Consider the following 72,089-nt stretch of genomic DNA (forward strand, 5'->3'; position numbering starts at 1 on the left):
GTACAGGACATCGGCCTTTAACAGATTTAGATTTACCAATAAATTTGTGGGCGGCGCTTAAGATAAGTTGATTAAACTGCTCTACATTCGAGTTCACATCGTCTGTTATATCCAAACTGGAAATATTATTATCGATATATTCGGAGAATTTTTGCCAATTTGCATTTTTTATTCTCCACTTAGATATGAATATGGGACCTGCTGAGGGATAATTATGGTTTCTAATTAGGATTGGAAAGTGGTCACTACCATATGTATAGGTTTGAGCATCCCAACTGAAACAATGAGCTAAATTTGGCTCGCAAAGAGTTAAATCGATGCATGAGGAATACCCTGTTGAAATATTGAACCTTGTAGGGCTACCATCATTAAGAAAATTTATATTAAGTTGATCTAAGATATCGGCAATACTTGAACCTCTGGCAGATGTGTGATCTGAACCCCAAATTATGTTGTGAGCATTAAAGTTGCCTAGAATTATACGAGGACGTGGCAGTTGCTCTAATAACCTGCAAAGGCTATCAGAACTTACTTGTATGTCGCAAGAAAGGTAAACATTGCAAATAGATACTAAACTGGTAGATGTGATTCTGATAGCAACGGCCTCCAAATCACTGACTATTGGAATTTGTACCGCCTCGATGGATTTGTTTACTAGTATCGCTACACCACCGCTTGCACGACTTGCATCTGTACGGTCTTTGCGGAAACAAGTGAAATGTTTTGAATTGTACAACTGATTGGCCTTTAAGTTTGTCTCCTGTAGACAAATAATATCTGAAGAATATTCAGATAAAAGAAGCTGTAGCATAGGGAGACGATGGAAAAATCCATCAATGTTCCATTGAAGTATCGAGTTGAATGTTGTTAACAGATTCGGAGTTAGATGATACTGAGCAATTATCTACAGAAGAGTCACTGTCTAAGTCAGAAATCTCTTTCCCTAAATGTTTATGAAGTTTCTTTTGAAGTTTTGTAAACTTAGTTTTTGTAGATCTATCATTTGCATATTGATAGCTGCTTTGTAAAAGATAGAGTAAACCAGGCATATCAGTTGTAAATTCTTTAACGACGCTAATAGTGTCGGGGGAGCCTTGGACATTATCAATCAGTAAGGACAATTGGTGGTAATTTAAAACGAATGGTGGGGTATGATTATCAATAAAATGTTCAAGAGTTTCCCGTGTAGATGGGACTTTAGATGAGCGCGGTTTTTTTGGTTTAGAAGATTTGGGTTTTGCAAACAGATTTTGTGATGAAATTGCTGAGTCTGAAGGAGGAGTATCGATCTCACCAATACTGCGTTTTATGGAAGAACTTGCATTTTCGCAAGTGCTATTAGAGTTTTCACTTGGATGTTGTGGCTTTATTACCTTTGGAAGTACTGGAGCAGACTCATTGGTAATGACAGAAGTCGAGCTTGAAGTTTTGATTGTAAGATTGGTTGAAATGGTTGTTTCGGAAAGTTGTGGTGATGTATCAGTTTTATTGGAGTTTTCTGCAGTTGTATCTAATGGAAGAGGTGCTGATAGATTGGAGGATATTGCTTTAGGAGTTTGTGAAAACGGTATTGCCGCTGAATGTGGATGACTGAAAGTGTTGCTATGAGTAGGAGTATTAGTAATTTCTTGGTCATGGAGATTTGTAGGTGTAGGTGATATGCTCGGATTTGATAATGCATAACTTGATGACTGCTGAGTGTTTGGTAACTTGTGTAATATACTTGTTGGGTCTGTTTGATTTGGTACTTCATTGTTTGAATCAATATGAGTTGATTCCGTTACTGAACTGTTATTGCATTGGGATGATGTGTCCTGTATTTTTGCAAATAAAGCAGGTGAGTGTACCTTGTGACAAAAATATGCGGTAAGGTGTTTGGTCGAAATTTATTAGAATAGAATCTGGAATTGGTGATGTTATAGGGCTTACATAAACTTGCCTCCGAAAGCTCAATATGTGACTATATTCGGGAAGAGTTGAGCTAATTTTCAGAAATGTTATTGGGGAAATAAGCTTTAAACCAATATTCTGTAATTCTTCAACTAATACTTGATGAGGAATTGACGGGCAGACACCAGACAAGACTAGTCTTTCTGCTGGAGAGACAAGTCTCCGTGCTGTTACAATTTCGCCGAGTACTTCTATAGAGCCATGTTGTTGCATGAAATTATCTACTACGGTTTTGTTTGCCAAATACATGCAGATTCTATTATGAGATAATCTAGATGAAAAAATAATATTTTTTGGGTTGATTATTGTGCCCAACGGAATTAAATAATCCTGCAGTTTAGCATTATCGATACAACTAAATACAATTGCTTGGGTCTTACTCGGAAAAGAGTTTGAAGCGGCTGATGCATAACTGTTTGTGATATTCGAACGTTGATTTACTGGACTGGTTAGATCGGAAGGTGTGTTTACATTGTGTGAAGTCATTTTAGCTGCGGTGGCGAAAGCTTCAGTCCGGCTCTGGTAAGTGACAAACCAACCGCATGCTAGCTAACCTCACAAAATGATTGAACGTTGGTGTATATTTATTATTTGACGTTTTCTTTTCACAATAATAAAGTAATAATTACGTATAGATAACTTACGTAGTAGTATCTAGTAGATAAACACTTTAATTTTAAAAAACTATTTAATAATACCACTTGTTTTTAGTAAAAACTAGGAGTACAATATCAGTACAACTTCACCATCCATTCTTCTTTATTTATGTATTATTAATAGATTCTAGAAGTTTGACTGGTTTAGAAAGATTAGTTTTTAAAAAACTGGAGTTAAAAGCGAATAACGAATTTTTGTAGTTTGGTAAAATGTCGATTTCTTCAAAATAGAAAGATTACCATTAGAGATACGGAAAAATGTTTAAATATGAAATTGTAGGTTATTTAATTCCCAAGAAATTGGTTTAAGAAAATTTTTTCTACGGCAAAAATTGAGTGAATCGTAAATTAGTATATTATTGAAAAACACTTATTTTTTCGATATAAAACTAACACTTTCGACAGCGAATAAATCGAAAACTATTCATTTTATCAAAAAAATGTATAGAACATTTTTTGCTTAGAATGAATATTTTTATCAACTTTTGCGGTCAAAATATAATAAAAAATTTCCACTCCGGGATGGGGTGGCAACCACCCCAATGGTAAAAGCGCCTTTCGGCATCATATAGATTTTAATCCTTGGACTATTCACTACTTGTTCTCAAATTTTGAAGCAAATCGATCCATTCTGTAAAAATTGCGAGGTGAAAAGCTTCAGTTCCTGGACTATTAACAGTTAATGGTAGTTTAAAGGAAAAAAAATTATTCCAACAGCACAAGAAAAAACCGCTCTGTATTTAAATTATTATAAGAACTAAGGTCAAGCAAAATGATCATTTTTTAAATAATATTATATTAATTTGGATTTTCGGAATTCATTATCAGCTGACATGCAACAGATACATTTAAAAATATTTAGAGATAAAACACATGCGATAAAAAATTAATACATATTGGGATTTTTTTGCTTGAGTAGAATTTATTTGTATGTTCATAATGGAAATTAATGGAAAATTTTTTGTTCATTTTTATGTGTTTTTATTTGTATTGAAATACCTTGCATTAACGTATCACAAATTGGGTTTTATTGTATCAGATTATTTACATAGCAACGATATTTTATTATTATTCATTTTTTTATTTCGACGTTAATAACTCCGTATCGTATCAACTATTTACAGAGTTATTAGCGCAAAGAAAAAAACACAGTTTAGTACATTTTATTACCATAAATAGGTTATGGTTTTTTAGAAATTCCGGAGTATACTAATGTGTTTTTATAATTCTAAGGTTTTTTATTACTATACAAGGAGAACTATTGAAAAAATCAGACTCGACCGGAATAGAGACTCCATCTTCTCGGTCAAGTTCACCGACCCCCTTTAGTTACCTGCATTATGTGGACCATATAGAACAATTTGGTGTTGGAGGATAACTTTCACTTTGGATGTTTAGGTTATGCCATTATATGCTCTAAGGAGCATCCTATGGTACAGCTATGTACATCGTACGAGTATAATATAGCGCTAATGACTCTGTTTAAATTGGGAGCAGAAATATTTTCTCGAGCCTTTTTAAGGCAATTAAAAACATACCAACTCAACCGCAATCAAGCAGTAACCCTTCCCAATCACAGCCAAGGTAAGATTCCGATAGCGCTGGTAGCTATCGCAAAGAATATCGAGCCCTATCTATCAAAATATCTCAAGAACCTGTCAAGCTTACCCTTTCAGGCTGTTTCTTGGCCAAAATCTCAACAATCGACTTCTTTTTCCATCAAGTAATCAGCCAGTACTACTACAAATATAAATGAGTAGGCAACAGCAGCCAATAATGCTCTTCACCCTCGTAAAGCGCCTTTTCCGCTATTTTTACAAATTTGTAGATATCCCAAACGAATTCAGTTCACAAAGACAACTATTCAAATTCATAAATATCAAATAAATGCTAAAACGTTTTATTACCAACATGAAATCAGTGCCAAAAAACGAAAAAAATTAAGTTTCTATAAACCAGAAAAGCAATGCGGGTGAAATAAATGTCAGAAAAACTGTAACAAAGCTCAGGACATCCGGTCATAAAAATTGGCCCAAACCACTCCAGAAGACTCAAACATTTTATTAATCAAATATGCCTTCGACTTTGAAGTGGTTAATGTAGACCATGAAACAATGGTAAAAGAGATTCAGGAAAGTATTAGGGAAATTAATTTTTCCTACACATCTATCCACAGAATTTTTTCCGATAAGGACGACAAACCTTTTGTATATTTCCAGTGTTAGAGGAGTACCACAAACAGCGTTAGCAAGCGGCATCTCAAATGAGGGCCAGCTGAAGCGGTGTGAGGCTCATCATCATCATTCTCAAGACCTACCCATTAAGTTGCACTCCAAAATATTGCAGTTAATGTTGCTAAAATGGCAATGACATCTCCAAATATCAAACTAAGGGAACTACAAGTTTATCATTTGTTTTGAGTCGCTTTCACTATTTCTTACTAACAATACACCTTTAGCGTATGTAAAGCACCGAAATTGTGCACTGGAAAATGAGAAAATATATCATTAAAATACGCAGAGATACCCTTTAAACGTATTTTGCACAATTTCCATGATCTAATAATTACAATGCTTATTTAAACTTACTGTTTTCGGTTAATTTTACCAACATCATACAAGTATACCATACATTTTATTCCTTGCCGAAAAACCAAATCGCAAATAAAGGCCTTAGGAGCCGGGGGAATTTCAGGAAAGTCCGTTGTGTCTTTCTAAACGTCAAAACAATTTAGTTTACCTACACGTGTGCTGTCACAAGTTAATAGATAACCAAAAAGGGTCTTCCGTCCTTTATCGACCATGTCTACTTTCTATCAGATATGATAAAATCGTGGTTTTCCCATAACAGTCTTAGGACCTACGTGAATAATTTTATATAATATGATTTATAGAAGTTTTGTTAATTTTAAGTTGACAGGGATGAAAACGTAAAATTATTAGCTTTAGATCAGTGGCACAGCATTAATTAATAATATTGAATCAACAAGGAAAGAATTTTCCTGTAGATGGCTGCATACGAGTAATCCCAAACAATTGTATTGAAAATCCTTTATAAAATGTATATAATTTTTCCACAAGGAAGAGTTTCCTGTAGCTGACTGTATACCATTAATTACAAGTAAATTTAATGAAAAAGTTTTCTTGGCAAAAGGTTTCTTTATTTAAAGAAAAAACTTAAAAGGGCCATAAATATCACAAAACGTGTTCGCTCTGTAAAAAGTCACCTGTTCTCTGATATTTTCTATCTTTAATAGATTTTATTTTTGTATCACAACTAATTCAAAATTCTTTGTTTCAGGAGTAAAGTCGCCGCAGCACTTCTTAACAAGCACCTTCAAATTAACGGCATATCTGCCGGTTTGACTTCGTTACGACAATCAGTTGATGAAGGCCTTGTATCCGACGACAAAGCTGCAGCTGCTGAGGCCGTAGCTACGGATCCAGGTTCAAGTAGCAAAATGAAGAGAGAAAGAAAAGCTGCCAGGACGTTAGGGATTATCGTATCTGCGTTTCTAGCGTGCTGGTTACCTTTTTTTCTATGGTAAGTAGGTACTATTAAGATAAATGATATAATTATACTGAATATATCCAATCATGATTAAGAAAGAAAATATAGAAAGTACAAAACGGGTGAGTCGGTAACATGAATAATAAAAAAATCTTCAGTAGTATTAATCAACAATTAAATATAGATATAGTTCAGCTCAATAGGCCTCAGAGGCCCAAGGTTTTAATGGTTTTCTTCCATTTCTTTCTGTCTTTTGCTAGGTTTTTCCAATCTTTTACTCTGAGCGACTTCAGATCTTCTTTTGCCGACCCCAACCATTTTTTTCGGGGACGTCCTCTTTTCCTTTTTGTACCAGCCTCCGTCCGTGCTTATTAGTTCATTGGGAACTCTTTCTCCTTCCATTCTTGCTATATGTCGGAGCCATCTTAATCTTTGAATTTTTGCGAGTGTTGTTATTTTTGGTTGTCCATATATTTGCATTATTTCTTCATTCGTTCTTCTTCGCCAGATATTCCCCTCTTTTAGACCTCCGTATATCCTTCTGAGGATCTTTCGTTCGCATCTATCTAATTTTACTTCAGTGTCTTTATTTAGTGTCCAGTCTCGCTAGCATAGAGTACTGTAGGTCGGATAACTGTTGTATATATTCGTTTTTTTGCTGTTCTGGATATTATCTTCGACCTCAGTATCTTAGTTAGACTCCCAGCACTCTTACTACTTTTCGCAATTTTTTTTTTGCAATTTCTTGGTTCTCTTCGTTCCTATTTGTAAGTGTTACTCCCAAGTAATCGAATTGGCCGACAATTTCAAAGTTATATTCATATTCTTTACTTGGGCTTTGTATCTTAAAGGACTGTCCCAGATGATTTTCATTTACCTTCATCACCATATATTTCGTTTTTTCTTCGCAACAATCAAATAATGCAAGCCTGTATTATCAATAACTATCCATATCGTAACATACGAGAATCAGCACAGATTTAGAGTTAACCCGGAATCCGACAGGTGGGGTGTAGTACACCCCAACAATGCTGAAGCGCCTAAAACATAAGGAAATTTTGTATGTAGTGGCCTCAGCGCTTAGATAGCTTTCTATTGTATCTAAATATATATCTATACAGGGTGTTTCATTAATAATTGTCCATATAGTAACAGGAGTAACTTTAGCACAAAATACGAAGATTTAACCTAAAACACTTAAACAAAATGTGGTTCTTTACTGAGTTACAGGGTGTTTTATCTAAAATTTTAAAAACTATTTTTGCTCAGCATTTTAAAACTATACGACGTATCCTTTTCATACTTGGCAGAAAGTGCGACTACTATACGCCCTACTAAATTATGTTAAACAAACGTTTCTGGCTATTACCAGAGGCGTGCGACGGGGGAAAGTGAATGGTTGACCCTTTCCAAATTCTACGCCACTGGCTGAATTGCTATTTTAGTTCAATTTTTGGATTCTCCAATACTTTCTATGAAAATAATATACTCTTCATTCGTAACGATAAAGTCATTAGTTTTCGAGATCTTTGAAGTTAAAAATGAAAGGACACGGTTATTTTGATTAATATATTGTGTGGCTTCATTTTTAATTTCAAATATCTCGAAAACTAATCATTTTATCGTTACGAATTAAGGGTATATTATTTGCATAAAAAGTATTGGAAAATCAAAAAATTACAATAAAATAGCAATTTCGTCAGTGGCGTAGAACTTGGGAAGGGCCCACCAGCCATTATCCCCTGTCGTACGCCTCTGGCAGTAGCTAGAAACGTTTATTTATCTTAATTTAGTAGGGTGTACAGTACCTACACTTTCTGCCAAGTATGATAAGGATACGCCAAATAGTTTTAAAGTACTGGGTACAAACAATTTATAAATTTTAATCATATGAATCATAATATCATAAATTAATCAAAATAACTGTGCCGTTTCATATTTAACTTCAAATATCTCGAAAACTAATGACTTTATCGTTACCAATGAAGAGTATATTATTCACGTAAAAAGTATTGGAGAAGCTAAAAATGGCACTAAAATAGTAATTCCTCCAGTGGCGTAGAATTTGAGAAGGGTCAACCATTCACTATCCCCTGTCGTACGCCTCTGGTACTAGCTAGAAACGTTTGTTTAACATAATTTAGTAGGGCGTATAGTAGTCGCACTTTCTGCCAAGTATGAAAAGGATACGTCGTATAGTTTTAAAATGCTGAGCAAAAATAGTTTTTAAATTTTTAGATAAAACACCCTGTAACTCAGTAAGGAACCACATTTTATTTAAGTGTTTTAGGTTAAATATTCGTATTTTGTGCTAAGGTCTCTCCAGTTACTATATGGACAATTATTAATGAAACACCCTGTACAGAATATCATGTATGCGATGACACATAGTTTTTAGTCGTCTATTTAGATTCAGCAAGTAGGTACATTTGGATTGAAATCGGTCACACCCCACTAGTCGGATTTTGTACTTTCTGCAGAATTTTCTTTATTTTGTTTTATTTATATAAATAAGGAAGTATAGATAAGTGAATAATACTATACAGGGTGGTGAATCGGAAAACGGGCCATAGGATACTCAATGTAAAATTCTAAACTGTTGAATTTCTGCTTCCCTAATTATGTTACATCAAAAGTCATGAGAAGTTATTTGTAGAGGATTGAAATCTGTATTAGAAACAGAAGTTACAATTGTTCTACGATTTAAACACATTCCAAAATTTTGAAAAAGTATAATGTATTTACCGCAGTAGGTATGTGTGGGCATGTTAGGCCACACGTTACTATTTAACTGACAGTGAGCACATTATTGACTGAAGAAGATATCTTTATTATTAATACTTCTTAACTAAAGGTATCTTATCAACTTTATTGTGTTTTAAACAGTAAGTGATAAAATAAATAAAAAAATTGACAGTTCAAATTGTTAATATAATAAATTTATTGTCAACAAATGCAACCTTATACACATTATGGTATTGCGTGTGGCCTAACTTTGGCGTATTACTCTGAAAAATGTATTATATTTTTACAAAATTTTGAATAATTATTGTTCGTAGAACAATATTAACAGTTGTTTTCAATACAGATTTCAATTCTCTACAAATAGTTTCTTATGACTTTTGATGTAAAATAATTAGGGAAGGAAGAATTCAACAGTTTAGAATTTTACATTGAGTTTCCTATGGCCCGCTTTCCAATTCACCACCCGGTATACATATACAGCGTGTCTACTTAAGTTGGAAACATATGGGAAACTTTTTTGTTATTCATTTTACGAGAAAAAGTTATTCTTTATAAAAAGTTCTGCATGCTCTAAAACCTAAGATTCAATCATCAGATATCAAATTTTGTCAATATTATACGAGTTATGTCAAAAAATATGAATTTCGTTCAAGAGTAGAGTACCTTTATTTCTCTCAATACCGAAAATTCTTATTATGAAAAGTTGTTTGTTAATAAAAACTAAGATCAAATATGCAATTACATGCTTCTAATTGGAAAAAAATATTTTCCAAATTTTTCTCAAATTTATTGATACTAACTTCGTTTTTATTTATTACACATACGATAACTCTTTTATTATTACTTTTACGAAAAAAAGGTATTCTTTATAAAAAGCTCTGTATGTCCTAAGACCGAAGATGCAACCATCAGATATTACATTTTATTAATTTTATACGAGGTATGTCAAAAAATATGAATTTCACTCAAGAGTAAAGTACCTTTATTTTTCACAATATTGAAAACGGTTATTAAAAAAGTTGTTTAGTATTAAAAACTATGTTTCAATATGCAATTACATCCTTCTAATTGAAATATTGTGAAATATAAAGGTACTATAATCTTGAGCGAATTTCATATTTTTTGACACACCTCGTATAAAATTAATAAAAGTTGATATATCATGGTTGTGTCTTAGCTTTTAGACCATGCAAAGGTTTTATGAAGAATAACTTTTTTCGTAAAATGAATAATAAACGAGTTATCATATTTGTAATAATTAAAAACGATGTTGGGTATCCATAAATTTGAGAAAAAAATTTTTTCAATTAGAAGCATGTAATTGCATATTTGATCTTAGGTTTTAATTCCAAACAACTCTTTATCACAAGAATTTTCGATATTGAGAGGAATAAAGGTACTTTACCCTTGACCGAAATTAATATTTTTTTAAATACCTCGTATAATATTGAGAAAATTTAATATCTGATGGTTGAATCTTAGGTTTTGGGGCATGCAGAACTTTTTATAAAGAATAACTTTTTTTCGTAAAATTAATAATAAAAAAGTTTCCCATATGTTTCCAACTTAAGTAGACACGCTGTATATTATCGGTTTACAACGTTCTCCGTCTTCCGATACCCGTTCGCCATTCCTCTCTGTCCGCACATTGATTTACTTGCAGACCTCTTTCATTCATTGCTTTGTTTATTCCAGCCTGCCAACTTTTCCTCGGTCTATCTCTTCTTCTTCTACCTTGCGGTTTCCAGTTTTGTATTTGTTTTGGGATTCTGTCTTCGTGCATTCTTTGTACGTGACCAAACCATTGCAGTTGTATTTCATTGATTTCGTCATTTATTTTATGTGTGACCTTCATTATTTCTCGTATTCGTTCATTGGTGACATGTTCTCTTCTTCATCTTCCTGCAACTCTTCTCCAGAAATCCATTTCGGTGACCTCTAACATTCGTTTTGCTTTTTCCTTCATAGGCCATACTTCGCAGCTGTATGTTATGATGCTTTTCACTACGGCGTTATAGATCTTTTTCTTGTTTTGGTTTTTTATCTGCTTGTCCCAGAGTACTGAGTTTAGGAGCGTAATTGCTTTCCTGCCCTGAGTATTTCGTTCTTTAATGGCTCCGTCCAGTGTTCCATCATTCGTGATTTTCATACCCAGGTATTTATAAGTATTCGTTACACTTACTGATTGTTTCTCCTCCTTCTAGTATCAAGTCCTGCTGCATTCCACCGATATTCATATATTTGGTTTTCCTTATGTTGATCTCTAGTCCCCATTTCCTGTATTCTTCTATTAGCTTTCTTGTCATGTAACATATCATCGTAGTCTTGTGCTATTAGTATTTGGTCGTCTGCGAAACAAAGAGTATATAGTGTATGGTCATTTAGTGGGAGTCCCATGTTCTTGCATTTCCGTTTCCAATTTTTAAGAGCTGGTTCTAAATATACTTTAAAAAGTGTTGGACAGAGGCAGCATCCTTGTTTGAGCCCTCTATTTGTCAGAAATCCTTTGGTGAGTTTGTTTCCTTGTTTATTTCTCGTGGTCGTGTTGTTATAAAATTTTTTGTTTATTTTTATGATTTCTATGTTTATATTTGTATTCTTCATTGCCTCCCATAACAAATTACGACATTTTAATAGCTGATCGGGGTTTGACTAGTCAAACGCCGATTTCATAAAATTAAATTTCGACCTTTGCCTGACCAACTTAGTCTAGTCTCTCCTAGGTTTGACTAGTCAAAGGCCGAAACTGTAATTTATTTCGGGTTTTGACTAAGATCGTCAGTCAGACCTGAGGATTGCCTAGTCAAACCTAGGAGTGCCTGAAATTCGGGCTTTGACTATAACATATCGAATATATTCTACAATTATTAATAGCTATAATAATAATAGCGATAAATTGCCCAAGTCTCAATACTGCCAAATTCTTTGTCATAGGCTACAAAGGCAAAAAATACGAGTACTTGGTATTAATTTGCCTTCAATTTTGATGAATAGACCTACTAAGACTTAAAAAATTTATCAGTGCCCGTAATATAGCCACTACTATATGGTGCCATATTTGTGGGTATCTCAAGTGTCTGCAAAGCCAACTTTTGAGACAACTTTTGAAATTATTTATCCATTTTTTGTTATTCTTATTCTAATTCTTATTTGAACTGTTTTTTAAATTATTTAAACAAATATTATTATTTCTAAATTTTATTTAGAATGTCTAAAAGAAGACTTCTTGAAAACAAATACTAAAAAATCATTTGTTTAAAACTAAACTTTAATTTAAACTCAATTTGTAACCTAATAGTCCAGGGCGCATCTGTTTTGAGATGGACGTTGAGAGGTGACTCAAATTTTTTTGCAGAAATTGCTTGAAAATAACTCAAATAATAATATTTGAGTTATCCTCCCACTCAAAGTGGTCCGGAACATTGTTTAAATAATCAAAATGTCACAATATGAAGTAAAAATTCAATTTTTTTATTGGTTTTTTGTTTATAACTTTAAAAGTATTCATTTCTGAGAAAAGTTGTATTGATATAAAAGTTGCGAAATTAAATTTCCTATAACACAGAATTGGTTAAAAATTTTAAAAATAGTCACCCTTGTTGCAAAATAGCAATAATTGCGAAAAAAACCATACAAGAACAAGTATTCGCATTTTACGTTTTTCAACCATTTGTTCTACACATAGGGTCTTCATGTTTTACTCAGAAAAACTTTATGATATAATAAAACAACCCTGCAAATTTCATTAAGATCCGTTCAATAGATTTTGCAAAATAAATTTTGAAATCCAGCTTTCGCAAAAAAAAATTCATTTTTTTAATGTTGCAGGACTGAAAATATAGCAGATAGCAAGTTGAATTTTTTTTGCTTATAGAAGTATATTGTAGCTTTCATTTGCAATTTGCAAAATTAAAATCGAATAACTACCACGGCGTCAGGAAATTTTTTAAATAAACATTAATTTTTGGTGCTACGCGCAGGACAGCGGCGTTCGATTCACACAAGTTGATTTCCACCAAAATTTCTTCCAATCTTTATCTAATATATTATTTTCTTACTCTATATTTTGTTGTATTTTAATATTTTAATTCCACAAAAATCAAACGTATTTTATTATTGTTTGTGAAATATGGTTTAAACAATTGCGTATGTTTAAAAATAATAAATTTTTAGTCTCTAATATGAACAAAGAAAGTTTTTGCTAAAAAAAGTGTTATTTCAAAGGATAGAGTATGTGTTTTATTTTGCAATAAACAAATTTATTTATTTATATCGAAATGTAATAAAAATTAAAATGTATTAATCATTATCAAAGGTCATTGGAATGCCCAATCAGAGCAAACTATTCGCTGTCCTGCGCGTAGCACCAATAATTAATGTTTATTTAAAAAAATTCCTGACGCCGTGGTAGTTAATTGATTTTAATTTTGCACATTGCAAATGAAAGGTACAATACACTTCTATATGCAAAAAAAAATTCAACTTGCTATCTGCTTTACTTTCAGTCCTGTAATATTTTTAAAAAATGAATTTTTTTTTGCGAAAGCTGGATTGCAAAATTTATTTTGCAAAATCTATTAAACCGATCTTAATGAAATTTACAGTATTGTTTAACTGTATCAGAAAGTTTTTGTGGGTGAAATATGAAGGTCCTAAGTGTAGCGTAAATGGTTGACAAACGTAAAATGCGAATACTTGTTTTTGTATGGTTTTTTCGCAGTTATTGCTATTTTGCAACAAGGGTGACTATTTTTTAAATTTTTAACCAATTCTATATTGTAGGAAATTTAATTACGCAACTTTTATGTCTGTACAACTTTTCTCGAAAATGAATACTTTTAAAGTTATAATCAAACAACGAAGAAAAAAATCGAAATTTTCCTTTATTTTTTGACATTTTGATTATTTAAACAATGTTCCGGACCTTTTTGAGAGGGAGGATAACTCAAATATTATTATTTGAGTTATTTTCAAGCAATTTCTGGAAAAAAATTTGAGTCACCTCTCAACGTCCAAATGTACTAATATTTCTACAGATGCGCCCTGGTCTATAATACAAGCTCATTTACTTGCATTACAATTTTATTGCTCTGGGCTATAACGTGGATAATTTAATAATCTAAGCTAATAAGGATTAAATTAATAAGTAAGCATAATTAGTGTAATACGTATTAACTGATTTCAAATGAGTTAACTGAGCTACTTAGTAATTAACGGGTGATATATTCTGAGTAAATAAATTTATCGTTCGAATCGTACTTCAACATAATATGTTTCAACAAACATACATTAACATGTTTGATATTTAAGACAGATATGTTACATCAATAGATAATTCTAACTGCATGTGAGATTTAGTCAATCCCAGTTAAATATAGAAGAAGGAAGGAATAGTAAATTATTCAATTGATTTTACTATCTATTTGTAAGGAAAAGTAATGCCCAAATATAGTATTTATCTCCCTGAAAAGTGTGTTGCACTGCATTAATAAAAAACATTGGCAAAATAACAGAATAAAAACTCGAAAATTACCAAAAATTGTTCCTAAGTCAACATCAACTACTTTTTTCCTACTAGAAGAAACGTAAGTGTTTTTTACGTAAGGTTGATAGGAATTTAGCATCATAGACTTTTCTTTTGTGATTATACCTACAACGAAAATACGCAGCTGTATTTTATTAAGCGTGTATTTTTTTGTTTAAACAAAAGGATATGAAAATCAATAAACAAGCGGGGATTTTTGCAGTTACTCGAGCGCGTCAGATTATCATATGGTGAGAAACCTGGTAGCCTGCAGATGTACCTCTACCATATATTGGCTCTTAACACAGGGGAGTTCGTTAAGGGGGGCCCGAAAAAAAAATCTATTCTTAAAAAAACTCGAAGTTGTCAGATTGAGATAAGGTAAGTTAAGTACATGCAAAAGAGTCTATATTTCAAAAATCTGACGATTTGAGCCGGGCGTAACGAAATGGGTGAGTCCCAAAGTTTCACAAGAAAAAAGCGAATATTTCGCGAAATGAATGACAGATCGAAAAACTAAAAAATACGTACTCAATATTTTTTAAAAATCTATCGAATGATACCAAACACGACTTCCCAGGGAGAGGGGTCGGGGGCAAATTTATTATTTTAAATACGAATCCCGCGATATTTCGCGAAATGAACATCAGATCGAAATACTGTAAAATACACTTATTCAATATTTTAAAGAAATCTATCTGGCACCAAACACGACCCTCCATGGAGGTGGGGAGGGGGGTTACTTTAAAATCTTAATTAGGACCCCCATTTTTAATTGCAGATTTGGATTCCTTACGTAAAAATAAGTAACTTTTATTCGAAACATTTTTTCGAGTTATGGATAGATGGCGTTATAATCGGAAAAAACGATTGTTGGAAATGGAAAATTAAATTAAAAAATGGCAAGCGCCCGCTAAAATGGAAAACTTTATTTAACTTTTTTTGGTTTTAAGACCTACTCTTCACAACCCAATAGGTCCCCATAACGCTCGAGTGACTGCACATTTAGCATACTTTCCTCCCCTACTACTATCATTGTTTGATTTGCGTGTATAGAAAAATTGCTATGTGGAAATGCGATCAATGATTGTCCCCGTTTAGGATTTTGTCCTCTTCAGGGTTTGTAGTGAATGTGTAGTGTTGGCAGCAAAAGCAAACAGTCCGAAAAACACACTGGGGCAAGCGCCGTGTCCTGGTGTTTTGGATCCTGGGTTATGCCGGACGGTGGTGTCCAGAAGGCTAAGAAGTCAACAGAGAAGAGTTTGATGGATTGTTGTTGGTTCCATAGACATTTACGTGTACTGTCCGTGCTTTGCTCTCGACCAGTCTCCCTAGAAACCATTGTACAACGACAGGCGAACCTGCGTCCCTCGTCAGCGGTCAGGAGGTGGCTTTGAGCGCAGCGTGGACAGTGTGCGTTCGAGTGGAGAAAATAGTTGCGGCTATTTTCTTGGGACGAACAGGTATAATTGTGCAATGAAGTTGGGAAACCGCAAAAAACCAACTTCTCCCTGTTCGGGGTAGGGAAGAGGAAATGTTAGAGGTGGGTACGGTAGGCTAACGGGGTAGCCTCGAGGATGTTTTCGTACTCCGCCGGGAGTTCGTCAATGCATGTTTGCATTAGAGCGGACGGTAAATGAATCTTTTTGCGTTTGGGCTTTTGGTGGAGTACGTGGCCGGAAGATGAACAGGAACATTTGAGAGATTCTTGTGTGTCGGAGGGGGGGCCGTTGATTACTTTGATTGTGAAGTTCCTGTTCAGAGAGTTTATTCTCTCGGTGATTTTGGGGATGTTCGAGATGTTATGGATTTCGTTTGAGGGATATCGCCAGTGCTCATAGTTACATCTACGCAAGATTCGACGTTCAGCGCTCAACAACCACTCCTGTTTTGCTCTAGCGCAGAGAGAGTAAAGGCAAGATTTATACTCCATGACGGGTCGAATAAAGGTCTTGTAAGTGTGAATGAGAGTCTTCTTGTGTGTCTTGCCAATTCGTCCAGAGAGAGAGTTGAGAAGTCTGGCCCTGTTCCTTACCCTATCTAAAGTTGCCTTTAGATCTGCGTTCCAGTTAAGAGTCCTGGTGAACAGAACTCCTAAATAGTTCGCAGTCGGGCTAACAACAAGCCTTTCTCCCAGCAGTCTCAGAGGATATTGGTCGTCTTCATTAATTATGATTCTATGTGACACAGAAGGGGCGCGAAACACAATTGTTGTTGTTTTGTTCGCGTTTAGCGTGACTCTCCACTTACAACACCATTCGCCGATACCGTCCAACAGAGCCTGGGCTCTTCTGAAGAGGAGTCTTGGGTTGTATCGAGAGGTTGTTGAGAGCAGAGCCGTGTCGTCCGCATAGAGAAACAGCTGAGTGCCTGGGATATTTTGGTTAGTGATATCGCTGTTGTAGATGATGTACAACAGCGGTGCTAGGACTGAACCCTGGGGAACTCCAGCTTGTGGAGTGAAGGGGGTGGACTTTTGATCACTTATTTTCACTCTGACAGTTCGGTTGTGGAGGTATGAGTGTACAATTTTGGTAAATTGCAGTGGTAGCCCGATGTCCAGAAGTTTCCGAACAAGTCCGTCGTGCCAGACCTGATCGAAAGCCTTCTGCACATCTAGGAATGTGGCTATGGCGAATGAACCATCGTTGATGGTTTGAGTAACTTTAGTGGTGAAATCAGTTATTGCATGCTTGGTAGATTTACCTGACTGGAATCCATATTGAAATTTTGGTATGATATTATGGTTTTCGAGAAAGTCATTGAGCCTCTCTTTTAGGATTAGCTCAAGAACTTTGCCCAGAGTGTTGATTAAAGAAATTGGTCTATAGGATTCCACGTTGGTTGGGGGGTTTGCCTTTTTTCAAAAGCATGATGGTATTGGCCACTTTCCAAGGAGTAGGAAAGTGGCTGTTTTTGAGACATGCATTGAATATTTTAGTTAGAAGAGGGATGATACTCCCTGGAAGTTTTTTGAGGCATCTTCGGTTGATGCCATCAGGTCCGGGAGCGCTGTTTTTACCTATTTGGCAAAAGCTCTCCGTTTCCCTGTTTGTGAGGGGGTCCATGATAGGATCATAGACTGGAACGTGGTGATTGAGAGTAACATTTACTATGTATTCTGTGTTGAGTTTAAACAAGTGATCAAAGTTCGGGTTGTCTGGGGTTTGAAAGTTGTTTTGAAGCGAATTTTTGAATGCTTCGGCTTTCCCTTCTGGGGAATTGACTATGTGATTGTTGACCAACAGATGAGATGGTTGCGATACTTTTTGTTTTGTTAGGACTTTGAATTTGTGCCAGAATTTACTACCGTCTCTGTAGTCCAGTTTTGAGGTAGCATCTTCCCACCGGCGGGCTGTTAGGTCAGATATCTCTCTCTTTATCCTGGCGCAGATCCGGTTGTATTCTGTTTTGATTAGTGGATTTCTGTTGGCCTTATATTGACGTAGAAGACGTCTTTTTTGTTGGATTTTGGCAATGATGTATTGTGGAAGTGCCGGTGATGTATAGGTTATTTGTTTGAGTGGAATAGCGTGCGTGATCGCCTCGGTGATGAGGTTCTCAATTTCGGTTGCACTGGTGTCGATACTGTCGTTAGTATCAAGTTCGCCTAACATAGGGAGATTTTGAGAGATGAAATTTTGGAATTCAGTCCAGTTAGCGTGACGATAGTCTCTTATAGTTCTTGGAGGATTGGGTTGTTTTGGAGTTAATATGTCAGTGTTGACAAGAAGTGGTACGTGGTCTGACGTCACTGAGTCACCGATGTGGCATCTATCCTCGAACCGATCCAGAATGTTACTAGTAACTAGGATGTGGTTGACAATAGAGGCCCCAGCAGCGTTCAGAAACGTGTATTCGGTGTTGGTGATTCGAGAGATAGGAAGGTCTAGTAGTAAATCCGTGAGGCGGATGCCTTCTGGGTTTTGACGGTGATCACCAAACTGTGTGTGTCTACAATTTAGATCGCCCATCAACACAGCTTTGCCGAGCCTCGAAAAATACTCTAGCAAATGCCTGTTGAGTGGTTGATCCGGGTGTTTGTAGTAAGAGACTATCGTGAGGGTTTCGTTATTGGGGATATGCACGTCAATTGCCAGGAAGTCCACATCAGGTGGACGAAAATTTTGTGGGAATGTGTGTGTGGTGTGCGGTATTCCGTGTTTAACGAGAATACCATTCCCGCGTGAAACCTGACAGCGGCTTCGATGGATGATCGAATATCCTGCGAAGTGTGGATCGCTTTTCGACAGAGTATCTGTTAGTGCGAGGATCTGGATGTTATGCTTCGACAGGATATTCTTGATGAGGGGTCTCTTTTTGGAGAGACCCTGACAGTTGACTGTGCCTAGGGTGAAATCCATAAAGGGAGGGTGTTTAGTGGTTGGAGCGGAATGTCACCGTGACATTGCTTCCGTACCCGTGGACCACTGTCGAGTGGTCGTAGACTTGGCTAATTAGATCAGCCGTGATAGCAGCGATATGCTCGCGAAGTCCTCCCCTACTAAAATTATGGATACGTACAATAAATAAGGGATACCTCAAATAATTGCAAAGATTATGTTCCTCTTTATATTTATGTAAACTAATCACGTAAATCCTTTAAACAAAACAACACTACTTTAACTGTATTACATATTCGTTTAAAATTCGTAAAACCTCGTTATTTTTTATGTGCTTGTTGGGATTCTATTGCTCTCATCGGGATAAAAAATTTAAAGTAGCGAGAAAGAAGTTGTAAATGTTTATTAAAGGATAAATTTTTAATTACGCTAAAGTTTGTTTGCATAGTGGTGGATTTTGGAAAGGCATTTACATGTAGAAAATTATACATGTTGAAAATAAAATTTGGTATACAAGCTTAAATTAGCGAAAGCAATAAATGATTAAAATTCCGGCGTGTCAGTTTAAGTTTTCATTTTTATTGATTTTTTTTGTAAAGTACCCCGCACAAACCTAATGGAAATTAGGTCCCAGTGGTTTTAGTTCATACTTTGGGAAAATACTCTTTGAAGCATTGTGATGAAAAGTTCTCATGGGCACAACTCGACCGTATGTATGGAGGATTTTCAAGATATAGAGGCACAAACTCGGAAAATTATAAGATTTACTGGGTATTCCAATTCCCTGAGTTACTGGTTATCTGGCAACATGTAGAAGTTTGGATCAAAAAAAAGTACTAGTAGTTTAGGATTTTTTCCTGGCTATCTAATGGAGACCTTTACTTTGACCTTGACCTTCAACGGATGTTATCTTCTAGAATTTCGAGGGTTTTCGAGGTCGCTGGAGGGTTTTTTGGGGTCGCTAAACACGAATATGCCACCAGAACCGACTCCCGGAGCACCTGGTTTCCAAGGTCAATGAAAGAGGCTCCTGGAGTTTCGAGAGTCTTCGGTACTACATTAATGTAAACAGATTAGTTATAGGTTTTTGGGGTTGCTAAAAACGAATACGTTATCAGCACAGACACAGGAGCACCTGGTGCCTAAGACAGGCAGACAGGCATTAAATTGAGACGAATGGATTACTCACGGTTTTTAGAGTTGCTGAACACGAATACGCCATCAGAACAGACACCGGAGCACCTATCGCCTAAGGCAGCGTTTCCCAAATGGTCGGTCGCGACCCGGTACCGGGCCACGAAAGCAAAATGCCGGGTCACATTTTGTGCTTTGTGTAAAAAAATGGAAAATGAACATGAAGATCTTCTTTTACACTTTGAAGTGCGTTGGCTATCAAAAGGGAATGTTTTAAAAATACTAACTGAATTGAAGGAAGAAATTTAAATGCTTTTGGAACAACATCCACCAACAGATAGAGATGCAATATTTCAATTTAAAGACAGTTTTCATGATGACAATTGGTTAATCAAAGTAGCCTATCTTTGTGATATTTTTAACTTCTTGAACAGTTTAAATATGAGATTACAAAGTAGTAATGTAACTGTATTTAAAGTACAAAAGAAGGTGGAAGCTGCAACAAAAAAACTTAATTTGTGGATACGTCGCGCGGATGCAGGAAATTACAAAGCTTTTACAAAGCTAACAGAACTACAAAAAGAGTACCTATAACGTGAAATCATTGCCGGATGAGATTTCAGCGGCTTTCAAGGAGCACCTGCTAGGACTTGAGGCAAATCTGAACAACAAACCGTGGAAAAGTAATCCATTTACAATGGACGTGGAATCCGAGACAGAACTTCTGCATTTAGATCTTGAGTCATTAATTAAGATATCCTGGGATAGGGCACTCAAAGAAATATTTAACAAAATACCACCGATTGATTTTTGGCTGTCTTGCCGCCAGGAGTACCCAGTTTTATAAAAAAAAAAAGCGATTATTTATAATCCCTTTTGTTACGACCTAAAAGTGTGAGGCAGGGCTTTCAACAGTGGTTTTCCTTAAAGATAAATATAGGAACCGTTTGGAAGTCGAACCGAACCTGAGAATATTATTAACCTGTTTTCCTCCAAACGTGAAGTTTTTAGTTAATCAGAAACAACTACATACTTCTCATTAATAAAGTATTTGAATTTTATTTTTTTATTGCATTTTTTTTGTGCTAATGATTCTTTATTAAAATATATAAACCTATAATAAATATTTAAATATGTTTTCTTGTACACACACCAGGGTATGAAAAAAAATAGTGGGTCACGAAGGATAAGAACAAAAATAACCGGGCCACGGAAAAATAAGTTTGGGAAACGCTGGCCTAAGGCATGTCATCTGTTGAAGTTTCGAGAGTTTTCGGTACTAAATTGATGGAAACGGATTGGTACACACCGAGTACCCGGAGGTTTTCTAAGTTGCTGTTCAAAGAAAGCATACATACAAATTGGTGAAAAGTTTTTTTGGTATTTGTAGATTTGTATTAAAATAACTATGTTGTGCTATTTAATTGTTTTAATTATTTATCCATATAAACTCAATTTATATCTGACAATGTTTTTCCTTCATTTATTTTAAGATCGATTTACTATAAGGTGGGGCAAGTTAGGACTGGTTCTTGTTAAGTTTGACTTTAATATTTTTTTTGTAAATTATATTTCGAATATGTATTTAATATTTTCTTGGTATCAACGTGGAGTGACACTAATACTCTATAATTTGCATTGCCGAAAACACCAATTTACATTGGAAATTACAACTTTTATAAATAATTAGAAAAGACAGTAACTATTCCGAACTTGCCCCATACATGGGGCAAATTCGTAAATAGCTATTTAAAACTCATTGAAAGCTGTCTTCATATTTTATGAGACAAAATAGGAATTACTAATCCGTCATTTATAAATTGCTTTTTGCCAGATTAAAATAAGTTCTGTATTTTAAAAATTATACATTTAGATATGGAGAATGGGTTCTCGCATGGCATTTATGCGACTGCCCTTATTTCTATCAATGCTTCTTCAAATGTTTCTACTGATTACGCTCTTCGGTTCGTTTTTCTAACATAACTTCTAACCATTTTGGATTAAAAAAAAGTTATAAATAAATAATTTGAGCAAAAAAACCCTAAAATGTACAAAAAAAATTTAAATTAACTGAAAAAAGCACAACTCCGGTCTTACCCCGCCACATGCTACGAACTTGCCCTGTGCACTAATATTTGCGGGGCAAGACCAGAGTTGTACTTTTTCCAATAAATTTCAAATAATCTAAAGGATTTATTTATTTAACGTAAACTTTAAGCAATGTTCTTAATATCTACCAAAAATAAATGCACAAGACGCAAAATTTGCTGTAAAATACCGGAACTTTGTTAGACAGCTCTAGGTTAGATATGTACTGCACACGTACTCACATTTTATAAATGGCAAAACAATGGAAGAATTACTCCTGAGTAAGAGACATCTATGTCAATCAGTTCATACTAATCCAGAAAAGATTTCTACTCCATAATTTGTACAATTGAATTATCTTAGAGCAATTACGAACTTGCCCCGTTTACGATCCTACCCCACTTCACTTTATTCTATTTTGATAGTGTTATTCATCGTGGTCACTAGATACTATAGAGTCTTTTATTTAACCCGCGAGTAGTCGCGCCCTTAGATAGAATCTCACATTTTATCCTTTTTCGCGATAACTTGATGAACAATTTTGCAATTTTGAAAAAATTTCACAACTCCAAAAACCTATGGGTAATCCGTTTGTATCAATGTAGTACCGAAGACCCTCGAAACTCCAGGAGCTCCTTTCATTGACCTTGAAGACCAGGTGCTCCAAGAGTCTGTTCTGGTGGCATATTCGTGTTTAGCGACCTCAAAAAACCCTCCAGTAATTCATTTGCATCAATTAAATGTCGAAAACCATCAAAACTTTAGAAGATGACGTCTCTGGCAGCGGTTCTGACCACCACGTCCTTCGGAGGTCAACTCTGATGATCAAAAACCCATGAGTAATCTGTTTATATCAATTTAATACTTAATACCCTCAAAACTCTAGAATATGACGTCCGTTGAAGGTCAAGGTCAAAGTAAAGGTCACCGTCGGATAGCCAGGAAAAAATCCTAGACTAGTAGTACTTCCATTTAGTCCAAACTTCTACATGTTGCCAGATAACCAGTAACTCAGGGAATTGGAATACCCGGTAAATCTTATAATTATTTTCCGAGTTTGTGCCTCTATATCTTGAAAATCCTTCATACGATCGAGATGTGCCCATGAGAACTTTTTATCAGGATGTTTCAAAGAGTATTTTCCCAAAGTATGAACTAAATCCACTGGGGCCTAATTTCCAAAGACGTGGAAATTTCCATCAAACGAGCGAAAAGGACTTACAGAAGTTAACTATTGTGTTAGAATGTTATCGATCAACAGAGCATCAACATCGTCGCTTAAGGTTGAAATTAAGGTGGCATATTGTAAATCAATGATTTGCATAACATAGAAACCAGCTAAAATAGAACAATATTATTTATCGTCGCAGTTTTGGCCTTTTTTTCATTTCAACCACACTGTAAACGTCTTGAACTATTGAGGACTCATCGTACTGCTGGGGTTAGGATATGGGATGCCATCGCTTAAGTTTCAGGGTTATCTGTAATTATCGCCATAGGTAACACGATAGCTAAGCTATGCGTAAAAGAAATTCTGGACCCTCATCTAATACCCTACTCTGAGACGCTCCAACACATAATTAATTTTTCGGCAGGATAACGCAAGGGCACACATTGCGAGTGCGACCGGGCAGGATTCTTTGGAAAGAAGTCAATATTTTGCCCTGGCCACCAAGATCCGCAGATTTATCCCCAATTGATTATGTAGGGGATAGTATGGGTCGGAAATTTCGGGGGCAGCTAATTAGGTCATGGAACGTGATATGCTAGGAGAATATTGACCAACAGAAGCGAGCTCAGACACATTATCCAAGAGTATGTTGCCACCGAGGTACATCAACATCTTTTAAATTGATTTACCCTTGTAATTTCTTTTATAAACTCTATATGTTAAATAAAAATGTCAAATGTAGTGTAAGTTTTTGGTTCATAAATATTTAGATTGAATTTTTTGGGCTTTATTTTTATTTCTGATAATAGATTTGTTCAGTTACACAATCATAACGAATAACAACCGATACATTATTATTTAGTAAAATCCACTTATCCAATTTAAACTGGTATAATTCGAGATTTACTACAAGGAGACTAGACAAATGCAATTTGTTCGATAGAGATAAACCGATAGAGAATAGTAAAGATAGATTAAATCGTTGTTTGTTGTGGCAAGTTAATTCGACAATGCCCTACAATGCGACACAGAAAATACAATTATTGTTTTTATTTTCACGATTTATTTTCAAACTATTTACTATTCGTCAATTGAACTGACGGAGTGGGATTAGTACCTGAAATGTGTTCCCAATTTTTTCACATTTTGTTTGAACTGTTTTTTAATTATTTTTAAAAATATACAGTAAGAAAAATTAAGGAATACCCATGAACGAACATATAAAACACGCTGTATTTTCCTGTCACCATGTCACACAAAAATTGGTCAGCGCAAGTACATGTAATAATTATTATTGTTACATGTACTTGCACTGGACAATTTTCTTTGTGACACGGTGACAGGAAAATAAAGCGTGTTTTATATGTTCGTTCATGGGTATTCTTTTATTTTTCCGATTGTATATTTCATTATTTCAAGTTAACAGATAAGATTTAGTCATTTTTGTAGCTTTTTTGGGTATGAAAATATTGCTGAAAAAATTTGAAAATTATAATAAAGCTTACATTCTTGAATAAAATGAGCTACATGAACGACATTGGACCTCACCTCTTTGATTCCACTAGTACACGTTGTTTTAGGTTTTCCGTTCATTGTTTCAAGAATCTGTCATTTCATTTTTTTATAATCGATGGTCCTTGTGTCAATTAATGCTTTGTAGGAACTTTGTCCGATTTTCAGTGATACGAACAGTCGCATGTCGTTGCTTGCTTGTTGTGTAACGGCTAGAACGAGCGGAGTCGAATCTTACTCCTCAGACTGGGACGACTCCTTGTTTCTCCAGTCTGTTATTCGTTTCCCTGACGTCTGGAACAGCAGTCACTGCTGTAGACCCCTTCTTTGCCGCATCGCGAACAAAACTTTTTCCATGGGTTTTTACAATTCTTCCGGAAGTGACCTGGCATCTTGCACCGGTAGCATGTTCTTTTGGCATCGTATTCTGTAGGGTCTGTACGTCTCCAATGTCCGTGAAAATTTTGATTTTCTCGGGTCCTTTCGTCTTCCAAAGTTTCGTATTCTTGGGTCAATTCTTGCAATCCCGATAAGTTTTCGAAATCCCGGCGGCGAGCATAAAGCTTATATTCTGGCAGCATATTTTTGTATATCCTGTCGAGTTCTTGGTTTCTTGAAAAAGATCCCTCTCGTCTGATTTATGTTTGAATATCCGTGATGTATCTATCCACTGGTTCGTTTTTCCTTTGCTTCCTGTTTCTGATTTGCTCCTCTAGCTGTAGTAAATATTCTCTGGGATAGAAAGCTTTCTTAAAATATTTTATGAAGTCCGTCCATGAATCCCAATTTCTGTTGTTGTTTCGGTACCATAACAATGCATGGTCTCCTAACAATTCTGGTAATGCTTTTAGCAGATCTTGCTTATCGACCTCGTAGGCTAGGCTTAATTAGTCTATCATCTCTATGAAGTCTACTGCATCCGAATGTTTCTTGTCGAAGTGTGTGTTCCACCTCCGTACTTGATTTAGCAAATCTGATTGCCTCATTTGTTTTGTCATTGTTAAGTCTTGTAATTGGTTTCTGATTAATGAAATATCTTGGGTTAGTGTGTCTGGTTCGGCTTCCTTGGAAGTATTGATTTTTGGGATTGTTCCTGTCGCTTCCCCGCGATCCTTATAAAAGGTTCTGAGTCTTAACCTTAACTCGTCGACGGTTCCTTTGGAATCCAATCCGCACCTTTCGGCGTCGCGCTATAAGTCCTCTTTGTAAAGACGATTTATCCATGACGTACCCCGTGGCACTTGATACTGAGTCTGTGTCTTTATCTGTCGGTATTTTTGGTATTATCCGGGCGTCGAGTAACGACGTTTACTTGCGTATATTCTAATTTTTGCTCGGGCGCCAAATTTGTAACGTGGTAGTTCTTTTAGGACGACAGACTCAGTAAAACACAGGTTGAAAATAAAGCAAATCTATTAATTCTAAATTATATACAAAATAAGTCAAAATAATAATTCAGTTTTCTATTCCGTCCCAGCGAAGTCCTCCCCGGATAGGCGTCTGTAACAGAAAAACAAAATTAACAGCAGTATTCAAATATATATTTATCAGGGCTCGCTCACTACGCTTGCCTCCGTTGAAATACGAGTCGCAAATTACCTCACTTCGGTACACCTTGCGTCTCGAGTTGGCCTGCCTAAGTTTGCGAATCACGTCAAAACGGTGCACGTCGCGACTCAGGTCGGCCTGCCTCGCTCCCTTCGCTTGGCTGGTTATGGAGCCCAGAATGGTCGTTAAGGACTGACTGATTTCTGCTTGCGACCTTCTTAAATATCCGTGTGCCGGTGTTGTCTCGGAGAGGTGGAACTCGGTGGGGGCATCTTCGCGAATTGAGAGAATCGCTCGGTTCCCAGTGTCGAGGCGTTTTCAGCATATCAGCATATCAATACACCTCATAATTTATGTATATGCTGCCATACCAGCATAGTTGTTTTTGTTGTATATCTTAAATAAATTTTGTCTTCTTTCTATTCATGGTTCCTCTGACTCTCATTTATAACGTGCATCATGCGAGATATGCCCTACGCTTATTGACGCCAAAATCCATCTCCAATGCCAGTAGTTCTTCTTGGTTCACTAATTTCACTTGGTTCTTCTTCACTTCGCTAATTATTTCATCATCACCACCACGAGCGCAAGAACCCTGGGTGAGTCCTCGCTGACTGTATTAATACAACTTTTTTTCAATTTGTTCGGTCTTCCATCAACCTAGGGTCAAATCGAATGTTCATTTTCCGGAGACCTGCTTGGATGTTATCTCTCCATCGCATTATGGGACATCCGAGTGGTCTTTTTCCTGTAGGAATCTCCTCCCATACCAGTCTTACAAGTTTCTCGTTATGAAGTCTGTGCACGTGGCCTGCCCATCTTAGTGGCTGTGATTTAATTTCTTTGACAATATCGGTGTCATTGTAGAGTGCTTTTAATTCGATATTGGTTCTTATCCTATACTGGTTTGTGTAAATGTCGTGGTGAGGTCCGAAAATGTTTCTAAATATTCTTCGTTCAAAACGTCTGAGCTTTTCTTTGTTTGCTTTGGTCATGGTACACGTTTCGCATCCATATGTTAGTACAGGTCTGACGATGGATTTATAGATTTTGATCTTGGAACTTCTTGTAAGATTTTTTGATTTTATAAGCTTATCCAGTGCGAAGAGACAGCGATTTGCGGATTGAATTCTGTCTTTTATTTCTTCAGTAACATCGTTGTCAGCTGTGATTTCGGCCCGCAGATACTTAAAACGTTGTACTCTTTCGAAATTGAGGGTGTTGACCATCACATTTTGTCCTATCCTGCCTCTTCGTGTCGTTCTATTTATACACATATATTTCGTCTTCTGTTCATTAATCTTCAGCCCTACTTCACTTGTTGCTTAGTACTTACTACACTTTAAAATTGCATTTGTATATGTATAGTTGTATTATTTTTCTCTTGAGGTTGTTTTGGCCACAGTATAGGATTTAATGAATCAATTACTTTCTTTTCGTTTATTATTCTTTAAGTGCCATCTTCGCGACGAAGGTTGGCAATCATCATGGCTCTTCGAGGCAGCTGCTCCGAACAGTTGCCTTGAGCTGCAACCAAAGCATTCTCTCAGGTTCTTCAACAAGGAAACGCATCTCCTTCCTACGCTTCTCCTACCCTCTATTTTCCCTTAAATTATGAGTCTCAAGATATCATATCTTTCGCCTTTCATGACATGTCCGAGATATTGCAATTTCCTTTCTTTTATAGTGTTTTCAATTTCCCTTTCTCTGCCTAATAATTCTCCTTAACACTTATATATTCGTGACTCTACCTACCCATGAAATCCTTAATAATCTTCTAAATTCATATCCATATTTCAAACACAAATGTCCAAATTTCAAATTTCAAGTCATTATAATAGTGTTATTAGTTTAAGTATTTTTGTTCTTATATTTTCTTGTAAATATATTTCAATTTTGTAGGAGACCCTTTCAAATGAGGACTAAATATCTGGGGTTGCTTGCGCATTTTGCTCAATAGTGATATGCTATTACGACTCAAATTTCGAACTCTATACATATAAAGCAGCTATATACTTTGACAATATGTCTAAAATCTGTGCAATTTACTTTTTCGTCTCCGACAAACTCTAGTTTCTATAGTTAATTTCTATAGTTTCTATAAGCTATATAGTCCAGAAAGCCACTGCGTATCCGCTAGAAAAATATTCCGATTCGGATTTTTTTGCACAAGCTTACTCAAAAATGACAAATTTGGAACTTTTGACAAATTTGCATGTTGCCAGGACCAAAAATGGGTCAAAAATTTTTTAAACGTTTTTTTTTTTTGTTTTTTTCCTAAAATAAAATTTTTCGCATGGAACAAAGTTTTTTTAGGTTTTTTGGATCATTCCAAACAGAAAAGGCCTTTAGTGATTTTTCTCTAAAGTTGATAGTTTTTGACATTTAAGCGATTAAATATTGAAAAATTGCGAAATTGGCCATTTTTAACCTTCAAAAACTATGTGAAATACATACTTAAAATTTAAATGTTGCCAAGGTAGGTGGATATTCTTTAAACATCGATTGATGAAATCCCGAAGATTTTTTTGCAATATAGTATTCAAAACTCCTTTGTTTTTTAATTTCTAATCACGCGTGCGCAACACTATTTTCCACCGCACCGTTGCATGTGTATAGAGTATCGTGCAAATGAAAGGAATAAATTCGTTATTTCGTAAATCGGCGACTTTAAGGAAAAAATACGAAACAGGTCGATTTTTATCTTTAAGTTATGATATTGTGGCATATATGGTATACTAGTGACGTCATACGTCTGGGCGTGATGACGTAATCGATGATTTTTTTAAATGAGAATAGGGGTCGTGTGGTAGCTTATTTGAAAGGTTCTTCAATTCTCTATTCCGTAATGTAAACATTTACATAATTATTTATACAGGGTGTCCAAAAAATTCTTATTAAATTAAATTATTTGGCAAAAAAAGAAGTAGAAGGACACTCTGTATAAATAATTATATAAATGTTTATATTACTAAATAGAGAATTGAAGAACCTTTCAAATGAGCTAGCACACGACCCCTATTCTCTTTTAAAAAAAAACATCGATTACGTCATCACGCCCAGATGGATGACGTTGAAACGAAAAAGCGATGGACTACCCAGCTAATTGAAATAATATTCGAAAATATTACCTCAACTAACCAAGATAGCCATCGTCGCACCCTTAGCTTAGCTCAGTCACTCAGGTGTGTGTTCGTCTTGTCCTAACCTTAGATATGAACTATGAAAATTTAGAATGGTAGCAAACAAAACAATATATTTTAACCAATCATGTTTATTGTTCATAAAGATGTAATAAATAAAATGACTTAGTAAATTGCATTAACAAATGTATTTAAATTCTTGTCAAAAACTAACAATTCTGGGTTATACTTATGGCTTTTGGTAGCTGATGGTATCTTCTTGATGTCGAATGGTACTGCTGTTGTAGACTTCTCGTAGGCCTGGGCGGATCTTCGGCCCAAGGCCCCTGCAACTAGAGGTGGTGGTTGTGCAGTCTATATGTCATGGTCTCATGTTGTCAGCCATCTGGTGCATCGCGATGGGCTTCATACCCCGAAAGGAGAAAGTAGATTTTATTCCAAAAAACTATAAGATAAAGACACATATCAAATTGTACCTTTGCCAAATAGTATTCAGAAATAGTAAATGGCAAGGTTAAATTACATGGAATTTAGATGAGAATAGTTAAAATTCTGATTACTAAGCGTGCATACATGTAAATTAAAAGATAATTATATTTGAAACTAAAACATCAGAACACATGGTCTGACATTGGAAGTTAGGTTAGATAAAAAAAAACAATATAAAAACTGTTAGATGGAGAAATATAATTATAATATAATGTTATCCTTACCCCAAGAGATGATTTGATGGAACGAAAATGATTTAATTTTGGAATTACATGCTTTTTTAAGGATTAATTTTTTACTTCCAGTTTGTGTCTTCTGGTAGGGATGAAGTATGAAGTGACACTTTCATGACAGTGCGACATAGGTGGCGGGCATGTTCCGAATTGAGACAGATACTTACGGAGTAAGAATGTATACAGGGTACGTTCAGTATGTTGATTTAAATGAAAAGAGATATAGTAAATAGAAGATAATAAAAAAGGATAATAAAACGATAATCAAAGAGGATAATAAAAGAGGGCGCCAACCGATTTTTAAAGGGGGAAATGGGTAAATCAAATAGAAGAAGATAATTATTAATGAAATATTAAGGGAAATAAGGTAAAATAATTATTTAAAAATAAAATATCAAAGATGTGACGTTTGCAACGTTACAACGTCACTAGTATACCATCATAAATACCGCCACAGTATCATAAAAAACAAAAATCGACTTGTTTCGGGATGTTTCCTTAAAGTCACCGGTTTACGAAATAACGAATTTATTCCCTTCATTTGCACCATACTCTGGGTGGAAAATAGTGTCGCGCATGCTTGATTAGCAATTAAAAAACAAAGAAGTTTTGAATATTTTATTGCAAAAAACTCTTTGGGATTTCATGAGGGTTAAAAATGGCCGATTTCGCAATTTTTCAATTTTTAATCGCTTATATGTCAAAAACTATCAACTTTAGAGAAATGTCACTAAAGACCTTTTCTGTTTGGAATGATCCAAAAAACCTAAAAAAAATGCAATTTTTGTTCCATGCAAAAAAAAATAATTTTAGGAAAAAAACAAAAAAAAACTTTTAAAAAATTTTTTACCCACTTTTGGTCCTGGCAACATGCAAATTTGTTAAAAGGGGTCCTTTTTGAGTAAGATTGTACAAAAAATCCGAATCGGAATATTTTTCCTAGCGGATTCGCAGTGGCTTTCTGGACTAATAGTATTGAATATTGAGCTGTATTCAATTCTAGCTGGTTGACTATCTATAAGTCATCGAAAGTGCTTCTATGCGGGCAGTTTGGGCAAGCTCCATGTTCTACATTGCTCCACAGTTACACTTGTCATTCCTGTTCGGCAGGCAGACCCATTTAAACAAGGTTTGACTTGATCGGTGCTACGCAGGTTCTTAAGCAGTGTACCATACCAGCCACATCAACCAGTCGCTTGAAACGCCGCTTTCTGGAGTTTCTGTTATGGTCTAAGAGCTAGCAACGTTTTCAAGAAACTATTTTAAGACAGCTGATCCTTTCATATATAGTTCCCTATGCTTCCTTGAACACCGTACCGGCCATCTGGCTGCTGATAGAGGTTGCGTTCATTACTGCGCAGCACACCTCTACAGGTAAATACAGAATCAGGGTGATTGATTAGTGTGATGAAGCTTAGTAGATCCGCTGTAGTAATAGATAGCAATAAAAGTTAATAACAAAACTTGTAGCCAACTTTGAGCTTCACATTACAAAATTAGTTAAAATGTTACAGGATGCTCGATATCATAGTGGTAGACCAAACTTATGTTTTTTTAAATGTAACACCGTATATTTTATTTTATATTTGAAATCCTGTTAACTTCTCCATTACAAAATATAAAAGTTTGTTATTTTATACAGGGTATTTACAAAGTTATAACCAATGTTCTACGAAAATCGTAATAAGTTCAGCTCCCTGTATAAATAAAAATATGCATAACAGCAATGGTTTATTGGTGCCATATTTTTTTGTTGATTATCTAAATTTATACAAATGGTTGATATTGCTAATTTTCTTTATATCGAATACAGGATGAGTCAAAACGCAAGTACATTATTTTCTCAGTAATTTTAAATAGAACATCTTAATTAATAAGTTGCTATGAAAAATGAAAATATCTCGAAAACTAACAAATTTAGGCATAGGGAATATTATACACAAAATAAAGTACGGTAATGATACTTTTCGATGGTGATATAAAATACAAGGTGTTCTATTTAAAATTTCTGAGAAAAGGATGTACTTGCATTTTGACTCACCCTGTATTCGATATAAGGAAAATTAGCAATATCAACCATTTTTATAAATTTTGACAATCAACAAAAAATATAGCACCAATAAACCATTGCTGTTGTGCTTATTTTTATTCATACAGGGAGCTGAACTTCTAACGTTTTTCATAAAAAATTGGTTATAAATTTGTAAAAGCCCTATGTAACATAACAAACCGTTATATTTTTGTGATGGGAAAGTTAAGAGAATTTCGAATATAAAATAAAATATAGGGTGTTCCAATAAAAAAAACAAAAGTTTGGTTTGCCACTATGCTATCGAACACCCTGTAACATTCTAACTAATTTCGTAATGTACAGCCGAAAATTGGCTACAATTTTTCTTATCAACTTTTATTGCTATCTATTACTATAGCGGATCTACTGAGCTTTATCACACTCATCAATCACCCTGTATATTGAATTTAAATTATTTTAGGACGAAACATTTTTTTTGTTTAGGACGAAACTTTTTAAACCACAAAAAGGTCTGGCAATTATAGTTCATATTTCTAATAATGTTTAAAAGTAATGACAAAGTTATTTTTCGTCTTACAATAATTTTAAATTCGATTAGTTTACCTGTACAAATGTGCTGCGCAGTAATGAACGCAACCTGTATCAGCAGCCAGATGGCCGGCACGGTGTTCGAGGAAGCATAGGGAATAATATGTTAAAGAATCAGTTGTCTTAAAATAATTTCTTTCCGACGTTGTTGTTTTCTTGGTCCATTAGTGGATAACAGGGTGGTGGTTCGTTTACTAGCAGGACACAAATATGTGCAAAACGAGTATACCCAATTGAGTTACGTACAGTGTATTATAAATCTGAGATTTTACCTTTAAATTACTTTTTGAATATTTGTTTTTTTATATATGTAAAATTGGGGTAACTTCCTGTATAATAAAAAAATAAAGTGTTATGATTGCCTATCTAATATCGAATAAAATCAATAGATATGACACAGTAAACATGTATAATTTTATCGTGTAGCCTTCTACACGAGTTTTTCCGACATCAATAACTGCACCTACGACAATTAAAATGATTAAGCGGTTCTCGAAATTCGATTACAACAATAACTAAATTAAATTTGACAGTATCATTTACTCTCAATCGCCTATATTACCTAATCCCCTTTGATTGATTGCCTGATGTACGCTCATCTTGTTGTTACGGGCGCGACCATAACCACTCTTGTGTTACCTGGAATGAGAAAATTTAATCATCCGAAAACTGAAGGAGAGCATCTTGAAATGTGATGTACTGTTAGGTTAATCGCCATCTTAAATGTTGTAATTCTAAAGTAGATATTAATTTTATAAAACTATAAATCAATATTTCATATCAAATTATTACGATCAATACCTTGTTAACTTTATCCTTTAGAATTTAGAACATAAATAATCGTAATATTCTTCTTCTTCAGGTTCCTTCCCCTATCGGTGGTTGAAAATCATCATCGCTATTTTAATTTTATTGGCGGCACATTTTTGAATAATTCTAATGAGCTGCAATCGAACCACTCTCTCAAATTTCTTAGCCAAGATATTTTGCGTCGTCCTGGGTTTCTCTTCCCTTGTATCCTCCCTTGCATAATTAACCTAAGTAATACGTACTTCTCGCCCCTCATTATATGACCCAGATATTGAATCTTTCTAATTTTAAAAGTTTTTATGACTTCACATTCTTTCTTCATTCTTTGTAACACCTCTATATTAGTTACTTTTTCAGTCCACGATATTCTGTGGATTATCCTGTAGCACCACATCTCAAAGGAGTTTAATTTTTTGATTTCAGACTGTTTTATTGTCCACGCTTCCATGCCGTATAGTAAAGCAGTAAAAAACGTAACAACGTAGCATTCTTGTGCGGATCTCTAGATTAAGGTTACGGTTGCAAAGTAAGTTCTTCAATTTTATGAACGTGTTTCTTGCCATTTCTATTCTAGATCTGATTTCTTTTGTTTGATCTCCATCTTCGGTTAGCCACGTTCCTAAATATTTATATGTTGTTACTCTTTCGATCGTTGTATTATTGATGATCAGGTTATCTACATTTTGTGGTTTTTTTGAGAATATCATTGATTTCGTTTCCTTGAGATTCATTTGCAGTCCGTACCTTTCACATGCATTGTAGACATGTTGTATTATATACTGTAAATCTTTTATATCACTTGCAAATATGACCGCATTGTCCGCATATCTAATATTATTAATGCTATTTCCGTTTACCAAAATGCCTTCCACAATATCCAATAAAGCTTCTTTAAATATCACTTCACTGTAGACGTTGAATAAGAGTGGTGAAAGTATGCACCCTTGTCGAACTCCTCTAAGTATACTTACTTCCTCTGTCAGTTACCCCTCGACTCTTACTCTTGTTTTCTGATTGTGATACAGATTCAATATAATTTGTAGATCTCTACTGTCTATGTTTTTGGTCTTAAGAATACTTAAAAGCTTCTCATGTTAAACTCTGTCAAAAGCTTTTTAAAATATATGAAGCAAGCATATATGTCCTGATTCATATCCAGACATCGTTGTGTCAGAACATTGACTCCGAATAATGCTTCTCTAGTTCCTAGACTCTTTCTAAAACCCATCTGTGAATCACTTATTTCTTGTTCTAATTTCATTCATCTGTGGATTCTGTTATGTGTGATTTTAAGGAATGTTTTCTTCAATGTGTGGCTAATTAATGCAATTGTCCGATAGTCATTGCAATCTTTAGCATTTGTGATTTTTAGAATCGTTAAAAAAGTTGAGAGAAGCCATTCTTTGGGTATGTTTCCCGTCTTGTACATGGAGTTAAAAAGGTCTACCAAACCTCAATATTATCTTCATCAATTATCTTCAATAGTCCAATTGGTATTTCATCGGGTCCTGGAGCTTTTCTACCTCTTGTGTGTTTTATGGCATAAATAACTTCCTCTTTCATTATTTCTGGTCCCGTGGTTTCTCCGTCAACTTCTAGTTGTTCTACTTTTTGGTCATAAAATAGGTGTTCAATGTATTCTTTCCATCTACGTAATTTGTCTTGCGTTTCAGTTATAGTGGTAACATCTGCATTTGTTAATATCCTGATTGGTTTGTTACGATTTCCTGAAATCATTTCTTTAATCTTCTTTTGGGTGTTGAAAATGTCATACCTTGCCTCATATTCCTCAATTTCTTGACATTAATGGACATCTGTGTTTCCTTAGCTTGTTTTATTTTCTGTTTTATTTGTTTATTAATTTCTTGATATTTAATTTTATCTTTGTTTTATGTATTCTTCTTTCGTCCATCTTTTAGAGAATTTCTTGTGTCATTCATTCTTGTTTGACAGCTGTTGTAAATGTTAATATTTTCCGTCCCACAGTCTCTATTGTGTTCTTTATATTCTTCCATTTTGTTTCAATATCTGTAGTGTTCTTATTTTGTTGTTTTATTTCTTGGATAATCTGATTTATTTCTTTCGAGTTTCTTGGTATGTATTTGGTTCTCTTAGTTTATCAATGTATATTTGTGGTCTAGATCTTTTCATTAATGGTATTCTCAATCCTGCATTCATATTTGCTACTACTGGGTTGTGGTCCGAGTTTACATCTGCTTCAGGGTAAGTCTTCACTACTGTAATAGAGTTCTTGTACCTGTTCCTTATCAAGATGTAATCTATCTGATTTCTTATAATTCTATCTTTGTTGTCTCCAGGAGCTTTCCACGTATAGAGCCGGCGATTTGGTAATTTAAACATTGTATTCATAACTATCAGTTCTTCTGTTTGGCACATCTGAATTAGTTTTTCACCACGCTCATTTCGTTCTCCCAATCCATACATTCCAACACAACACTCCACACTTCCTCTGCCCACTTTGGCATTGAAGTCACCCATTATTATCAGAACTTCACGTTTTTTTTTGTTGTTTTCATTATTGTTTCCAATTGCTCCTAATATTACCATTGTTTAATAAAGGATTTAAAGGATAGTTACATATCTTACATTGTGGTTCTTCCTCCTACCGATAATTTCGCTACCATTTTAGCCTTCACTAGCTTTTCGTATTATCCATTCACCATATTTATATTCGTTTCCTTCCAATCCGTACGTCTTACGTAGTAATTATGAACGTTGTTTTACTTCTCTGAATATTATCATGTTCATCACATATTTATCTTTTTGTTCAGGTTTAACCACCAAAAAGGTGAGACCATTATGCAAATAATGCTTCTTCTTCGTATTAATCGTTAACCTGATATAGGTATCGTAATGTCATGAAACTATTAGCTAATTTTTTAATACTCCTCCATTTTTGTCTACCTTTTGCCATTTTAGCTGATTCTGTCAGTGAGTCATCAATAGTAGTAACAATAGGGTCCATGTATCGTCTGAGAGATCTTCCTCGATTTTTTTTGCCCTCTACCTTTCCCTGGATTCTAAGCTTTATAACCCATTTCTTCAAAACACGTGTCCTATTTAATAGCCTATTATTTGTTCTGATATTTGCATTCGTAATATTTTGTGTATGTGTAGCTAATTCACAATAGATTCATCTGCTCTTCGTGTTACCCATCATATTCTCAGCATTCGCCTTCATCGGTACATCTCAAATGCAACTATAATCTCTCTTCCTCAAGAAGGATCCAAAAAGGACATCGCACACATCTTATGGAAAATATAATGTCACTCAAATTCAATAAAATTTATACCAATAGATTCGTTTTAAATGAACGATCAAATCTTATCATTGCGCCAACTCTCTATTTTCAAAAATAAGAGCAGAAATTGATATAAATAAATCTGAAATCAAATGGGTAGGTACATAAGTTAGAGAGAGAAAATAGTAGATTATACCACGAGTCAATAATGATGGTTATTATTCCCGAAGAATATTTACGAACCGAGCCGCGTTAGCGGCGAGGGAGTAACATTCCGAGGGAATGAGAGCCATTATTGCGAGTAGTATACTCTACTTTATCTACGACAAATTAATTAAATTATGATTTTTAATGAACAACTTTATTTGTTAAAAACATTAAAATTAGTAATAGTACAATTAATAAACTGAATTGGTTGAGAATCATCATTAACTTTAGTAGAGTTTTTAATACAAATATTTGGGATCTCGATTGCTGTAGAACAAGAAGGTGGTACATTACTGTTTATCTCTTTAGCGATAGTATCTGCTGTAGTTGCCTTGTTTCATAAATTATTTCAAACTCTTAGTTTGCCGTATTTTTCCAGATCAACGTCATGGTTTATTCTCAACATAGATTTAATCATTGAATAGAATGACCATAATGAAGACGGTTTATATTTTGCACTTAATTCAGCGAAATAGGCCAGCAAAACATTTTCGGAAAATGATTTCGCGTTGTTTCGAACACGCCATTCGTTGAAGGTTGCGTACGTTTTATTATAAATGGATTTCGATGTTTCAGGTATTAAGGTAGATGCTGTGGCTGTAGCTAGTTCTACAATTTCTGGTGGTGTACAATTAAAAGATTCTTCATTTTCGTCATCTCAACACAAACTGTCAAATATACTATTCGTTTGACAGTGACACTTTTTGAGGTTGATTATTTTGTTTCCGTGGTGAATTTTGTGATTGTTGTGCCAGAGGGATTAATAGCTATTAATCCCGCATTATTAATCCCTAAGGGATTATTATATGGCATTATATTGCAAACACCACAAGTACCACAAGTATTACAAGTATTGCAAACACCACAAGTATATATTATGTATCAGTCGTAGATAAAATATTTTAAAATACCCAGATTTTCGGTACTCCATAAATCAGCGGATTAGTTTCACTAATCCGCTTAGGCCCAGCGGGATTTAAGCTGTTATGAATAGCACTCAGAGCAATAATGATTGTAAACTAACATTTTATGGACTCCAAAAATGTGATTTCGATAAACTTTAATTGCAATTTGCGCCGTAATTAATCATAATTAAGAGTTGGCGCAATGATAAGAATTGATCGTTATATTAAAACGAATCTAATCGTATAAATTTAATTGAATTTGAGTGACATTATATTTTCCATAAGATGTGTGCGATGTCCTTTCGATGCAACAATGAAAATTGGAAAAACCAGACTTCTTAGTACCGCCTGCAGTGGGCAGGACCTGTAGCCCGGGCTCCTGAATCGAACATGATAAAAAAGATTCTAACAGCGCAACCCGTGGGAATGAGAAGACGGGGTAGACCAAAGCTGAGGTGGGTGGACGGGGTAACACAGTATGCCGAGAAGATCGGAGTCGGCAACTGGAAAATGCAAGCCAGGGACAGAACAGAATGGCGTAGAAAGCTCGAGAAGGTCGAGGCCCTCTAAGGGCTGTAGCACCAAGATGATGATGAAGACTTCTTACTAATTGCCTTAGTATTACCCTTAGATAGATATTTCATGGCTTTTCTAAATTTTTATTAATTTTGCCCTAGAGTTGTTTTGTCTCTGTTGATTTTAAGACTCATATTTAAGCTTATTTCTTCAATCCGTTATAGCAGATGAATTAGTTGAACTTCAGAGCTAGTAAGGATAGTTACATATCTTACATTTTTGTTCTTATTTCTACCGTTAGTGACGCCACTATTTTAGCCTTCAGTAGTTTTTCACCATATTATATTCGGGACCAAGTGACCAAGATTGGTCCTTTTAAACAATGATATTACTTTTGTTGAGTTCTTGTTGCAACATTTTCAGTACAGTGCAAGCTTTAAAAAGATACTTTAAGATATTAATTTATAGACCAGGGCGGATCTGTTTTGAGGTGGATGTGAAAGGTGGCATTCGGATTTTTGCAGATGAAGTTGGGTGACAACTTCATTAATTGTAATTGACTTATGCTCCTTTTCACATATGCCCGGAACATTAATAAAAAAATTAAAATATTTAAAAATTTCGATAAACATCAAATTTTTTCTACTTTCTTTGCTTATAACTTTAAAACGATTGATTTTGGAACAAAGTCGCAGTGATATACGACTGGTTTAAAATGTCTGAAATGATTACCCCTCCTGCAAAATAGAAATAAATACAAAATGAGGGGGCAAAATAAGCCTGTTTTTATTCAATGTTTTTCAACCGCTTTGGTTGCACTTAGAACCTTCGTAATTCGCTTAAAAAATTCTTATAACATACTTAAAACGTCCACCAAATTTCATTAAAATCGATCTAATAGTATTTGCAAAATAATTTTTCAATCTAATTTTTTTTTAAATTCAAATTTTTTAAAAACTTTCTGAACAAAACGTAGACCATTTAAAAGTTTCTATTTTTTACATATAAACAGGCGCTTTACCTATCTAATACACCTTCTTCTTAGCCTTCTATCGTCCACGTTTGGACATAGGCCTCTCCCAACTCCTTCCATCGGTCTCTATCCTGAGCAACATATTTCCAATTCGTTCCGGCTACTCTTTTAATATCATCAACCCATCTCATCTGTGGTCTTCCTCTCGGTCGTTTACTTTGGTAAGGTCTCCAATGTTGTATCGTGGCATTCCAACGTTGGTCTTTTTGTCTAACAGTGTGGCCTGCAAAGCTCCATTTAAGTTTGGCAACTTTTGTTGTTATGTCCTCGACTTTTGTTTTTGATCTTACCCAGTCGCTCCTCTTTTTATCTGACAGTCGTATACCTAACATTGCTCTTTCCAGAGCTCTTTCTGTTGTAGCTAGTTTATTCATATTTGCCTTGGTTAGGGTCCAGGTTTGACACCCATATGTCATGATAGGAAGGATGCACTGGTTGAACATTTTGGTCCTCAAATATTGAGGTATTTTGCGGTTCTTAAGTATCCAACCAAGTTTTCCAAATCCTGCCCATGCTAGTCTTGCTCTCCTATTAATTTCCGCACTTTGGTTTTCTTTGTCAAGTTTCAGGATTTGGCCTAGGTAGATATATTCCTGGACTTTTTCTATCTCACTGCCATTTATAGTTATGCGTCTGGGGTCATCTGTGTTTGTCATTATTTTTGTTTTCTTCATGTTCATTTTTAGACCGACGTATTGGGAGCTGCCTGCGAGTTCCTCTATCATAATTTGCAGTTCCTCGAATGAGCTCGCTATAATCACAATGTCGTCAGCGAATCTGAGGTGATTTAGCTTCTTGCCATTAACGTTAATGCCATAGGTTGACCAATTTGTCGTTTTGAAGACGTCTTCTAGTGCTAGGTTGAAAAGCTTTGGCGATATTACGTCTCCTTGTCTCACGCCTCTCTTAATAGGGATGGGATTTGTATTTTCGCAAAATCTAATACATCTTACAGAATTAAAATCGGATTATTTAAGCAGCCTCGGCAATGTTTTAAACTTATAAACAATTTTTTGGCCTATAAACAAATTAGTGCTGTCGCCAGGAGGGGATGCAACGGCCTCCTTTATTTAGGTGGACACCCGTATCACACCATTTTTTTGTAACAGTTGATCCGCATGTCGATAAGATTGTTATAAACAAAGAACTTGAGGAATTACATAACATTGATTTTTCGCAAAATAAAACATTTTTTTGTATTTCTCGGATAATTCTAAGCAAAAAATGTTCTTACAAGTTTTTTGTTAGAAGCAAAGTTTTCGAGATACACGCGGTTGAACTTTCAAAAAATCGAAAAATTGCAATTTTTGAACCCGAATACGTTTTGACTAACAAATAAAATACCAATTCTGTTAAAGCATTTGAAAGTTTAATTCAAATTATATTAGTTTTGATTAGGTATTTGGATTGCTAAAAATTAATTTTTTATTATTAAACAAAGCTATTTGTTTATAAGCCAAAAAATTGTTTATAAGTATGAAACATTGCTGAAGCCCCTTAAATAAACCGATTTTAATTCTGTAAAGTGTATTAGATAGGTGGAGCGCCTTTTTACATGTAAAAAAATTAGCCAACTTCTAAATGGTCTAGTTTTTGTTCAGAAAGATTTTAAAAAATTTGAACTTTTTTAAAAACATTTACACTTAAAAACATATTGCAGAAAGGGTAATACCTTAAGACATTTTTAACCAGTCGTATATCATAAAAAATTCAATAATCTTTATTTTATTTCTGTACGACTTTGTTCCAAAACAAAGCGTTTTAAAGTTATAAGCAAAGAAATTAAAGAAAAATCGATGTTTTTCGAAATTTTTAAATATTTTAATTTTTTTATTAATGTTCCGGGCATATTTGAGAAGGAGCATAAGTCAATTATTATTACTGAAGGTGTTACCTAACTTTATCTGTAAAAATCCGAATGCCACCTCTCACATCCAAAAATAGACGTTTTTTCACAGATTAGCCCTGGTCTATTAATAGAATATACAACATAATATACTCCCCTCTCCACATTATGGGGAAAATTCCTGAAAAACAGCAAAACGCCCAAATTATTTTTTAAAACATTACCACAAATTAATTACCTGGACAGAAGAAATCACAAAAAACTTTATGACCTTTGACAACAAAACTTTAGCACTAACAGCTACTCTCAACTTTTCTATAAATTTAGAAATGATGAAAAAAAGGAAACACAGATCGTAGATAATACGGATGATAATATTCTTCTTCTTCCTCAGCCTTTCTCATTTCAGGGGTCGCTATTCCTTACTCCTCTCCGCCTCCCATTTATGTCCATCGTGTCTTATTTATTTAAACCTTCATCTGTCACGTGCTCTGCCACACACCCTTTTTTCTTCTCCTCGGTTTTCAACTTTCAGCCTCTAGTGCAGGGCGCATCTGTTTTGAGATGGACGTTGAGAGGTGACTCATATTTTTTGCAGAAATTGCTTGAACTTAACTCATATAATAATAATTGAGTTATCTTTCCACTCAAGAAGGTCCGGAACATTGTTTAAATAATCAAAATGTCAAAAAATGAAGATAAAATTCGATTTTTTCTTGGTTTTTTTATTACAACTTTAAAAGTATTCACTGCCGACAAAATTTTCACTAAGAGAAAAGTTGCGTAATTAAATTTCCTACAATATGGGCTTAGCTAAACATTTTAAAAATTGTCACCCTTGTTGTAAAATAGCAATAATTGCGAAAAAAACATAAATAACAAATTTTCGCATTTTACGTTTTTCAACCATTTATGCTACACTTAGGACCTTCATATTTTACCCAGAAAAACTTTATGATATAATAAAACAATACTATAAATTTCATTAAGGACGGTTCAATAAATTTTGCAAAATAAATTTTGATATCCAGCTTTCGCAAAAAAAATTTATTTTTTAAAAATGTTGCAGCACTGAAATTAAAGCAGATAACAAGTTGAAATTTTTTTTAACATATAGAAGAATACTGTACCTTTCATCTGCAATTTGCAAAATTAAGATCGGTTAACTACCACGCGGCGCCAGGATTTTTTTTAAATAAACAGTAATTTTGGTGCTACGCGCAGGACAGCGGTGTTCGATTCACACAAGTTGATTTCCACCAAAATTTCTTCCAATCTTTATCTAATATATTATTTTCTTACTCTATATTTTGTTGCATTTTAATATTTTAATTCCACAAAAATCAAACTAATTTGATTATTGTTTGTGAAATATTGTTTAAACAATTGCATATGTTTCAAAATAATAAACTTTATTCTCTAAGTTATAATATATGAACAAAAAAAGTTTTTGCTAAAAAAGTGTTATTTCAAAGGACAGAGTATGTGTTTTTATTTTGCAATAAACAAATTTATTTATTGTTATCGAAATGTACTAAAAATTAAAATTTATCAATCATTATCAAAGGTCATTGGAATGCCCAATCAGAGCAAACGTATCCGCTCTCCTGCGCGTAGCACCAAAAATTAATGTTTATTTAAAAATATTCCTGACACCGTGGTAGTTAACCGATTTTAATTTTGCAAACTACAAATAAGAAGTACGGTATTCTTCTATATGTAAAAAAAAATTCAACTTGCTGTCTACTTTATTTTCAGTCCTGCAACATTTTGAAAAAATTATTTTTTTTGCGAAAATTGGATTGCAAAATTTATTTTGCAAAATCTATTAAACGGACCTTAATGAAATTTACGGAATTGTTTTACTATATCATGAAGTTTTTCTCTGTGAAATATGAAGGTCCTAGGTGTAGCAGAAATGTTTGAAAAACGTGAAATGTGAATAATTGTTTTTTTATGGTTTTTTCGCAATTATTGCTATTTTGCAACAAGGGTGACAACTTTTTAAATTTTTAGCTAATTCTGTATTGTAGGAAATTTAATTACGAAACTTTTTTGACATTTTGATTATTTAAACAATGTTCTGGACCATTTTGAGTGGGAGGATAACTCAAATATTATTATATGAGTTATTTTCAAGCAATTTCTGCAAAAAAATATGAGTGACCTCTCAATATCCAAATGTACTAATATTTTTACAGATGCCCCCTGGCGTACTGTGTTTATCTCAACTTTCAACAGATCTATCCTTCGTCCCACTCATAGTTCTCATCATCGTTGAACACCAACGCAGGCCTCAACATACTCTTGTTTATCTTACTTTTCAGCCCAGAGTACCTCGCTCATGCGCTTCCAGTTAAACCAACCAGACTGTGTTCTGTGAGCAATTTCTCGATCTAGTGTTCAATTTTCGGTTGTATCAAGTTCACTTTCCCAGTGAACTCTTCGCGGGAGATCTAGCAGTGCCTGTTCATTAGTTCTATAAGTGTAGTATTATCAGAAAATCTTAAATTGGAGACTTTTCTATCAGCAACCGTTACTCCATCGACTCATCTTTCTAAAGCCATCTTTATGACATGTGCACCATACATATTGAATAAGTCAGGTAACAAAACATATCCTTGTTTAACCACTCTCTCTGCTCTGAAGTAGCTTGAAAACTTCTGAGAACTGATCTAGTAGTAGTGTTGACATAATATTGCACTAGTACAAATTTTTTATAAGTGTCACCAGGTGTATCAGTTCAACAATCTCTATTAAAATGGACCGATGATTAATCCAGCTTACATAATTACATTACTATTTTGGTATCAAATAATAATCAGTTTATTTAAATATATTATTTCCAACGACTAAGTTTTCAATCTAATAGCACATAAAACAATACCAAAAATATTACTCTACATCCCACCAGACTTAAAACAATGGGAACCTTCTCTGGTTACACCTCCGAGGCTTCTAAAATTTGCAAGCCATTACGAATGCTGAGACTAAAGAAGATGGGGGAATTTTACAATTTATAATTCACGTACCATCTGCTCAGCGCGGTCAAGTTCCAACGAGATATGTGCCTCCTGATGAGAGACTAATAAGATTCGAAACCGGTAGAGGTGCTTGCTGCACTCTCTGATTGAACTAGAATATGATGCGGCTGTAGTTTCGTGTTGCAACGAAATTGAAAATGGTTATTCATTTTTTAAAGTATTTCTATTTGTTTCAAATTAGACTCTCTTGTCTTTACCCTCTGTGGTCTTGTAGATAAACACTACCGTACCTCAATAATCATGTTAATAAAAATGATATTTTTTAAGAGGCTAATAAAAAAATTAAAGGTGAAAAAGACAGTTTATGTTTCCTTTCGATTCAGAGGCGACGCACAATCTCCAGACAGCTGTTTCTGTCTTACGACGTCCTCAGTGGAGCTGTGTGCACACCTCTGAAGCAAAATGTGGAATTTATATGGAATTATGTGGTATTTTAAAGATATTTTAAAACTCAGATACAGAATTCACTATTAAAATAAAAAATTAAATTAGTAAATAATTTTGTTCTGAAGCTATTTCCTTTTGGCAATTTTGTAATTAACTATTCTAAATGGGAAATAAGCCACAATTTAACTAAAAAATAATTTTATTAACGTTTCGACGTCCAAATTGGAAAATACAAAATATTAATCTTTTGTATTTTGACAACGACGTCCAATTTGGACGTCGAAACGTTAATAAAATCAAATAAGTCAGGAAATAAAATTCGAAATTATTTATCCTCTGAGCTTTTTAATTTAGAAAAATAAAGCATAACAAAGTGGCGAAATACTCGACAAGGGAAATCTAAAATTGCATTTCACGTCCTGTCATTCACCGTGACACTAATTTTAGCGAATTATTTCCTTTAATATCCACAAAAGTGAATAAAGTATAAACTAAAACAAAAAAAATGGTGGTTTAGATTTGATTAGAGTCCAAAGCTTCTACTATGTGCTTATACGTAATTCAGAATAACCTTTTCCTCATCGGAGCACCTAAAGCATCGGAGCACAATGAAAGGAAATAATTCGCTAAAATTATTATCACGGTGAATGACAGGACGTAAAATGCAATTTTAGATTTCCCTTGTCGAGTATTTCGCCACTTTGTTATGCTTTATTTTTCCAACTTAAAAAGCTCAAAGGATAAATAATTTCGAATTTTATTTCCAGACTTATTTGACTTTCGATTCATAGATGGTGCTAGTAGCATCTTTGGTAAATATTTTGATGATTACCTCGAAAAGATGAAAGGATTTGATTTCAGTCCAGTGCCTCTACCCAGGTGCTCCGATGAGGAAAAGGTTATTCTGAAATACGTATAAGCACATAGTAGAGGTTTTGTACTGTAATCAAATCTAAACCATCTTTTCTTTTTGTTTTAGTCAATAAAATAATTTTTTAGTTAAATTGTAGCCTATTTTCCATTCAGAAGAGTAAATTAGTAAATAACTATTTAAATCTGAAAACTTTTCTTTTTGGAACTTCTTTCTGGTACATCCTTAATCTGTGACTTTTACAATTTATAAGACAACAGACGACGACTAAAGAAAGCGAAAAGGACTCTACAATCTGCAGTCACAAAAACAATAGACAAGAAAAAATTGAACTATTTTTACTAGTAAAAAGTATAAACATTTTTGCCCATCAAATTCGCACTTCCGTTCCTTGCGTATCGTTTTGGCGCTATTCAATATCTCTCAGTAAATCTGACATTTCAGCTGAAGCCGGTGGCAGCGAATAGGCCTTGGAGAAGTCCATTTTCCTGACATGAATTTATAAAATGACTGGTATTAGATTGCAGGCGAATGGAGTAAAGGTGATGTGGTAAATATACCAGGAAGTTTATTTTCGAAAGCGGGTTATTTGATATGGATTTACTTCAAAGCCTTCCGAGAAATTTGATTTAGAATCGGTAGTCGATTTTGGTTGGTATTTACAATGAAAGTGCAGTTTCATTAATTTGTGGTCGGCACTTTACTTGTTTAACTGGTAGATATTTTAAAAATCTTTAAGGGGTTTAACCTAATTTAAATTTGTTCTTTTGTTCGACCAATAATGGCTATTACATGGTTTGGGAGAAAACGACCACACTTTAAAGCGAAAGTTTTCAAGTTTCTTCTTTTTCAATCGTAAAAGCTACTTTAAACCAAACATTTTGGCAAAGCAAAACATTTTTTTCATGGGGTAAAGAATTATTATATACTTGGCTTGGTTGTTGTCACGGTCTCCGCAAATTTTGTAATCCATTTTAAAAATAGTTCTAGGCTACCTAGGTACCTGAAATTTTCAGAATAGCTTAGAACTAGCTAACAATGCGATATTTAACTTCTATTATACAGGGTGATTGATTAGTGGGGTAAAGCTCCCTAGATCCGTTATAGTAACGGATAGCGATAAAAGTTAATAACAAAAACTGTAACCAACTTTTAACTTCACATTACAAAATTAGTTAGAATGTTACAGGATGTTCGATAACATAGTGGCAGATCAAAGATATGTTTTTTTTTTTAATGGAACAACCTGTATTTTATTTTATATTCGAAATCATCTTAACTTCTCCATTACAAAAATATAAAGGTTTAATATGTTATACAGGGTATTTACAAAACTATAACCAATTTTATATGAAAATCGTAATAAGGTTAACCCTTGTATAAATAAAAATAAGCACAACATATTTTTTATTTATTGTCAAAATTTTCATAAATGATCGATATTGCTAATTTTCTTTATATTGAATACAGGGTGAGTCAAAACGCAAGTACATTATTTTTTCAGTAATTTTAAAATGAAACACCCTGTATTTTATATCACTGTCGAAAAGTACCATAACCGTACTTTAATTTTATTAGTTTTTCGAGATATTTTCATTTTTCCGAGCAAATTATTAATTACGGGTCTAAATGTATCCAAATTTTAGGTAAGCCATGACTGAATTGTCTTAAGCTGACAATTATTTACGATTACTGATTATCAATCTGTATTCAAAGTCATAGAGACATATATTAACATAGAGTGAGTCTACCTTCCGCGCTTCCTGACGACAAGATCTTTTGGACTGGTTTGCGGTATCTCTTTCTAGCACGTTGTATCGAGAAACTAAGATGACATTCAGTGTGACTGGTGTGAGTATAGGCACGGAATGGGAGGACTACTGTCGCACTTTTTCTATGCGTAAGAGTGAAACAGCACTGGGCCAAATAAAAAAGATAGTGTCGTCACTTCACTCTGAATGACACTTTGTCTATGATAATATATAAATCTATCATCAAAGTTGGTTACAATTTTTGTTATTAACTTTTATTGCTATCTATTACTATAACGGATCTACGGAGCCTTACCCCACTAATCAATCACTCTGTATAGATAAATCGATTTTTTTATTTCAAACTATTTTAAAAATGTGACGAATGCAATGATATTTTAAAGTACGTTAATAAATCGATATCTACAAATTGATGGTGAGTCAGTGGCATTAGACTGCAGATCGAGAGTTCCCTGAACTGTTGCGTATCTTTTTTTTAATTTTTTTAATAAATAATTTAAAGTTGATATACCTAAAATCCATATTTTATAAGTAAATTATTATATGTAGATATTATACAGTGAGCACGTAAAGGTTGGAATAAATTCATTTTCTCGAGAATGGACGATTTTGGAAAAAAATCCCGAAACAGGTCAATTTTTATTTTTAAATTGCGACTTTTTGGCATATATATCATACTAGTGACGTCACTCATCTGGGCGTGATGACGTCATCAATGATTTTTTTAAATGGGGATAGGGAATGTGTCATAGCTCATTTGAATTGTAATTAAATTCTCTATTCAGTAATATAACCACATAACATAATTATTTATACAGGGTGTCAAAAAAAATCTTTTTTCGATTAAACTTACTGACATAAAAAGAAGAATGCAAGTTATTTATTTAATTCAAAATACATTTTACTGCTCTCAGAAAAGAGAAAAAATTGTTTATTTGAAAAATAATCATTGATTTTCGCTTAAATTAAATGTTCAAACCGTCAAGAGGAAGGTGGGTGGCTGCTTTAATACTGAATTTAAGCAAAAAACATTATTTAAGCATTTTAAGTAAAATGTATTTTGAGTTAAATAAATTACACACATTCTTCTTTTTATATCAATAAATTTAATTTAAATAAATTGTTCGGACACCCTGTATAAATAATTATGTCAATGTTTATATTACTGAATAGAGAATTGAATTACCTTCCAAATGAGCTACCACACGACCCCTATTCTCATTTAAAAAAATCGTAGATGACGTCATCACGCCCAGATGGGTGACGTCACTAGTATGATATATATACTAAAAAGTCAATTAAAATAAAAATTGACGTGTATCGGGATTTTTTTCCAAAATTGTCCATTCTTGAGAAAATGAATTTATTCCAAACTTTACGTGCTCACTGTATGTAACATTTTAAACAACCGTGGTATTATAAAAAGTACTTTTTTATACTAGTGTAATTTTTGGAATTATAATTTTAACAGTTAATACACCTACTAAAAATTCATATTTTATTCTTTCGAAACATGTTGTGTCTTGTATACAACAAAACCGTGTTATTATAAAAAGTACTTGTTTATTATAGTGTAAGTTTTCGAATTTTAAGGATTTTATATCGTACAATTATTTTATATTCTCTCCTATAAATAATAAAAACGTTTTATTATAAAAAAGTTCTTTTTTATAAAAGTGTAATTATTTATTTACAAAGTTCAACAAGCCTTGAATGCCTAGCTCTAAAAATATAATTAATATGTATAATAAAATAATATAATACTCATATTTTACAAAACTTATAACAAATGCGGTGCCTTTTTATGCAATCATGCTGCTTGCCTACTAAATTGACTTAATATTCTCCTCCATTCATCCCTGTTTGTTGCTCTTTCTTCTCGTTTATGTGATTTTCCTCTAAGGTGTCAAATCATCTTTATCTGGATCTTCCTTTCCTTCTTTTCGTTATCGGGCCCATTATAGGATCACCTTGGCTTACTTTTCCTTTCCATTGTGATCACGTGCCCCAGCCATCTCACTATCTGTGGCTTTATAAAGCGACTGATGCTTGGTTAGTTATACAGTTCCTCTAGCTCCCCGTTTGTTCGTCGCACCCAACCTTTCACAGGCACATATATAGCTCCGAGTACTTTTCTTTTATATCTCAGAAGATGTCTCATTATTTATTTATTTCATTATTTCACAAAAAAACTTCCTAAAATTGGACCTGTATGAAGACTTGGAAATAGTTAAAGAGAAGCAAAGAAGTCCTAATTGTGTCAGTCGCCATGTGTCATTTAACCGAGATTTTCAACCCCTATATCATCAACTTTTTTCATAAACCACATCTGATACAATTTTCTCTTTTCTTTGCTTCGTCATTCATGACTATCACCTACATTGATTTCACTCCCAATTGTCGATAAGCAACATCTTACTTTATCTCTTTAATACTTTATTCGTACTTCATACTCCCACATTCTCATTATTTAACACTGCTTTACTTTTCCAAAAAAAAAAAAATTTATCTCCTATATTCCATAAACCTCTCACAAACATTTCTCAGAATTGATTCTCATTCCAGCCAACCTCTTCTTCTTAGTTTTATCTCATAGCTTATCGATTAGAAAACTCTCCTATCATAACAACACACTACACATCTTTCAATATCACAACATACTCTGTCAGACTTTTCATACCCTCCAACTCCCCCCATATTTTACGACCACTTCATTTTCAAGCAATTTGATGTCAGGTCTCTGGAGGACTTAGTTTCATCAAGCTACTTTTAGTCTCATTTTCAGTCAGATACAAAAAACAATATTTCTTTAATTATCATATTACATATTCCATCTTTATCCAATTTATGTTGGGTCCACTTACACTTTACGCTTCTAAGCAAGTTATCAGTCATCAAACATTTATCCTTCAATTAATACTCTTAGATTTGTACACATATTTACACATTACATACAATTTTGTGTTCCTAGACGTCTATACGTATAAGGCTGACTTATGTTTTAATGCTGTGTTGATTATAATTATAAACTATAAGCTTTTCACTCAAGTTTTTTAAGTAAACTTCTTCTTCTTCTTCAAATGCAAATCCACTAATGGATGTTGGCGATCACATTTTCCATTAACTCTCTGTTTCTTGCAATGTGGATCAGTGATTGTATGTCGGTAATCCCTGTACGTAAACATGGAACTAACGAAATCTGACGACAAAGTGTTTAAAAATTCACAACTTCCCTTTCAATTTTTTTTAAACATTTCGGACAAATCTCGTTTTTACCTAAATAAAATGGGAAATAAGCCACAATGTTACCAAAAAAATGAATTTATTAACGTTTCGACGCCCAAGTCGGGTGTCGTTGTCAAAATACAAAATAATACTAAATAAACAAAAATGTTGTTGCTTAGTATAAAATAATTGATTTAATCTGACTCATTTTTATCGGCAATTCAGGCATGTATTATACATTTTAAAGTAGAAGACTTTAAAATGATATTGTCAATATTGATGAGTTGCGTTCCTGGGACGACTTTACTAAAAGATAGTTCATTCGATTACATGAAATCAACCCCAACTCAAGAATATCCGCCACAAAAAATCATAGCATGTGATCTGTCTTTAAAAAGACAGCAAATGCAACGATGGCAGTGAAATTCTCGCGCTAGAGATTTCATAGTAAATCACGAGGAAAAACCAGGAAAAAACCTCGTGATACTATCCCGACATCGTAAGTATTTGGGCTTACATTTAGTTTACTCTCAAAACTAATACCAAATTCTTACTTTAATGTATGTATGTATGTTATTTTAAATTATAAGTAATATTAATAATACATAGATATTATATAAATAAAACTAAAATATAAAATATGTACTAACTCGATGTTAATGACTTACTAATCGTGGTATTTTCTTTCTATTGACGTCCTCTTTTAGTATGGGTAACCACATCCTACTGCATTCTACCGAGGAATTTGCGACACAATTGTTTTCATTTAGCATAATTAGAGCCGTTTCTTTGATTTTTCTCTTTTTACTATCTGTTTCTTTCAGGACTATACTTGAATCTCTCCACTGAACTCTATGTTCATTATCCCATGCGTGTTGACATATTTGAGATCTATCAAATTCTCCATTTTTAATATAAGACTGATGTTCACTTATTCTAACGTCTAATGGTCTTGATGTTTCACCTAAATAAAATTGTTCGCATTCACAAGGTATTTTATAAATACAATTCTTTCTTCTTTCTTGTTCATTGTTAGGTTTAGTTTTAGATAGAATAGATCTCAATGTGTTTGTTGTTTTGAATGTTGTTATAATGTTGAATTTATTTCCTATTGTTTTAAGTTTCTTGGATAGTCCTTTAATATATGGTATTCAGTGGAGAGATTCAAGTATAGTCCTGAAAGAAAAAGATTGTAAAAAAAGAGAAAAATCAAAGAAGCGGCTCTAATTATGCTAAATGAAAACAATTGTGTCGCCAATTCCTCGGTAGAATGCAGTAGGATGTGGTTACCCATACTAAAAGAGTAAGTCGATAGAAAGAAAATACCACGATTAGTATGTCATTAACATCGAGTTAATACATATTTTATATTTTAGTTTTATTTATAAAATATCTATGTATTATTAATATTATTTATAATTTAAAATAACATACATACATACATTAAAGTCAGAATTTGGTATTAGTTTTGAGAGTAAACTAAATGTAAGCCCAAATACTTACGATGTCGGGATAATATCACGAGGTTTTTTCCTGCTTTTCCCTCGTGATTTACTATGGAATCTCTAGCGCTAGAATTTTACTGCCATCGTTGCATTTGTTGTCTTTTTAAAGACAGATCACATGCTATGATTTTTTGTGGCGGATATTCTTGAGTTGGGGTTGATTTCATGTAATCGAATGAACTATATTTTAGTAAAGTCGTCTCAGGAACGCAACTCATCAATATTGGCAATATCATTTTAAAGTCTTCTACTTTAAAATGTATAATACATACCCGAATTGCCGATATAAATGAGTCAGATTAAATAAATTATTAGAAGAATTTTTTACTAAGCAACAACATTTTTGTTTATTTAGTATTATTTTGTATTTTGACAACGACACCCGACTTGGGCGTCGAAACGTTAATAAATTCATTTTTTTTGGTAAAATTGTGGCTTATTTCCCATTTAAAATAGTTTATTATAAAAATGCCACAAGGAAATAACTTCAGAACAACATTTACCTAAATACTTCAAAAATTATCCCGTAAAATTTTCAAGGGAAATATTTACAGCGACCAAAGATACATCGAGTTAAATTTGAAAAATCATCAAAATTTATTTTTCGCATTTTTGCTTAAAATTTGATTTTTGAACATGTTCCACGAATTTTAGATAAAAATAAACTTCATATTCGGATTCAGAGACCTCGAAAACATAAAGAATGACCAAAATTTGCCATTCACCTATCATGGCCGCTTTTTCGATTTCTAAGCCTCAAATTAGGGGTGTGCCGCTCGCCTATTAGGTCATAAAGTTTCCTAAGGCTGTTACGAGTCGAATGCTACAAGTTTCATTGAGATGCATCCAACTACATTGGATACAATGTGGTAGGTTTTGGGCTCTTTACTACTTCATTGTCTCGCCTAAAAGAACATTTTCTTAATTTTTGATAGATGGAGCTGTAATCGGAAAAATATTTATCCGGATACCCTAGGAAAATGATAAAAACGGTCAATAACTCGAGAAATATACTTTCTACACTACACTACAATTACACACAAACAAGCTTATAGTCGGAAAAATGAAAGATTGCCCATGAGCGATCACATCAATCACTTATTTTGTATTTGCTGTCTTTTTCTATAACAAACGTTTGTTATTTGTTGAAAAAGACAGCAAATACAGAATAGGTGATTGGTGTGATCGTTCATGGGTAATCTTTCATTTTTCCGACTGTATATGGAATCACCATGTATTTCAAAGCAGTACTTATTTCTTTTGAAAAAACTTGTTATTGTTGCGAAGAATAAAAGTTTTCATTGAAAACAAACAAATATATAAGACAATCAGATAGTACAGCTTGGTACGGTATAGGTTATTTGCTTGAGTTGCAAATTTAACGAAAATAAATAAACTAACTTTTGCGTCTAAAAACGAAAATTTGGGGTCATGTGGGGTTATAGAACTTACAACGGGGGAAAGATTATTGGTCTTGTCGAGGAAGTCATGTTCTCAGAGGGACATAGTTGCAGAGCTAGGCGTAACATAGGGCGTTCTGTCCAAAACTTATGGTAGGTAACAGGAACTAGGAAAGCTCAAAAATAAAGCAAAGGAAAGTCGCCAAAAAGTAATAACAGCTCGCCACGATCGTTTAATTGTCCAATCAGCTGGGCGATACCCAACCATTTCTCACCTGCTACTCCAAAGGCAGCTTTGGGAAGCTACAGGTGTAACTGTTTCAGTTTAAACAATAAGAAGAAGAATTCATGCCAAGAAGTATACAACAGGAAACTGTTATGGGGTCCCGAGTTATCCAGGCAGCACAAGATTCATCGCCTAAATTGGTGTTTTCACCACCAAAACTGGAACATTGGGAATTGACAAAATGTGCTATTTTCAGAAAAAGTCAGGATTTGTGTAAAATCAGATGACCCACGAAATCGTGTACTTAGAGGTCGAGGAAGACAAGCAAGAACGAAAACTGTCAGAACTGTTCACAAATATAAAAAGGGGAAGTGTAATGTTCTGGAGAGGAACTGTGATCCGTAAAAAAACTCATTTAATTTTCATCCAATCAACTTTAACTGCTCACATGTATGTTGATAACCTGTAGTAAGGCTCTGGAAAGGTGAAACAGGATAAAATTTTATTTTCATGCATGATAATTAACCTCCACATGCCATTAGAGTGACTAGAGACATCATTGAAGCAGAAGGTATTCCTTAGTTGGAGTGACCTACTTGCTCACCCGACCTTAACCCTATAGAGTATTTGTGGGATATGCTTAAAAGAAAAATTGGAGCTCGCTGGAATAATCTACAAAACACCGCACGGCTAGTACAAGCTGCTCTTGAAGAATGGAGCAAACTACCACAACAAAATGTTGATAATTTGATTACGAGCGTGCCCACGCAAACTGAAGCTTGCATAAGGACTAGAGGTGATAACTAACTGATGACTACAAAAGAAAAAACAAAAAAAATAAATAAAAACAATTTAAACATTATTCGTTTTACATTGAAATTTTTTATGCTATTGACTATAAAACAGCTATAGCCAGGGAGGTAGTGTCAAATTTGACCGGAGGTTTTTAGCATGGCTGGTTCCTTTTTATTTAGGTAGGTGTTCCAAAGCTTATTAACCAATGATGTGTCAGCTGGCCAAAAACCGGGGATTTTAGACAAGAAAAGGTAAAATATGAAAGTTGATGGACAAACGCTACAACTTAAATGTCAAATATTTATACACATTACTCAGAACATTTGATAGACTTGCTTACTTGGCTCCTGCCTTTCACTCAGGAGATCCGGGTTCAAATCCTGGCGCGGAAAATTCTTTTTGTTTTTTAAATTGACATTTTATTTTGAAAAATAATTATTTTTATAATACCACGGCATGTCCACTTGGCCAGCTAACATTTTTTGCAACGTACATGATGCAGCTGACGCTTTTTATTACAATCTAAAATTCATAAATTATTGATTTATACTTTTTAATCTTTGCCACACTAGTCCAAGAATATTTTTTTATTATTAACTAGCTGACCCGGTAAACTTCGTACCGCCTTAAAACTAAGTAATGTTTGAAAGTTTAATACCTAAAAATTACCAGAATGGCAATAAATACTAAAAAATATTGCGTACCTATACTTTTTTCTACCAAATGCATAGTTTACGATTCTATAAGGGACATAGGTACAGACAAACATTTATTTTTATGTATTATAGAGAATAGGGAAATATTTAGATTGCTATTAAAAAATGGGGGTTGGTGAGAGAAAAGTGAAAATTTTATTGTTGTATCTTTCGGTTCTACAACATATAAAATTAAGAAAAAACAGTTTGTCCAAAAAAATAACAAATAATATCTCCCTTTCCACTTAGATTGTTGGTCTTACCAACTCAGGAACCTTCAGAGGTTCACGTACAAAAAATTTGCTTATTAACCTTTAACTACCCGCGTATCAAGTTATAACATAACTAAATGCGTGGCGTACTTTATACGCCACAAGGAAATACACTTAAAAACAGAGGATTTGTTTTTTTTTTGAAAAAATACACTTAGTTGTTTGTTATAAACCTTATTCGGCATCAGTGAATACTTGGAGTTCCGTCTCAGTAGGCCAATTGGGATTTATAACTAAAATCATGGAATAACTGGATTCCATGATAAATAAAATTACTAATAAATTTTTTTTTGAAATGTGATTTTTTACAGGAGAAAAAGTATTGTTTATAAAGAAAAATATATTTTGTGCGATAATGACTAAAAAACAATTGTAATATGTACTTATATTACTACTTATATTAATATAATCGTGGCGTATATTGTCCACCACCGGAAACAACAAATAATAAACTGTAAATTACGATCTTCCCAGAACGCCGATTATAACGAAACTAAAACCAAATTGTAAAGCACATTCCAGTTATAGGTTAGAGATATAAACAATTAAATTTTTAAATATATTTGCAGTAGAATTCTTATATCTGGCGTACAAAATACGCCAGCGCGTGTAGTTAAAGGTTAATATCAATCATAATATTATGACCAAAAATGCATAGTTTGCGATTCTATAAAAGACAAACAGATTTTTTTATATTGTCTCGTATAAATAATAAAAACGTGGTATTATAAAATTAATTATTTTTCAAAATAAAATGTCAACTTAAAAAACAAAAAGAATTTTCCGCGCCAGGATTTGAACCTGGATTTCCTGAGTAAAAGGTAGGAACCAAGTAAGCAAGGCTATCAAATGTTCTGAATAACGTGTATAAATATTTGACATTTGAGTTGTAGCGTTTGTCCATCAACTTTCATATGTTACCTTTTCTTGTCTAAAATCCCCGGTTTTGGGCCAGCTGACATATCATTTGTTAATAAGCTTTGGAACACCTACCTAAATAAAAAGAAACCAGCCATGCTAAAATGATCCGGTCAAATTTGACACTACCTCCCGGGCTACTAGTTTCAATTTGTTTCCTAAATACTTTATTGTTTTATTTAATTGTTATGTATTTGTTATTAAATTGCTTTAAAATAAATATTGTTTGACTTCGTGTGTTCCTTTTTTTAAATTCGCACGAAATAGTAAGAAATATCAGATGATTCCATATAAGCTTGGTTGTGTGTACTTGTAGATTATGTATTTTAATTACATTATTTTATTTTCAGGTACGTGATATCAGCTCTATGCGGCTACACGCTCTGCTATAGCCCCCAATGGTTGATCACTCTCGTTTTTTGGGTAGGTTATTTCAATTCCGCCCTGAATCCGCTCATTTACGCCTACTTCAACCGAGAATTCCGAGTGGCGTTCAAGAAAACCTTAGAAAACTGCTGCCAAGTTTCGTCGCACTTAGTTTGTAGGAAATACTCGATGAGGAGAGACCCTCCGATCACGTGTAGCAACGCCTCTAGCGAGATGCACGGGAACAACTATCTGCGAGCTGAGGCGATCATCCAGCGATTCAACAACTTCTCCGAGCAAGAAGTGATTAACTTAAGACAAAGCGAGGCTTGTATTTAGAAGGTTTGTGAATTGACAAGCTTACTTACATATCGAATGCAATAAGGCTGCAAACAATATAAATCAAATTATTTAAAATATGTCGTAAAGGAATCTTGATAACTAATTTTGAAGTCTAAATTTATCTGTTTATGGGAATAAATTTTAATAACTTTTTATGTAGGTTTTAATAACTTTTTATATACCCTATTCCACGAACATACGCCTGTTTTGGATTATTTCGACTACGAATATTTTACTGTGCAAAATAAGAAGAACGAAAGTAAATTGCAAATTACATTGTTGTTTATTGGAATAATTATTACCGCCATTTACTTTCGTATTTCTTATGTTGCACAGTAAAATATTCGTTGTCGAAGTAATCCAAAACAGGCGTATGTTCGTGGAATGGCCCATATTAACAATTTTCTAAAAACTTCAACGAGGTTTAGTTTATTACTACAGGTCTACAGTGTTATATCTACAGGTCATAAATTACTTTTTCATTTGTCTAAAGATTTTTACTGCCCACGTTCGTTGCCTGTAAACAAATAGTTATAAACAGTTCATTTAGAACTTGCCCAGACACCTACTGTTTGCAAGTGAATCGTGGGAATGTAGTGGAATCATTAGAATTGTGGGTATATAGAACAATTTTGAAAATATCGTGAACAGAACACGTTACAAAGAGAAAGATGAATAAACAAATGGAAATCTTAAATACAATCAAATCAAGAAAATTGGAATATCTCACACATATTACACGTGGAAAATGAAATGAATTTAAACAAAACAAAAGTCATGCACTCCGAAGAAACCGTGACAATAATAAACGACAAAGTTATAGAAAAAGTTGGAGAATATACTGGGTTGGGATAAAGTATGGAACCAATCAAATATTTTTGAAACAACAAAAACAATATTTATGTAACTTTGCATGCAAGTACAGTGACGCAAAAGGCATCTGTTGCCATATTTTTTGTTACGACTCAACTTCCGGTTTTACCGAAATACCCCTAACTTATTTAATTTAAATGGGACACATTGTATATTTTTGCGGATTTTAAAAGAACTTGTTATTTTTAATTCATACATACCAAATGTGGTAAAAAAAATTTGTTAAAAAGTGTCTGTAGATAATTTTTTGTATTAATACAACGTAGTAGGAAATAAACGAGTACCATCTATAATATATACTGTAGACTAAAATTGTTGTTTACATGCATTGCATGACTTATTTGAATTTAGTATAGTAGGTCAAACTGTTACTGAACTAATTGACAGAAATAAGTTGTATTAAAAATTGTTCATTTAAGTGAAAAAGATCGTATTGAAATATTAATGATAATTAATCGGTTATTATAAATTTTCATTTTTTGGAAGTGAATTTTCCAAATCGATGGATTGGACGTAGAGGATTCACGCAGTGGCCCGCTCGTTCTCCGGACCTCAACCCGTTAGATTTTTTTTCTTTGGGGTTATTTAAAATCACGTGTTTACGTTAGGCGACCAACATGCTTGCAGGATTTGAGACAAAGAATAATTGATGAATGTGAACTAATACGTGGAGAAATATTGTAAAAAGTTACTCACGAATTTATTTATAGGCTTGCACGTTGTCAGGAGGTAAAGAGCAAACATTTTCAAGATTTGAAATTATTTTTTTTTTATTTTTAATATCATTGGTGTAACGTAAATAAATTAACCTACTTTTTAACTTTAAAGAGATTTATTTCTTGTTTCAATAGTTTTTTCTTCCAAACTTGGTATGTTTGAATTAAAAATAACAAGTTCTTTTAAAATCTGCAAAAATATACAGGGTGTCCGATTTAAAGTAAATAATTTAAGGGTATTTCCGGTGAAACGGGAAATGGAGTAGTAACAAAACATATGGCACCAGATGCCTTTTGCGTCACTGTACTTGCATGCAAAGTTTCATAAATATTGTTCTGTTCGTTTCAAAGATATTTGCTTGGTTCCATACTTTATCCCAACTCTGTATATACTTATATACTCTGTAGGACAAAAAATAATACTAAATAGGGAAATTCAGACAGAAGAAATAAAAAGAAGAAGTTAGCATGGGCAGCATTCGGCAAACTAAACTATATACTCAAAAATCAGCAAATTCAACTACATCTTAGATCTAAAGTTTTTGATGCATGCATTATTCCGATATTAACATATGGGGCACAAACGTGGACAATCACAAAAAAGAATATGAACATACTCAGAGTCACTCAACATGCAATGGAAAGAGCAATGCTTGGCATATCACTTAATGACAGGAAAAGAAACACATGGATAAGACAGAAAGCCAAAGTCACCGATGCGGTGCAAAAATCATTAAAATTGAAATGGGGTTACGCTGGACATGTAGCTAGGAGCGATCTAAACAAATGACACAGAGCAATTCTAATCTAGAGACCATACCAACACAAAAGACCCAGAGGCAGACCTCCTATGAGATGGACAAATGATCTGAAACGGACTGCCGGGAAAAATTGGCTACAAGTAGCGTACAACAAAAACAATGGAAAGGAAGACTTGAAGAGGCTTATGTTCAGATGCGGACGTGAATAGCTAGACAAAGAAGAAGAAGATTACACGTGGAAAACGACACAACTTGCTCCAACTGATTATGCAGGGAGAGATTCAATGAAAACGAAGCATAGAGAGACGTAAGAATATCATGGCTGCGCAACCACGGATGTACATCGTACATCAAATGAACTTTTCGGAGCAGCAGTATCTACAGTCTGAATAGCTATGATGATTGCTGACCTCCGTCGAGGAGATGACACTTGTAAAAGAAGAATAAGGGTAAGAGAAAGTTTCACAAGGCTTTCTTAACTGTAGATGGCCAAGGCTTAAAATGATACAATTATTTGAATTAGGAAATAATTTTTTTTAAATGATTTTTGGTTAAAATAATTGATTTGATTTTAACCTTGTTTTGGTGTATATTAAAAGTAAAAGTCTTCATCTTCCTGGCTTACAATATTTTAATGGATGAAGAAAGTTGAAATTTTGAGGTTTTGTTAAGCACAACAGGATTCCCCTTTGAGAGAAATCTTAAAGGTCTAGGTCGATTTTTACTATTTCAAAAAGATATTAATAACGGATAAAAATGATTTTTATTTTATTTATCAAGACTTCTTTACCAAATACTATTTATTACTTGTTTTTACTTTATAACTATATGTATATTTCACATGTTATCATCCTTATTCATTAGTTTTCTTACACAGTCGTTACAAAAATAAATGCTTCTATATTGATTTATTTTCATAGACTATTTAGGTAATATATAGTGTAGTATAGTAGCCTCGCAAATCGACTAGAAAATTTAAACCGATTATAACAAAATTCAGTTTGGCAACATTATGTGAATACCAAGCCCTCTGATATCAACAAAACCGTAATTTAGTCTAAACAAATTAATATATTTTTTATCAACAAAAATGAGATGTTTTAACCAAATAATGTTTCAAATAATATGATGTGCAAAATAATTTTGAATTAGATTAAGTTAAATTTACTATCGAAATATCACATTTTAAAGTCTAAAATATTTTTTTACAACAATATATTCAAAAGAAAATCAAGAAAAAAAAACACGTAAAAAAGCAATACTGTTTTTTGCCCCATAACTTTTTTCCACAGGGTATTAGTATAGGCATTGCTTTAGTGAAAAATAAATTCCATCCTTCCTCTTTAAAATGAAGTTTAGCAAAAGTCTCTAGGGTTTACAGTTTCTGAAATATGATTTTTCAAATTTCGCCGCTCACAGGATTTTTGAGCCATTATTATTTCGCAAGCATTGCTCTGTAACTTTTTTCTACGCATTTCTAGGTATATGCAATGGTACATTTAGTAGAAAGAGAAATCACTTACCTTTAAAATGGTCTATTGTATAAGATTATTTGCCTCTTTTTAAGCAAACTATGCTTTTTCAATGATTTTTGATATTTTTAATGATTATTTTTTAAATTTCTCATTATGAATTTTTTTCCTTGTAAATTTAGGTGGAATAAAAAATCCTTATTTTTGTTACTTTAAAAGGGTGTATTGCACAAAATTATAGGACTATTTTTAAACACGATACCCGTAGGATATCCAAGGGTATCCGTAATTTAAGAAAATTTTTTGTAAGTTTTTTTTTCAATTAGAAGAATATAATTATTATATATTATAACATAACTTTTAATTCCAAATAAGTTTTCTTTATTGTGAAATATAAAGGTACTTGACTCTTGGGAGAAATTCATATTTTTTAACATACCTCGTACACTATTGATAAAATTTACAATACAATAAAAAAATTTATAACGAGAAATTTAAAAATACATAATCGCAAAATATATCAAAAAGCATTAAAAGTATAAAAGTTGAAACAACCATATCTGGCTTAAAAATAGTCATACAGCCTTGTACAATAGACCATTGCAATTGTAAAGGTAATTTACTTTTCTTCCTATTAAATGTACATTGCATTTACCTAAATGTAAGTAGAAAAAAGTTACAGAACAATGTTTGAGAGGTAACAAGGAGAATGGGCCAAAATTGCTGTGAGTGGCGAACTTTGAAAAATCCTATTTTGGAAACTATAAATCAGAGAGACTTCTACCAAACGTCATTTTAAAGACGAAGAATGAAAGTTTTTTTTCTGTAAAGCAATGCCTTTATCCCCGTGGAAAAAAGTTATGGGGCAAAAACAAAATTGCTATCTTTCAAATTTTTTTCTTGCTTTTTTTTTAAATATATTTTTGTAAAAAAAAATATTTTTGAATTGAGTTTAGAATGTGATGTTTTGATAGTAAATTTAACCTGAAACAAATTTCCTGTTGACGTGTTTGTACCAAAAGTGTATAGAACTCACCCTAATTCGCCCTGTGCCTAGGACGAATTTACCCCTTTCTCAAAACGCACCCCTTTAAATGGTGGGACTCCGCGAGTTTTTCATATTTAGAGGTCTATTGACGATATATGAATCAATAAAACCCCGTTAACGTTGTAGTTCCTTTCTAAAATACATAATCAATAGCCTATTAAGCGGCTTCTGGAATTTCTTGGATATATCGAATTGCATCTGTCAAATATTGATATCGCCACTTTGTGCACATTCTCACCGATTTTCGTTTCAACTATACTATACAAATATTATCATATCAATTTTTTTTCTTAATCTACATTTATATTTTTCCTATAGAAGAGGAATAAATTTTCTGGTGATATTTCATCTTTAGAAAATAAAGTTTGGAAATTGACGAAATCACAGCAGCATGCTTGTCTTCAAACACAAGTTTCTGGAACAAAACGCTCTTCTTATAGGATGTTCTTCACACATTAGACTAATTCAGCTTTCTTTTCCCGCAGAATTCAATGCACGGTCTTCTAATTCCTTTCGCAAATCAGTAACCTTCAATTCGCAGATTCTTAACACTATTTTCACAAAATTGATTTACAAATATCTAACTTCTACACCACTAAGATGATATTAATTCTTCTAATTTATAATAAATATTAACACTTAATTTATTTAATTTATATAGACTCACTATTATTTACAATAATTTAAACATATAGGTAGGTATATATATGTTTTCCTGGTTCTCGATTTTTTATCAAAGCAGGCTCAGGTTCTCGCAGAGCTCTCTCGACTTTTCCATTCATACCGGAACCCTCTCATGCCATCACGCAGTTGGTCTGTTCATCGTTCTAGATAAGCCTAGATCAGGTTGGGGGCTATCCGTCTCGTCTACTCGTGTATACTAGGGGACAGATCTAGGTGCGGTTGGCTATCGTAACAATATCTATTTTGGGGCCGCAAAAATAATAGTGGCAATGAATTCATTATTTCGGTCAAAAACTATCTCTTAAACAGAAGGAAATACAGCTCTATAATAATATATCGTGGGCTTACAACCAAAAGGCAGTAAGTCAAATGAAATGTGAAAAATAATTAAGTCCTCTTAATGCTATTTAGTTGTAGAAATAGTAACAAAACTGACTTAATGCTATTTATCAATTAAAAACCAATGAAAATAAACAATTCTGACTTCTGTGATTTTTACTGTATAAAAGAGCATGAATAATTATTGTATGACTTAAAGCAATAATAGCTATTTGTATAACAAGGGGGGAAAGTACTACTTTTCCTCCAAAGAATGAAGTTTACTGCTCGACGCGTAGCGGAGGGAGTAATCATTCGAGGGAGGACAAGCCACTTTACTCCCATGTTATATATATATAATTTTTTCACCCTCCTCAAATATCAAGTAACTTTTCATTTTTAAATTATTTATTTATGTAACTAACTGACAAAATTTATTATAGCACTAAAACTAACAAGTAGGTACGGTATAACTGTCAACTGTCAAATATAAGTCAAATTATTAATGTAAACATTGTTAAATCCAAATAACAATTTACTGTTTTTACCATTCTGCAAAATACAGGTTGCTCTATAAATAAACGTCAAAATGTATAGATACTTACGTAATAGATAATAGAATATTGTATAGGGTGTCAATAAGTTATTTCATCAATGACATACCATGACGTCACTTTTACTTTTCCTCCCTAGGAAAGAAAAATACATTCCCCTTTCTAGGGAGGAAAAGTACAACTTTGCTCCCTACAATCAGGTCAGGAAAAGTATACTTTCGGTAGAGGTGGGTGGAAAAACCATTTTCGTGCGTTTTGGTTGTATGCCCACGATATTTAAAGGCAGTGTATTTTATGGATTTGAAATTTGGCAACTCGCTAAGAGAACGAAACAAAACCTTTTGTTCTGGAAAAGGATTTTTGGCGCAGATCAATAGGTGTATCTAGAATTATGCACATAACATGAAATAATAATACAAATCATGAACAGAACAATTACCACCATAAAAAAATACATAAAAAACAGCTTATTTGGTATGGGCAATGGGCATGTACAGAAAATGATAGACTGTCGCATACCGAAATTAATAGTGGATTGACAACCACCTGAGCCAAAACAACCAGTCCTGTTTTACTTTCCTACTCTTTAACAGACATTTCCTAAATATACATAAACATAAAACAAAAACTACCTAATTATTTCGGTATTATACTACTAAAAGTTTTCAGTCTGTTTAGCCGAAATATATGTGAGGTCTAAAAATTTAAATAAACGTCTAGAAATTTATTTAAAACTTTTAAACACTGGATTTTTAACAGACGCGTTAAAAAGTTGTTTATTTAGATCAACTTTGATCTGTTTTCTTTCTGTGAATTATATTACCGTTATAATTATTCACAACTCCTCTCAACTTTCCAAGTGTATAAAATGTTTCTGCATATAAATATACATTGTTAAGCCTTTCAGGGAAATTTGCATTTGCGATAACTGAACTTCAAAACTTTCAGTCCTGACGCTTGCATTATTCAGAAGTCAAAGGAGTTGAAATGAAGGAGTATACGCTGATGTGTCAATAGTAGAAAGTTATGTATTCGAAATACAGTTATATACTGTTGAGAACTTTCACTAGTATATAGGCAATAGAAGGTAATGGAAGTATAAAGGGTGTCAGGATAATAAAGGATGTCATTTCGAATTATTGTATTACTAAATTTTAACAAAAAAATCTTTATTAAAATATGGTATAAAAGTGACAAGATTAAATAACAAACAGGTTAAGAGTGTTAAGACTAACAGTGTTAAGAAACAAACTGTACAGGAAAACTAAACACTACCCCATTAGCTATTTACTACCAAATTGTTAGCGGATTACGTACTAAGTTAGATGATCTCAAGCTGGCTGTGAATAGTTCTATGTATGATGTTATAATTTTGGTTGAAACGAATTTAAACATGGCTATTTTGGACAGTGAACTAAACTGCACACACTTTTGTTTATATAGACAGGATAGATCAAGTCTCACAAGTCAGAAAGCCAGTGGTGGTGGTGTTCTTGTGTTTGTGAATAAATCAATTTGTTCTCAGAGGCTCAGGGTAACTCAAGACACAGTGGAACATTTATTTGTATCTTGTGAGTAATTGGGAAGTAAATTTATAATTTCAGGAGTATATATTCCACCTAGCATGCCCATAAATTACTATAGAACTCATTGTGACGCCGTGGAAACTATATCGATAAACTACCCATCTCATAAATTATATGTATTTGGTGATTACAATCTTCCGGAAGCTCAATGGTCTAATGATGATTTTGGTGTTAAAGTAGTTTGTCCTAGTACTTCTTCAGCACTTCCAGTGGCTCAGTCTTTTGGTTAACTTCAATTACTTCAAAAGATAGATATTCCAAATAAAAGGAACATTTATTTAGATTTATTGTTCACAAATGATAAAGATGTAGAATTAAGTTTGGCAAGGGAACAAATTTTCAGAAATAGCTTACATCATGTCAGTTATGAATGTATTATTAGAAATATTTATAAGAAACAGGATCCCTCTGGTTTATTTTATGAAGACTATTACTATGATTTTCAAAATGCCAACTACTTGGGTCTTAATGATTATTTGGCAGGTATAGATTGGGAGCGGTGTCTGTTGTACCAGGATATAAATACATCTTTGGAGGTTTTTTATGAAGTCTTGAGTTTGGGAATTTCTTTTTTTGTGCCTCTAAAGAAATATAAAACTGGGACGTATCCTAAGTGGTTTTCATCTGAGCTTAGAAATCTTTGTTACCTTAAAAGAGCAGCACACAGAGCCTATGTCCATACGAAATCCTATGCTAGTTATAATGAGTTTTCTAGGTTGCGAGGGGAGTGTAAACGAGTCAGGGAGGTATGTTGGCAACACTATTTAATTAATGTAGATCAAGAATTTAAATCAAATCGTAGATATTTTTGGAAATATATCCGAGACTTAAAGTCAAATCATTCTCTGCCTCAAAACATAATTTACAATGACAAAGAAGCCAGAAATAGTCAAGAAAGTGTTGCATTGTTTAAAAACTTTTTTGAATCAGTATATACTTCCAGGAACCAGGATGATTCAGTGTCAATAGAGATACCTGAAAATGTTTCTGAAAGTTTAAACTTCACTTATTACTCAAAAGTAGAAATTTTTAACAAAATCTTGGAGCTTCCTAATAAAAACACACTAGGTCCAGATGGGGTACCAAACAGTTTACTTAAGCACTGTATTTACACTTTAGTTGTTCCATTATATTTACTATATAATCAATCTTTGAAGTGCTCAATATCTCCAGATAAATGGAAGCATAATTTTATAATGCCTATATTTAAAAGTGGGGCAAAAAATCTTGTTACTAACTATAGGAGTGTCTGTATCCAGTCATCAATCCCAAAACTATTTGATAGCTTAGTAAGTGATCAATTGAAGTGGCTCTGTAGAGGATTAATGTCCAATAACCAACATGGATTTTGTGCAGGTAGATCTACGGTCACCAATTTATTATCGTATCAGATGCAAATTACAAAAGCACTTGAAAACTTTCAACAAGTGGATTCTATATATACTGATTTTTCCAAAGCCTCTGACCAAGTAGATCACCACACATTACTCAATAGGCTTTATAATGTTGGGTTTAGCATAGACACTCTAAAATGGATTAAGAGCTTTTTGTCTGACCGTCAGCAAAGAGTTAAAATAGGTTCGTATCAATCAAATTCTATAAATGTTACCTCAGGAGTTCCCCAAGGAGGACACTGTTCTCCGATTTTCTTTGTTTTATTTGTAAATAGTATTTTTGAATGTTTTAAGAACTGTGAAGCCCTGGGTTTTGGAGGATCAAAAACTTCTGCAGGAAGATGTTGATAGATTAGATCAATGGTGTAGGATAAATAAGCTAAGATTAATTATTTATATGGGAAATAAGCCACAATTAAAATGAAAAAAATAATTTTATTAACGTTTCGACGCCCAAATCGGTTTTATTATAAATCGACCCAAATGACACCACATTTTTATGGAGTGCCGAAAATTCATAAAGCGAACATACCACTTAGACCCATTTGTAGTACTATCAATTCTCCTTGTAGTGAACTATCAAAATTCTTATTAAACATTCTAAAACCATTTGCTAATAATGATGACACTTTTATAAAAAATACAAAACATTTTTTAAACAAATTATCAACTATTGAATTTAATCCAAATAATATTTTAGTAAGTTTTGACATAAACAGTTTATTTACAAATGTACCATTAGATAAAACTTTAAACATAATCAAAACGAAATTAGAGAATGATAATACATTGGCAACTAGGACAAGACTAAATGTATCAGCTATAATGGAGTTATTGACATTATGTACCCATAATACCTATTTTCAACTAAACAATGAATTCTATAAACAAAATTTTGGTCTAGCAATGGGCTCTTCTTTATTTCCATTATTGACTAATATATTTATGGAGGATTTCGAAACTAATATTATTTCTAAACAAAATTTAAAACCCACAGTATGGTGGAGATATGTAGATGATGTGTTTTCAATATGGCCTCATGGATCAGAATTGTTGGATACATTCCTGAATATTATAAACGATCAAGAAGAGACAATAAAATTTACAATGGAAAAGGAATACAATAACAGCCTACCTTTCCTCGATGTTTTGATCTCAAAGAAGGATATTGGATATGAGACTCAAGTGTATAGAAAACCAACACACACCAACAGATATCTCAATTACAAGTCAAATCACAACATCAACGTTAAAAAGGGAATCATTAAATCCTTATATGATAGAGCCAAAATTACTTGTTCTAACGAAAATTCCTTTTTAGCAGAAAAACAATTGTTAACATCTGTTTTATTAAAAAATGATTATCCTTTATCGTTTATAAATAAGGAATTGTCAAGATTGGATCGAATGGAACAGAACAACTTAGAACGGGATCCTACAACATTCACCAGAAATAATACGAGGAAAATATCAATACCATATATAAAAGGACTATCCGAGAAACTTAAAACAATAGGAAATAAATTCAACATTTCAACAACATTCAAAACAACAAACACATTGAGATCTATTCTATCTAAAACTAAACCTAACAATGATCAAGAAAGAACAAAAAATTGCATTTATAAAATACCTTGTGAATGCGAACAATTTTATTTAGGTGAGACATCAAGACCATTAGACGTTAGAATAAGTGAACATCAATCTTACATTAAAAATAGAGAATTTGAGAGATCTCAAATATGTCAACACGCATGGGATAATGAACATAGAATTCAGTGGAGAGATTCAAGTATAGTCCTGAAAGAATCAGATAGTAAAAAGAGAAAAATCAAAGAAGCGGCTCTAATTATGCTAAATGAAACCAATTGTGTCGCAAATTCCTCGGTAGAATGCAGTAGGATGTGGTTACCCATACTGAAAGAGGAAGTCAATAGAAAGAAAATACCAAGATTAGTAAGTCAATAATATCGAGCTAGTACATATTTTAGTTTTACTTATATATCTAGTATTATTAATAATATTTATAATTTAAACATGTTACAAGTCAGAATTTGGTATTATTTTTTGAGAGTAAATTAATGTAAGACCAAATACTTACGATGTCGAGATAGTATCACAGGGTTTTTCCTGGTTTTCCCTTGTGATTTACTATGAAGTCTCTAACGCGAGAATTTTACTGTCGTTGCATTTGGTTGTCTTTTTAAAGACATATCACATGCTATAATTTTTTATGACGGATATTCTTGAGTTGGGGTTAATTTCATGTAATCGAATGAACTATCTTTCAGTAAGTCGTCCCAGGAACGCAACTCATAAATATTGGCAATATCATTTTAAAGTCTTCTACTTTAAAATGTATAATATATGTCTGAATTGCTAATATAAATGAGTGAGATTAAATAAATTATTAGAAGAATTTTTTTGCTTAGCAACAACACTTTAGTTTATTTTAGTAATATTTTGTATTTTGACAACGGCACCCGATTTGGGCGTCGAAACGTTAATAAAATTATTTTTTTCATTTTAATTGTGGCTTATTTCCCATATAAATAATTAATCATAAAAATGCCACAAGGAAATAGCTTCAGAACAAAAATAAGCTAAGGTTAAACATTTCTAAATGTTGTCACATAAGCTTCTTTAAAGGACTTAGAAAATTGAATACTTCATATTCATTACAAGGGATAGCACTGAATTATGTTTCTAAAATTAAGGATTTAGGGGTTATATTTGATAAAAACTTAACTTTTGTGGAACACATTAATACAATTACAGTGAAATCATCAAAAATGCTAGGTTTTATAGTTAGGAGTTGTAAAACTTTTTCTGTAAATACATTCAAAATTCTTTATTGTTCATTAGTTAGGTCTAGATTAGAGTATGATTCGGTGATATGGTCTCCATATCATGCAGTGCACATTGCAACAATTGAAAGCATTCAGCATAAATTCTTGCAGGTGTGCTCTTATAAACTTAAGTTGATTATAGTAGATCATGAGTATACTGAAATTGAAAAGCAACTTAAGTTACAATCCCTGGTAGATCGCAGGATTTGTGCTGGATTAATATTTCTGTAAAAATTAGTAAATTGTACAATATATTGTACAGATCTATTGAATCAATTACACATTGGGATTCCCTCAAGAAATAGGAGAAATCGTTATATCTCATTTTTTGTACCATTTCACCGAACAAACTATGGTTATTACACTCCTTTAGATAGATATGCAAGAATTATAAATCAGTATCATCTAGAGGTCTTTGGTATTAGTTTATAATATTTTAAAAGTCAGTTAAGGAGCATAAATTTTTAGATTGCAATTTGACGTGATGTAACCTAGTCTCTATTTAAGGGTGTATATGATAATGTATAATGGAAATAATTTATTTTAAATTTTTAATTTAGAATTAAGCTTATTTTCAATCTGTTTACATATTGTTATTTATTTTGTTAATTGTAATTTGTTAATGGGGTTTTCTCGTAAAATAAATAAATAAAAAAAAAATAAAAAATAGATAGCATTGTGTGTCTTTAAACTTGAAATAGACACCATTTTGCCTTTCTTAACTAAAACGAAAAGTTCTAAAACAAACAATTGAACAGGTTTGGCCACATAGAGCGAATAGGTCAAAAGAGACTAATAAGAAGGTACCTACATAAAGCCAAAATGAGAAACAAACAAAAAGGTGAATTCCGAGGAAAACATGGATGGACCAATTTTATGATATAGATGAAAAGAGAGACATAAATATAAGAGATATGAAGAACCTGGCCACCAATAGAACTGCATGGGAGAAATAGATAAGAGGCGGAACCATACATCCGACGCTCTGAGGGACACTAAGGGTTATGAGAAAGAAGAATAAGAAGATAACTGAACTTCAAAACAGGTATGCACACCCTGTATAAATAATTATGTTAACGTTTATATTACTGAATAAAGAATTAAATAACCTTTCAAATGAGCTATCACACGACCCCTACTCCCATTTAAAAAAATCATCGATTACGTCATCACGCCCAGATGGATAACGTCACTAGTATTATGTATATGCCAAAAAGCCCTATTTAAAAAAAATCGACCTGTCTGAGGATTTCTCTTCAGATTTGCCCATTCTCTCGAGATAATAAACTTATGCAAACTCGAACGTCCTCACTTATACTACAGTGTCGCGCCCGGTTGATTAGCAATTAAAAAACAAAGAGGTTTTCGATATTGGATTGCAAAAAACTTTTCGGGATTTCATCAATCGATGTATAAAGAATATCTACCTACCTTGACAACATTGAAATTTTCAGTTAATTGTCCGATTCAGGGTTAAAAATGGCCGATTTCGCAATTTTTCAATTTTTAATCGCTTATATGTCAAAAACTATGAACCTAAGAGAAAAGTCACTAAAGACCTTTTCTGTTTGGAATGATTCAAACAACCCAAAAAAAACCTTGTGCGATGCAAAAAAAAATTAGGAAAAAACTCTAATCTTTCCCCTCACCTGGCAAGGTCTTATTCTTTTCAGAATCGCCTGTCATTGTACACATTTCTTCTAAATGACTTACTCAAACACAATTTAAACTTTACAGGAGAAAATTTATTTTTCCCCTAAACCATGCAATTTCGATTCACCTGGTGGATACACGTGCAGGGCTGATACCTGCCAGATCATGGTTTTTAGCCTTGGTGTGCTCTGAATTATCACTGTACAAATTTCTAGCCTTACAGGGAGACCTTAACTTGGAGGGTTCATTAGCTCTTAGACTATAATATGGGAGGCAAATAAACCACGATACCATGCTGCTATTAAAAATATTCGAATACAATACTTTCCAAATAGTTCGTAGGTCATTGAAAAGCTTTTTAGTTAGTTCAAATACAGCTTTAATCCCTTTTGTGCTCCTTTATACCCCTTTATGCTGCAATTGAAATATTACATTTAATGCTGCAAATATACCTTTTACGATTATTTTAAACGATTAAATTCATAAAGTTTATGGATATAAATTTGAAATGTATTTAGCCACTAGTTGTGGATTCACCTACTAAACCTAATGAAACAAACATAATCACACATTATTTTACAGCACGTAATTACAAACTAGAAATTTAATCGAGTTTCGAAATAATGACGGCTAAAATAATTATATAAATTCAAACCATTTTGTTTGCATTTGCTAGATCTGTTTATGATAATATATAGGTACTAACATGTTATATAGTTAATAGAAGAAAACAATGGATAATGACATAAACAAACAATAACTTTATTTGATCAAAATTGAAATTTATTGAAACTTGGCATATGGCACTTACGGCAATTCACCAGATCATGGACTGTATTTTGATCTATGAAAACATTTTTTTGTATCTCCGCTTGTATCAACGATTCAATGAACGCATTATTTGGAAAAAAAACATCACGTCAAGTATATACAACTCACGCTATACTTACTTCTTAAATTCAAAAGAAGAATTACTTATCTACAGGCCCAACAAAAAGATATTTTCTTCACGTGGTTACCTTCCCATATGGGAATAAGTGGCAATCAGAAAGGCGACTCTCTATCGAGCAATGCAATAATCGACCAAAATATTGCTATAATAAATCAAATACCTTGG

The 72,089-nt window shown here is 33.4% G+C and overlaps 1 protein-coding gene across 1 annotated transcript; it reads left to right on the forward strand.

The window, feature by feature from the left end:
- The first annotated feature begins 4,078 nt into the window (after positions 1–4,078).
- On the forward strand, positions 4,079–57,106 carry LOC114331422 (5-hydroxytryptamine receptor 2B-like). The gene is made up of 3 exons (XM_028281004.2): positions 4,079–4,329; positions 5,907–6,149; positions 56,707–57,106. The coding sequence occupies exons 1-3, from the start codon at positions 4,079–4,081 to the stop codon at positions 57,059–57,061; spliced, it is 849 nt and encodes a 282-aa protein (XP_028136805.1). The 3' UTR covers positions 57,062–57,106.
- The last annotated feature ends 14,983 nt before the right edge of the window (positions 57,107–72,089 follow it).

The sequence above is a fragment of the Diabrotica virgifera genome, chromosome 7, assembly GCF_917563875.1.
Source record: "Diabrotica virgifera virgifera chromosome 7, PGI_DIABVI_V3a".
NCBI classification, from domain to species: domain Eukaryota; kingdom Metazoa; phylum Arthropoda; class Insecta; order Coleoptera; family Chrysomelidae; genus Diabrotica; species Diabrotica virgifera.

Bases quoted from the DNA above. Each gene is read 5' to 3' on its own strand.
- LOC114331422 (XM_028281004.2), top strand. From the start codon at position 4,079: ATGACTCTGTTTAAATTGGGAGCAGAAATATTTTCTCGAGCCTTTTTA. The intron at 4,330-5,906 runs GTAATCAGCCAG...TCTTTGTTTCAG, and splicing joins TCGACTTCTTTTTCCATCAA to GAGTAAAGTCGCCGCAGCAC. The intron at 6,150-56,706 runs GTAAGTAGGTAC...TTTTATTTTCAG, and splicing joins TGGTTACCTTTTTTTCTATG to GTACGTGATATCAGCTCTAT.